General features: G+C 38.1%; 3 protein-coding genes and 2 long non-coding RNA genes across 12 annotated transcripts; 1 reads left to right on the top strand and 4 right to left on the bottom strand.

Moving 5' to 3' along the window:
- Nucleotides 1-6041: 6041 nt before the first annotated feature.
- On the bottom strand, nt 6042-10301 carry LOC140886256 (uncharacterized). The gene is made up of 6 exons (XM_073292782.1): nt 9966-10301; nt 7331-8512; nt 7185-7235; nt 6988-7086; nt 6589-6753; nt 6042-6290 (listed from the first exon to the last, which is right to left on the bottom strand). The coding sequence occupies exons 2-6, from the start codon at nt 8483-8485 to the stop codon at nt 6141-6143; spliced, it is 1620 nt and encodes a 539-aa protein (XP_073148883.1). The 5' UTR covers nt 8486-8512; nt 9966-10301; the 3' UTR covers nt 6042-6140.
- Nucleotides 10302-14089: 3788 nt separating this feature from the next.
- On the bottom strand, nt 14090-24099 carry LOC140883009 (pentatricopeptide repeat-containing protein At5g10690-like). 7 transcript variants are annotated; one of them, XM_073289308.1, is made up of 15 exons: nt 23818-24099; nt 23321-23503; nt 22625-22757; nt 22310-22407; nt 22048-22209; nt 21885-21953; nt 21378-21513; nt 20974-21206; nt 20240-20317; nt 19037-19105; nt 18779-18955; nt 16743-17858; nt 15027-15383; nt 14844-14942; nt 14090-14601 (listed from the first exon to the last, which is right to left on the bottom strand). In XM_073289308.1, the coding sequence occupies exons 1-12, from the start codon at nt 24010-24012 to the stop codon at nt 17586-17588; spliced, it is 1806 nt and encodes a 601-aa protein (XP_073145409.1). In that variant the 5' UTR covers nt 24013-24099; the 3' UTR covers nt 14090-14601; nt 14844-14942; nt 15027-15383; nt 16743-17585. The 7 variants fall into 7 exon arrangements, with proteins under 7 accessions (XP_073145409.1, XP_073145417.1, XP_073145422.1 ...); XM_073289316.1 differs by having other exon boundaries at nt 14090-14598; XM_073289321.1 differs by having other exon boundaries at nt 14090-14356.
- LOC140883049 (uncharacterized) lies at nt 15032-16736 on the top strand. Its single transcript, XM_073289352.1, has one exon. It carries the CDS (start codon nt 15350-15352, stop codon nt 16061-16063), a length of 714 nt encoding a protein of 237 aa, XP_073145453.1. The 5' UTR covers nt 15032-15349; the 3' UTR covers nt 16064-16736.
- A 1787-nt stretch (nt 24100-25886) lies between the features above and the next one.
- On the bottom strand, nt 25887-26949 carry LOC140875516 (uncharacterized). 2 transcript variants are annotated; one of them, XR_012148488.1, is made up of 3 exons: nt 26706-26856; nt 26379-26536; nt 25887-26214 (listed from the first exon to the last, which is right to left on the bottom strand). It is a non-coding gene; the product is annotated as an uncharacterized lncRNA (long non-coding RNA). The 2 variants fall into 2 exon arrangements; XR_012148487.1 differs by having other exon boundaries at nt 26379-26949.
- A 2113-nt stretch (nt 26950-29062) lies between these two features.
- On the bottom strand, nt 29063-30640 carry LOC140875343 (uncharacterized). Its single transcript, XR_012148407.1, has 2 exons — nt 30413-30640; nt 29063-30233 (listed from the first exon to the last, which is right to left on the bottom strand). It is a non-coding gene; the product is annotated as an uncharacterized lncRNA (long non-coding RNA).
- Between the last annotated feature and the right edge of the window lie 30308 nt (nt 30641-60948).

Raw genomic sequence — 60948 nt, 5'->3', positions numbered from 1 at the left:
ATGATTTACTAGATCGCATTGAAGAGGTAGAAAGGAGTAACCATACTCTACCTTCTGAAGCCTTAGGAAGACTAAAGGTGAATAGTCTTAATCGGATTACTGAGTTACAACACAGTCTGTTAAAAATGGCAGGGCCATTTAGTAATCCCTTTAAAAAATGACAACAAGTCCTTTCTCCATATACATTCCGATAGGGATGTTGTATGAACAATAAGGCTGAATACTTTGCAGCTTATATTGATTCGGGAGCAGGAATTTGTACAGCAAAAAGAGGAGTCTTTCCTGAAAAATGTGAAGAAGATTTGCCAAAAATTGTTGGACGAGATTTCTCTCGAAGAATTTTAATTCTTTGCAAATGAATAAAACAAGCAGAGATCCTTATAGGAGGAGCAGGTCAGACACCTTGGTACAAGGTAAAGACACCACCAATCTATTTTCATGATACAGGAGCTGATATCCTGTTAGAAAATAACTTCTTACAAATGTTTAAGAAGTACACACAAGACAATGAGTCAAGAAGACTTATGTTCACTACAATTTGTGATCATAAAATTATCGTTCAAAGACTCAAAGTTGCTTTTTATCGACAATTGCCGATAATATTTCGTAGCCAGCGTGGTGATAAGGGACAACTTTTTCACCCAAAAATGAAAGATCCAAGAAGGTTTGGAGAAACCATGTTGAAAATAACAACAGAACAAGAACTCCAAACAGAGGATATGGAGCTTCTCAAGGTAACTCTAAATCATAGAGATATAGAGTTAGAAAATAAGGTATTCCTTGAAGATGTCAAAAAGAGGCTCAAAGAAAGTTATAATGAGCATCCTTTGGCATGGTGGGATAGAAATCAACTCAAAGCCAGTCTTACTCTAAAGGAAGGCAAAGAGTATAAATTCGTCAGATATAAGCCTATCCCGATGAACATAACAGATCAAAGGGATATGAGAATGATTATCAAGGAATATTTGGACATTGGTCTAATCAAAGAAGGAGTTTCACCATATAGTTGCCCAGGTTTTCTGGTCAGAAATCATGGTGAAATAAAAATAGGAAAACTCAGGTTAGTTATTAACTACCAAGGTATTAATAAAATCCTGGAGTTTGACGGGTACTTCATACCTAGTAAAGAACATCTAATTAGTTGTGTACGAAATGCTAGAGTGTTCTCAAAATTTGATTGTAAGTCTGGATTCTACCAGATAAGAATGGAAGAAGGCAGCAAGAAATTCACAGCCTTCTCTACTCCACAAGGACACTATATTTGGGAAGTTATGCCTATGGTATTGGCTAATGCACCCCAGTTATTTCAAAGAAAGATGAATAACCTTTTTAAAGATTATTTCAACTTTATGTTTGTTTATATTGATGATATTCTTATAGCATCAAAAAATATAGACGAACACGTTAAACACTTAGAGATTTTCTCTAAAATTTGTAAACAAGAAGGACTGGTGTTATCTGAAAAGAAAGCAGTCATAGCAACAAGGAAAATTGAATTCCTCGGTATTGAGATTGATGAAACTGGAATAATTCTACAACCCCATATTGTGGAAAAGGTAAAGAATTTTCCAGATAAACTCAAAGATGTAAAACAACTCCAGAGTTTTCTTGGAGTAGTTAATTTTGCAGGGATGTTCATTAACAATCTAGCAATGTACAAAAAGGTGTTCAGTCCTTTGTTAAAAAAGGATGCTAGGTTTATATGGACCGATGACCATACTAAAGGGGTAAACCAATTAAAAGAGATATGTAAGAATATCCCAAAAATGGCTATACCCGTAGATGAAGATGATCTGGTATTATTTACGGATGCCAGCGACGATTGGTGGGCGGCAGTCCTTACCAAAATCACTCCAGATGGGGAAATACCATGTAGATACTCTAGCGTTCTTTTTTCAGAATCTGAGGCCATTAGATGGCATATCAACGAGCGGTTAAAAGGGCTTTTGAAAAATGACCATTATTTTTACTTGCTAAAAAATTCACTCTGAAGGTTGATAACACCCAGGTAAAAGCTTTCCTAAAGAATAAGATTGAATCTAAACCTGAGAAATCTAGGTTATTAAGATGGCAAGAATTATGTCAAAATTATATTTTTGATATTGTTATTATTAAATCTCATGAAAATATTCTTGCAGATTTTTTAACAAGAGATGGAAGGCAGTGACGTGGATTCCATCCTGAAAATGCAGAGGCATCTCAGGAAACACCTTGGGTTGCTTCAAAACGAGTTCAACCAGTTAGCCATTAATGCTGAAATGGCCGGCAGGTTACAACAAGCTGATCGGATCAAAGTATCTAATCGAATTACAGGATGTATGCAAGCTCAAACACAACTATGGGCTGCTATTCAAGGGCCAATTGTGAAAGCTATAGAGAAACCATTGGTTTCTCATAAACAAGATATACTAAAACCATTGGTTTTACAAGAACAAGAAATACAACCGCCGGTTGTGAAACAAGATGTTGAGGAATCTAAAACTCAAGAAACAAGAGCTAATCTATCATCAGCCTTTGATGATCTGGATGAAGCAACAATTGATGAGGATAACTCATCAAGTCAACCCTCCGCCTCTGGGATAAAAGAGGAAGAGATCAATCTTAGGCCCAACACTGACAAGGACAAATCTAAGATTGATACTAATCCATCTATTATTTCTCCATTCCAGTTTTATCAACAGAAGTGGGAGAAATTGAATACAAGGAATGAAATCAACCCGAACACTTGCAGGGTTGATGTTGTAGGAATATATCCAAGGGTTTGGCTAAAAAACAATGTCAATCCTAAAGATGTAAAACTCTGGTATAAATTTGGGGCTTTGGCCTCAGTTTATACAACGTCACCAAGCTTTCTGGAGATATCACAGTTACCAAAATGGATTCAGGAAGCAGTCCAAGAAACATGGGCAAACAATGATCATTTGTCCAGAGGAGATGTGCTTGAGTTATATTTTTTCAGTGCAGCTCCAGAACCAACAGTGAAAGGATCACACAAACCCTATCATTTTATCAAGCTGAGGAGACTTGATATAAACATTCATAAATTTATCAAGGATCCTAAAACTGAAGAAATACCCTTGGTGTCCACTTTCGGGAAAAATGAGATCTCAACCAGAAGGACATGGGGTATTTGGGTCTGTCTTACTGAGATGGACAAAGTCAAGTTTCCATTCAAATTTTATCATAATTATGTGAACGGATCGTTTCTGTTGAACACAATGACAGGAAAAACTACAGCATTTGCGGAAGAACTCTTCGAAAAGAAGAAAAATCTTTTGTGGAACAACAAGCTGCCGGGGAGTAAAGAAACTCGTCGAAAATTTTGTAACATGATGGTCAGAGAATATCTGCCCAAAATGCCCAAATCAGAAGGAGCCAGAATTTGGAAAAACCTTTAGACCCCGAACGGATCGAAAGAATTTTTTCGAGACAAGCAAAGGTGGACAAGGACCACCAAAGATGCGTTTTTACAGGGGTCTACTTCAAAAGCAAAAGATGCCCCGACAACAATAAAGCAGACATGTGAGAAGAATAAAGCCAAAAAAAAGTGGCAGGCATGTGATTCCTCCACTAGTAAAAGATGTCATCAATAATGGCATAAAAAATTCAAGACAGCTGTCTTCTCCACTAGTAAAAGATGCCATCAATAATGGCATAAAGAAATACAAGACAACTGTAAGATTCCCTGAAGTTTCTCGGTGAAACGAGTGGAACTACAGCTATAAATACAGGCATTTGAGGAAGCTGAAGACATCGATCATTCCCTTCAGTTTTCTTACGAATAAAATTGTTGTAATATTTCTCTTTCTATTGTAATAAGTTTTCGTTTATGTATTTCAAGAACGAGGCTACTATGAGTAGCTAAACAAGTTTTCTTCTCCTCTTCAAAGGAGTTGATTTATGTAATAATATTATGTCTGAATAATTTTTCTAAAGTCTCTTATTCTTTCATGTTCATATTTTATAATTAAATTTATATACCATACGCCTTAAGGTAGAAAATGAATTAAAGCTGTGCTGGGTGTCGTTGAAGGAGCTTGTGCAGAAACCATCTGTTGCGACTACGTGGTTGGAGTGTGAGGAGCACTTCGTAAAACTCGGCAGGTATGACCCGACGACATTATGGTCAAAGAAGTATTTAAATTTGATTTACTTTACGGAAGCATGTTGGACCCTAATCTAAAGTATATAGGCTGGAAACCTTGCGCAACCAATAGTTCTTCACGACATGAACTGGTTCGATAGGTAAAACAATGCCAAAGTACAAAAGATTAGTTAAATACTTGTTTAATCAAAATTGGGGACTACTAGGGAGTGCAAACTAAAAAATTTGAATGTAGGAAGTTAGGAGAAATTTATGTTTAGGTTTAGGGATTTTAAAATAATTACCCAATGATTTATTTTCTTTATATAATTATATATATCATCATAACAATAAAACATTTAAAAACACAAAATGAAAAATAGAACAAAACCTCATCGAGGAGGGGTGAACCAATGTCCAATAGGTAAGATATATAAATGATAAAATATCAACAAAGTTAACCATTAGAGGATAACACAGAGATACTAAAAAAAATTAAATTTATCTAAAAAGTCCATTTTCATTAACAAAAATATCACATAATAAAAAGCGGTTAACTATGTTTAAAAAAATAACTATAATAGAAAAGGTATAAAAAAAATACCTAAAAAATATTCAATCCCGACAAATTTTATAAATTATTTATTTATTTTTATTATGATATATAAATATATATATTACATAAAGAAAATAAATTTGTTCAGATTAATTTTTTTTTTTTTAGTATCTTTGTGTTAATCCTTAATTTTTATTTTTTTTTAAAATAAATTTTGTTCGTGAGGAATTATTTCAAATTTTATATAAAAAGATAATTTTGTTGATATATGAGAGGTTAGGAAAGATATGTAATAGATTTTGTTTGATAAAAATTAGCAAGTCTCTAATACATATGTGACATGTCACTCCACCTATTTCACTCCACCAATTGGTGGATCATAGAGTGGATCACTGTTGATGTGACAAATCATGGGACATTTGATTTATGGTTAGGGTAAAATCCTTAAGGTAGCTTGAACTTTACTGAGAAATTGTGGTCGTTGAGTGACTGACTTTATACATGAAAAATAAAAAATACTACAAAATCTTACTATCTTAATATCTTACTATCTTCCTTCTTACTATATTGTGCGTGACTTATAAAAACTATTTTTGATATCATGTTAATTTTTTAAAATTTTTCCATTATACCCCACACCCCACACTAACTCACAAAATACTTTTTTCATGCCCCATTTACTCCCACTTTCTCATTGGTTTTTCCAATAACCTCCTTCCCCCTCTTTCATTTTTTTTCTCTATCAAACTCAAATTTTTTCTGCTGAAAACTTTATCAAGTTAAGGTTTTTACCAAATTATATATTTACGGGACATGTATCGCGTGTGTCATGGTGGCTTGTACAAATGAAACTTAGCTTGTCACTAAATTACAAAAAAAGATTTGCTAGATAATAACACTTACGATACCCAATTTTGTTTGCCTCATAGCAAAAGCTTGAAATTTGACGACCAAAATATATTTAACTTCCAGAAGAACAACTTCAAATTCTATGATAGGTTCTGTATCTGTTATGAATCCAGATCCAGGGGCTAAAAACATTAAGTCATTGGGCCCAGGAGTTTCAAGTCCAGAAAGCCCAAGTGAAGATGGATAAAAGAAGCCCAAAGTTGTTAATGTGTGTGAGGAGATCAAGGAGAAATACACATGAAGAGGGTGGTGGGATATAAGTTAGATGAATTGTATAAGAGGGAGGCAGCTACAGATTACACGTGAAGAGTGACTAGCGCTTAGCTACAGAGAAAATCTTTGTACGGAGTGATTTGCTCTGGGTTGTTTTCATTCAGCAATAGAATTACATCTATGTCCTTTGTGTTCTTCGTGCTATTTGCTGTGTGAATTTCTTATTATTTGGAGAACACAACAGTATCATCCACCCATAAAAGGCAGTCGGTGAGCCGGTGACCATATAATACAGTTTTCTTCCACCAATGCCTAGATATCTAAAATCCAAGAAAATATAAGAAACACATTTTGTACACAGAAGGGCTCTTCTTTCCACTAAGAAGATGATGATTCCTGTGGGGCCGCAGCAACCTTGCAAACGGGGCACCAATTCTTGAGCCGCAACCACTGGTTAATGCATGCAACGTGATACCCGTGCTCGCACTCCACCAATGCACCAATCTCATCCCCAGGAGCAAAATCCTCCTGCAAATAATGGTTGTTTTGTGTTAGGGAGTGCCATCTTCACTCTATTTATGCAACTTTAAAATTCTAACAGTGTGCATGCTCTCCTGGAGATCTTATAATCAAATGAATAATAGAATAGCGATCATAGAGTAACACATATGAGCGGTTTAATATCTCAAGATTTAGATTTGAAACAAGACATTTTTAAAATTGTTCAAGTTGGATTGTCTATTCTGTTACTTTATAGTGTTTCGACCGAGCTGATGGTAAGGAAAGTACAACAATCACAGTGAAATAAATAACTAAAACTGTTTACCTGACAAATACTGCATTTGATATCATCTCCATCTTCATCCAATTCGGAAGCTCGTACTTCTGATGAGGTTACCTGATATATGCTTCTCCTGAGGCACTTTGTTAGTGCCTCTTCAGGAACTGCTGTGCTCACTGAGCCTATCCTATCTTCTAGAGCTAACAGTTCCTGTCAGATGTAATGCATATTGAATTCCATTAAAACTGAAAACAGATGTCATAAAAAAACTGGGATAGTGATCTCCATGGAACAAAACTAACGACCCTAATGTTTGAGATATCTCATTCACCGGAATTTAATATTTAGGTTGAAGTCTATCCTAACTGATGAAAAAATACATTGCATGATATTAGATCATGACTCGACAAAGTCACGGCAGAAGAACAGTAAGGCAAAACCAACCTCATATGACATGTTATCAATATCCAGTCTCATATCTCTGTGTTGGTCGTGGAAGTTCAAACTACCAAGGAAAAAACTGGAATCCAGGGCAAGGATTTGCTATACGAGAAGAAATGTCATTATTAAATATTTCAATTAGAAGTTATAGATTTCCTCAAAAAAAAAATAGATCTTAAAAGAGCAAGGAAGATAAGAACCTCATGTGTCAGCTCCTCGTCTCGTTCAATCCTCTCAAGAGCTAATAATAACTGCATCATGAGTTCATAATGTTTAAAATCATTATTAGTTCAGGAAAATGAATGCTTAGCTAATTTTGATACACAATAAGGATTAAGGACAATACCTCTGCGACTCCATCAATGTTGTATCGTTGTAATGCATCATGACTCATGAAACGGGTAAAGCCAAATTCACCCGAAGTGAGAGGCATTAAGGTGGATTGATAATCATCATTGCTGCTGGAAATACTATAAGAGCTTGAACCACTCAAAAAGCCATTTGCTGAAAAGTGTTGTGAGGAACTTGAGCCACCAATATTGATAGGTGTTCCAGATTGAGGAAACTGAGGGCTACTTGAAGCAGGTTTCCTAGAAGAGGAACTGTTCCTTATATTTGGCCTGGAAGGAAGCCTTGTTCTGTTGTTTATATTCACTATCCTCTGAGTCCTGGAGGAAGAGGCACCGTTGTTAACTTCTCCAGAAGCATGATTATTTATTCTTGAATCACAGACGGAGCTACTACAAGTTGAAGGGGATACATTCCCATCATTGGATGATGCAGCAGTTGTTTTTCTACGGGACAAGAAGACTTCCCTTTCCGGAATTTTCTTATTCATCAGATTCCTTTTGACTGGCTTTGAAAATGATGACGAACTTGATGACACAACATCGGGTATTGAATTGCATTTCAGACTCCTGAAACCATACCTGCTCCCACAACCGTCCTTAGAAGGGGCTTGATCTGGGCTTTTAGAGACTGATGAAATAGAGGGAGTTGGTAGAGCGTTTGGCTTGTGCAAACCTGATCTGATCTGAGATACTTTTTGAGGTCGAATGCTTGATGATGCACTAGAACTTCCTGTTTCGGTCACTGTAAATTTTCCAGTTAGACTCGTGCTGGGTAAAGGCACTAGCTCTAGAGCTTCTGAATCACCAGAAATATCGACTTCTGATGGAAAAGATTCCAACTGGGAAGAGACCTTTCCCATTGAATCAGAATTCAACTCTTTGGCCCTGGTTATCACAGAATTCCCCCTAGAGGGATTTCCATATGTTTTATTCCTATTCGGAGAACGTAAAGAAGGCTTAGAACATTTGGATGTATCTAAGGTTCCAGGTTTTGTATTTTGATTATACTTGATTCTCCCACTGCATCCTATTCGGTAACAAAATTGAACATTTTGATCCCTTTCAGTAGCTGCATCTTTTAAACCAACATTATATCCTTTTTTGGATTTCATAAGCCCACCAGCACTTCTTTTACTAGAGCATGCATCCATGGCTATTTGTAGTACCGGGATTCTATCCTGTTCCAGCAAAAGATTTGCAACTTTCAAATAAATATTAGAGTGCCTACTTTAAGCCACACAAAGGGGCTCTCACATTTTGTCTGAATAGGTAAAAAGACAGCATAACTGAGAGAAAAATTGCTCAAAAATAACAAACATTTTGCAATTATAGGGCTTGCTAGTGGTGAACATCACCCAAGCTTAGCTTAGAAAAGTTAAAAAAATATATAAGGAAGCTGAAGTGTGAGAAGACAAAAAGTAAATATGCGGATTAAAGTATAAAGCATGAGCAGATTATGTAAATTTTTATAAAGACACATAATTAAACAAGAACATAAGAATCATCCATGACCACAATTCGAATCTTCCAGCTTGATTAATTGCACTCAACCAATATGTCAGCGGGTTGAGACTGTCGCGCTAAACTTTAAATATTTACAAATTGGCATGTGCCAGCATCAATAGAAGTTGGCTACAAAAGGAAATAACAACAAATGCTTTCTGCTTTCACATGTAGAAGTTTAGCCAAAAATTTATCAACACCGAATCAAAATAAAAAAAAAGAAAAATCTACAACCAAGCTTAAACATTGAGACTGTATCCCAACATGATTAATATTTACAAACATACTCTACACAGATTGACACAAAATGGAAAGAAAATACGGCAAAACGAGACAGAAGCGGTCAGGTCATATTGTCAAAGTTGTATTGCCTATGGAGTTTTCATAATTTAGAATTCTATCACATGCGGATTTCTTTCTTCTTTCCTTTAAATAAGTGTGAAATTTTAGATTATCAGATTTGATTGCTTCATACTTTCAATTCATGAAGAAACACACGTTCAAAATGCGACATCACAAGTTTCAAGCAAAGATTACTCTGCACTCTCTTCGATAACAGGCAAGCGGCAGAAGCTGGAAAAGAGAACAAAAAGGTGTTTTCTTTCTACACGAAAATCATCAAACTAAAACAGGAAAATGATGTAAACACAGAGTCCCAGTTGATCAAACAAAAGCAAAACAAATTTCAGAAACGTTAAAAATTAAATCACTCGGCAAGACAATATTGACTGCTGAGGGAAGCAGTCAAATTCCGAATTGAAAAAGTGGCCGCCAATCAATTTTGCAAGGCTCTATCAAGTATCAACCTTGACTCTATAACAACCCAAAAAAGCACAAAAACACTGATTTTTAAACAAAACCCATGTCAGAAAAAGCAAGCATGGACTCAAAATTTATACAACCCGAATAAATTCAATCAGAAAAATATGGGTTCATCAATCAAAATTCAAAGCTCTCGAAGACACTGAAAATAAAATCTGACAAGAATCAATCAAAAAACTAATCAGGAACTGATCGCAGCACAACCAAATAGACAATAATCCAATAAAACCAATCAAGAATCGGAACGATGACAATCAAGAAACCAAGAAAATTCAAACATCTCGATCAAAAAGCTCCCTCCTTTACCTTTCTTCCTCCTTTTCCACAGTTATTCCCTTTTTTCACACCACCAGAAAAAAGAGTCTCAACTCCCAACTACTACACGATGCGGAGAGGGTTTTGGCCTATATTCACATACACATACAGAATTGGAAGAGGTCTATGGTCAGATATATATAAAAACATGTACGTAAATCAATGTATTTGTATCCATATACAAATTTATCTCGTGTATACGTTTGTATACGCATATATTATACGTATAATGCAAACGATCCGAGGCTAATGGGAGAGCGAGTTTTATGCAAATTGGGAAGCCATTAAACATAAACAAATCCTCAACAAATCACCGCTGAATTGCCGTCCTGCCTTTTATGCCTCGGGAACAGATTTCAGCCGTCGGATATGGATACGAAGGTCAACGATTAAGGGCTATTGGGCTGCCTAAGAGTCGGGCCCAGGGCCCACTGGGCCTACTCTCCCATTATTGTCTTCCCACTCGTGCAATGTATTTTTAGGAGTCTTGTGGCGTCAAGCAATTACACAAAAATTCAAACTTTATTTTTACAAGATAAATAGCTCACACCAAAAATCATTTATCAATAGACGATAATAATAATATTATTTCGATCCTCTGCTGTGGGTGTAACTACAACACGTAGTGTTATGCATTTCCCATACAAGGTGACCAACTGATTATCTCGTCTTATCTTGACAATTTTTCAAATTCATCTATATCATATGAGTTTTATAAAATGTTTAGCTTATCATCTTGTATAAAAAATAACATAACGTGACCTTATGTTTAACCCTATGGGAATTCTTGTCCATAATATCAATGTTTTGTCCACGATTACTCTAAAAATTTATCATATAGTATAGAAGTATAGCTTTGTCACAAAAATGATAAATTTTTTTATTCATTTAGATTTTCAGAAAAAAAAAAGGACATGAAAATAAACAAATGTGTGTGTGTGTAATTGTAATTTATTTGAATTTAAATGGTAAAAAAAATTGTGACGGATGAAATTCCTATAAAGAGACAAACATGTCACAATATGCACCTAAACCATTTGTAGAAAACAAGACGTGAAATTTAGTGGAAATAAAATAAGGTTTTTGTCCCCCACAAATTTACATAAACACATGAAAACCAACCATAAATAGATAGACACCAAATATATAATATCGAATGTGGTTTTCCACAATTTGCTTATATATTTGTGGACTCGACCAATTGTTTACCAAACCCACTGCTCACCTCAGAGTGCAACACTTGGCCTCCTCCGAACCAATAAAAGATACACACCCCTTGTTCTTTAAATCAATTCAAATATTTTGACCTTATATTTAGGAAAAAAGAAAAATCAATATTATAATAAGAATAGACTAATGTAGCCTCATACGTTGAAGAAATAGGTGAGTATTAGAGTAAATGATCACGAGTTTAACTTCTCTCACGACATTTTCCCGGCCAAATCTATCATACTAGATTGGCCAGTTCGAGATGTGATTTAAATGTTATTACATGTAGCTCCGAAGGTTGTGCACAAACAGCAGGTAACGATCCTGAATTTCTCGTTAAAAAAATTTTTCATTTGTTAAAAAAATATAAATTTTAATTGTATTTATTTTACGTATAATATGTCATGCAACCTATAAATATACATTGACTAATGGAGCCTTTATGATATATGTAGAGTCACCATCTTATGGTTTTGGTCATATGTATAATTAATGTAGAGCTATTTTTCTTTGAACTGAACTTGGTAGGGAATGGATTAATAAATTCAAAAATAGAAACGATTGGGTCTCACGAACTTGCTGTGAACAACATTATGATTGAACCTTTTTTTTTTTTTAAACCAAATTGCGCATCAACATTCCATTGTCGCGGGCCCACAATTAGCATATACTTTTTTTAGTTGGCTCCCTTAATTCGCTGTATTTAATTTTATCGTGTCAACTGTATTTACTAAATAATAAATAATTTTCCTTCATAGACCCAGCCACCCAATAATTCGACCAGACATAGTAACGAGTGTTTGAATATCATTATGGTTCCATTGTTCTTATCAATAATTCACTTGTTTAAACTGGTACAGTAAATGAGTGTTTGTTAATGATCATGGTTCGATTAATCCTATCAACAGTTTTCGAACATGTTTGTAGCTAAGATATTTTTAGTGTTAGCTCGAAATTTTATCTAATAATATCGAAAGACGAAGATTGCGAGTTATCATTGCTTAAAAAAAAATTTCATCTGACAGAAAAAAAATATGTTCATTATTGCATATCAATTCTTATTGTTTTTCTTTCAGAAAGGGATGAGAAAATAAAGCATCTAATATAAAAATGATGGGATGATAACGAACAATGATAAGATTATTAAGATAGTGTTTGTAATCTCTAAATATAATTGATTATGATTTTTTTTCTTCAAGTATTTGCATGCAATCTCTAAATATAAGTGATCATGATTTTTTTTCCACGAATTTATTAAAAAAATATATGATCACTTATTTTTAAAAGTTATAAATATTACATTATTATTTATTTATCTATTTGTTTTGTTGACAAATTATATATTTCTTGTATACAACCATCTTTTTACTCGTACAAACATCACATCTTTGTCTTATTTTTTTTTATTGTTCGTCTTGATTCCACAACTTGATAACATAATAATATAAAAAGTAATCAAAAATATTATATATGGTGAAAATAAAAATATGTTGATTAGTCGTGGGAAACTTCTAACAATGACCCATGTTTGCCTAAGTCCTAAACGTAGGATCGAATTTTCTATGTTGCATAAGATTCAATACACTTTGTACCCAATAATTAACATGACAACTTCTAACTCACGTGGGATGAAGTTTTTTTCAGGATCAATCTTTTTTGAATAATTAGCCGGACAAAGAAACACTATATCCCTTGATTTTCGATAAAACGGAACCAATTTTCCATGTAATCAGATGATCGAGCAACATTCCATTTTTTTCTGGCTCAAAAAAAAAAACATTCCATTTTTGCCCCTATTTATTCCACACAAAAACTAAATTAAATCATATACATGTGACTTGAATACATAGTACCAATATATATCCGTAATTTGATTGGATTATAATTAATATTATTAGTAAATTACTAATTTTGCTTTATTATTAGTCCACACACATATAAAATTTACTAGATTAATGAAATTACTAATTTTGCCTCTATTTATTTATTTCACCACTGACTAAAATACTAATTTTTAATTATGCTCTTATTTATTACATACACTAATTAAATTACTGAATTTGCTCATATTTATTCCACACACTAAATTACTGATTTCTAATTTACTAAATTACTAATTTTGCCCTTATTTATTTCACACATTAACTAAATTACTAAATTTATCTCTATTTATTCCACACAATAAGTCAATAACTAACACCTATAAGTAATAGATTTATTGGCTCTGTAAAACTAAAAAAAAAAAAAGTAATAGATTTATTGGCTCTTTATACATAAGCAAAAGTAATAGATCATTTAGTATTTATTCTACACGCAGGCTAAATTAAATTAGATAACTATATGTCTTGAATATATAGTCCTAATATATCCCGTATTTTGATTATTATTGATATTTTTATTAAACTAATTACTAATTTTTCCTTATTTATTGCACACGTATACCAACTAAATTGCTAAATTTACCCATATTTACTCCGCACAGTAACTATAACTAACATCCAAATGGCTTAATGAGCAATAAAAAAATTAATTGGCTCTTTTAACCTTTATAATATAATATAATTATTATAATAAAAATAATAATAATTTATATTTATATATATATATATATATGGAGGTTTCAAAAGTCTAAAATCTGAAACACCTTCTTTTAAGTATGGATGTCTCTTGGACTATATAACTCACAAAATTCATTAAAAAAAAAAATTGATATTCCGGAACTGGCATTTGCAATTATGAATATATGCTATTATATTAAACCAGGGGCATTAAAAAATTATGCGGAAACTTTCAAATAAGTAAGCTAAAATAGCATAATGATTTTAAATTTGCAATCAACCCCAGAACTATAACATATACTTACGTATATACCAATGCTTGTCAATCAAAATAAGTGGAGGCCTTGATTCAGTATTAAAATACGACATTAAGTACTTGAAATAGTCATATATTATTTTATGTGATTACATTAATGATAATTAGTCAAAAAAGAAAAGAAAGAAATAAAAAGTCTACGTGCTCTCCTTGCCTATTGGGATCTTAGGCTGTGCATGATTTACGCACTCATTCTACCAACAAACCCAACATCCAAAAGCCTCTCTTCGCCAACCATTCATCTCCTCTAATTTCTTCATATATCAATCTTCATCATCACAACTATTCATTTCGTTGCCCTTCAACATTCAATGGGGAAGACATTCATCAGTTTGCATCATACAAGGTACCACGTCGATTTGTTGCGCTTTCTTGTTTGCAGATTGAGGTTGTTTAAATGCGATGCGTCGTTCATTGATAGGAATTTGTTTGGTGTGATGAATAACTCGACATTATACGTGCATCGATTTTTTGGCAGATGTGAATAGCCTAGATTATAATTTTGTTCAAGCTCAACTTCTCCAGAATTGGCCATTGTAGTCTACTGGGGACACAGGACATATAACATGTTAGTTGGATGTATGTGCTAAAAGTATGTCCTCTGTTTGATATGATTATTGATTTTTCAATCTTGGGGAAAAAATGTCAGGATATATGTATATATATACTCCACTGGCTGGGCGAGCAGTGTAATTTATATTCACAAGAATATATATGTTACTCAATGCAGGTGGAATATAGAGTGTTAGACGTTAGAGATGGCAACAAGAACAAAAGACAGTGCACCTGCGAGGGAGAAGAGGGGAACATCCCCTTCGAATTCTCCTCAAACTGGAACTGCACCGCAACGTAGGAGCCGACCCAGCCCTTCCAAAACAAGCTCTCCTGCAAAAAACCAAGATTCAACTACATCAGAAAAGCAGGTTCCAAATTACCTCAAACCCACCTTAAGCTCTGCCAACGACGTACCGAAGCAACAAGGCAAGAAACCGGTTGCCAGTGAAATTGCACACAAGCCCAATCTTTCAAGAAGAAGATCATTTGACAGGCCCCCATCGGCTTCTAGCACACAAAAAACACGGATTTCACCAAATCCTACTCTTCGATCTTCCTCGTTTTCGAGCAAAACTAGTACGGCACAAAAGGCAAAGGATGCTGGAAAACAGAGTTCCCTGCATGCCAGGCCTGTAAGTTCTGTAAAGAAGACTGGAACTTATGTTAAAAAGCAGGATGCTGGAAGTGGTAGTGGTACTGCCATAGTGAAGGAGCAAGTCACTAGCCCTTCTGAGAAAATGGAGGTTTCCGATGCGTATGTCGTCCCACAACCTGAAACAAAGCAAGAAGATGAAGAATCTACCGTCACCAAAGCTGAAGAAGAGGCAACTCAAGTCGAGAGCAACAATGAGACAGGTACTGAAATTTTGGAGCTGGAAGACCCGGAGCAGATAAAAGAGGAGAAAGGCGACGATGTCAAGGTTGAGACTGATGTCAAGGTTGAGACTGAAGAGGTGTATACCGTTTCTGAACAAGATGACACCTCTATTGGCGTCAAGTCAGAAGAGCCAGAAGGCGAGTCACATATTGAAGAAACTGGCAGCAAACATCAGGAATTAGAAGAACACACTTTAAACGAAAGTGATAACAATCAAACTGAAGAAAGTGTTTCAGATATTCCCGTTGCTGAAGTTGAAGATGAAGAACATGAACAGAAGGATGAAGAACAGGGAGAGCAGGGAGAACACTTGGATAACAAGGAAGCAGCAGCCAATGGAAACGAAGCCACTGACTCTAAAGAAACAGAAGTGCAAGAAATCGCAGGGGAAGAAAAGCAGGAGACAGAAAGTGTGGCAGTCAAAAAACAAGTACTGCAAGGAAAGAAGGATTCTGCAGTTTCAAATGATGTGATCGAGGAAACTGCAAGTAAGCTTCGGGAGCAGAGGAAAAATAAGGTGAAAGCGCTTGCAGGGGCATTTGAAACTGTCATATCCTTGCAGGAGCCTAAGTAAAACAACACATGGATAAAGTTCAGAAGAATGGTTGGCAGAATGATTTTACTTGATTTTGTTTTCACTGTTGAACTTCTTGTCTTAAATATTGCAGAGAATGATATGACAATCAATTCGTACTTTTCTCAATTTCGCTTCTTTATTTTTTATATTCCGGTTCTCTTTTCAAATTCGCCCGTATACTATGTGCACTAGCAAGACACTCATTGACTGTAGTTGCTGAAAAATTTACATTTCCAATTGATGTTTCCTTAAGCTGTGACCAGAATCTCAGTTAACTTTTCATATCTATCAAGCACGTTTCAAGGGATTGCAAGTTGCCACTGTGTTTAATGCATGGAATTGCTTCACATTATCCAACATTGAGGACCACTGTACAAGTTTTCCGTCAACTTCTATTAACATTTCATACAAAAATAATAATGGTCTCTTCTATTTTCTAACAGATATTCATGCTTATATATGGTTAATCAACGCTTCAAATTGAGGAATTTTAGCTATATTAACAAATTCAAGGTCATTTTCAACTCAAAACTATCACAGCTATACTTAGACCATTATAAAAATGAGACAAAAAAACAAGATTAGTCATATTTGAGCTTTGCAACAAGGAAAAACATGAAGTGAGTTCTTTTTCTCTTCAAATTTCAAAAGAGTAGACTTCAGAAATCATACTTACAAATAATTAATGCTGCTACCAAGTTGCATCATCAGAAATTCGCAGTGAAGTATGCCAAAATACGTGGTATACCCAATGAGTTATCGAACTTGTACTTGCCAGTTATCCCATGAAACAATCACCACTCCAAAAACATTTCAGCCACAGAAAGCTAAAGATGATCATTGGTTTTTGTGTTACATCTTCCACTGAATCTCCATCTTTAGCAAGTAGTACTGTGGCATTCATGTGATGGATCTGCAATCTTAAACACGTTTTCATGTACAGAAATAGAACCATTTTTCAATGTTGTAGCTATGAGGTAACAAGCCTGATAATTGATATAATTCCCATAATTCTAAGCATAATGCTAAGATTTCACTACGATGAAAAAGAGTAATCCTTCTTTGGTATGACATGATGTAATAAGATGATTTGCTATTGCACATTCAAAAATCTTCAGATGTTTGTGGGTTACAGAGACTTGCAGAAAATTTGGTTGTATATTACGTAACATACAAGATTATGAGAGCATCTCTCATATGGTTGTAGTCTAAAAATAAATCCAATTTAGACTTGTAGTGATCTTGTTCACATGGTATATATACGCGTATTATGGGGAAAAAATGTCCTCCCTGACTCATTCAACTAGTTACAAGCTAATACAATTTTAATGAGTGCATATTGAAGCAACATTCCAATTTGGTAGTAGAAAAAGCATTCCCAGTCTGGATCCACATATCCTACAATCACCATTTTCCCTTTTTCTTCCTAGGAAACTAATATTATGATAGTAGTTTTAATTAATTGAACAATCCAAAAGAGATGAGTAATTAAAGAAAATACTAGAAAGTAGAACCTATCTCAAGAATTTGTATTGCTTTCTGACAGGTAAAAATGTTCATCAGATAACTTTGATGTTGAAGTTTTGCTAAGCTTACTCAAATGTGCATGTGTAAAAACTCCTATGGCACGTGAACTTGAGCCATAAGATAAACCATGAAAGTCACCATATTTGACAATTATTATCATTTTGTGTCTCTTCTGTAGCATAAAATCAATGACATATCCAATAGACGTTGAACTTGTGACACATGGAGGTGGACTCCTCATAAGTGCCGAGAGAGGCGCATCTAGCTGCATAGAAGACCATCAATAGTGAATTATTATACCATCCATGATGCCAAAAAGGGAAGAAAACTAATAGCGAGAGTATCACATATAACTCATCAAGGTAACATTCTCATGAGTCATGACTCATCCATTTCAAAATATTGTCAAATGCTGTTGCACTAACATGCAGTAAATTTGCAACGACGCTAACCATGAATTGAGGTTTAAGACATCTAATAAATAATTGACGTTTGTGGCTTTTTGGTATAAATATGATTTCATTTCCGAAAGCAATACAAATTTTTAGGCAATGAGAGTTCTCCACTCCATGCAATTGCGGCCAAAATTAATCAACTTTTGGAACCAACAACTTTTTTTCTCTAATTATGAACTTATACTCCATCTAGCAGACGGTAGCCACAAATACGAATTTGTAACTGTGGAAAAGCATCCTACTGCATAAAATGTTCAGTTTCATCCATCTGGCCCATCAAATTTCACAATAGGTACCTCCTATTAAACTGGATTTGACCTATTTGTTTCCAGTTCTTATTTCTAACATTTTAAACAGGAATCTTCATGCATTCTACTGACCTAGAAACAATATCCATTCTCACAATAAATCTACCAATCAGATCTAAAAATCCTGTTTCTGTATAGAAAATACTTCAGAAAATTTCAGTTCAGAGCAATAGGACAGCACTCCAATAACATTGATTCTCACCCCATCTTTTCTTAATATCAAAACTATACTAAAGCTGTCATTACGAAGTCATATATGAACTGTTTGTAAGAAGAAAAGAGAAGAAAGAGAAAAGATATAGGTATAAAGCTCTTGCTACTTGTAATCCAATTCTCCAATACCATTTTGAGTAAATGAAAATTCATTTTTCCTCATTTTAAAAGGTGTAGAGGAGCAGTTACAGAAAATAAAATTAACATACCATATCGCAGTCTTCACGATGCAATATTCCCACGCAGCCTCCCCAATCATCTATAATGGGTACAACAGAATCTTTGAAGAACCGCATAATCACTTTCTCTAATAGCAATGTGGCTGGAAGCGGCTGAGCTTCACTAAATGGCATCATGATACTCTCAATCGTGCCACTGAGTGATACCTGGATTAGATAATACATAGAAAATGAAACTCGCTTGACCTCAAACTATGATCGAAATCCATTAGTGTCAATCTTAAATACCTGAGGAAGCACGAGAGGACACAACATTGATGTGTTTAAACCCATCAAAGCCTCAAGTCGTAGAGCAACCTGCAGTTTCATGCAGGTAATTATATGTATATGCAAAGCAGATAGCAATAATAGAAAACATCAACTTTCAACTGAGTAAGACAATTCTATGTATTGAGTTGGTGAAAGATAAATATCAAAACAGAGAAAATTTTAAAGATTAACGTATTCCCTTCGAACTAATGAAATTAGATTAACATATCCCCTTCAAGCTTTTAAAAGGAGGCTATACTCAGGGTAGATAAGAAAATTAATGAGAACACAATCTTTTTACAATATTTTGTAAATGGTGGGACAGCTTTTACATTGCAAATCACTAAAGCAATGTATACCAAGTGGAAATTAGATATTGGAGAACTTCTCCAAGATTGCAGCCAGAGTAGCAACAAAAATAGACATCTGGGTTGATCTACGTTATCCTATTGCAAAATCCCCCATGTGAAGGATTACCATGTACTCAATAGAAGTGGCAAATTGTTTGCATAACTAGGCAAAAGAAGAAAAAGCCCAACATAGCAAGATTACAAGAGAGTTGCTGCAGACAGAATAGCATTTACTATGCTATATGAACCAAGTAAACTTAGGAATAACCCATCTACTGTGGAAACGAGAGTAATGGTGTGCATATGCAATCCAAGACCATAAGCCTAATGGTTTCAGGTCAATGGCGGTCTGAGTCTCCTCTTGAAAGCGCTCAACAGCTTACTTTCCAGCCATTAAGTTGAGCAAGAGCCAAGGATTTTCAATGTTTGGTAGTTACCATAAATCTCCAAAGATATGCACTCTAATTTTGTTTCCTTCACTAGTTGGAATTTATTGATGCTTCCAATGAATAGGGGAAGATCTTTAGTATCCCAAGCAACCACCTGATCTGCAGAAGAAGATTAAGAGAAAAAGGTGCTACCGTACGAGGGTAGCATCAATGCTTAATGGATGTTACAGGCCTAGATTGGCCCATTAGCATGTATTTCAAGGCTAGTTCCTCAACAGATAACTCTCAAGCCTCAACCAAGAAAACTTAAGATGGGTAGGTCACACGGACTTCTTAGAGGTTGAGCAGTGGTTCGTCCATCAGCAACAAACTAAAAAACATGTCACTAAACAAGATTAATATCAATATTTTATTAGTCATAGGAAAGAGAGAAAATAACTTACCATGCCTTCTCTACTGCTCCATGATATATCTCTCCATTTCCGAATAACTTTTCTCAATTTCTGCAAAGCCAATTCAACCTGCAGAAAAATCCAGGGCTGAGTACAGTATTTGATTGGTGAAAAGATATATCAGCATGTGATTGGTAACGTGAAGGTTAAAAATCCAAAAATGGAAGTCCAGCACAACTAATGGGACAAGATCTGTAAGAAAGGAAAAATAGTCAATTATAAACTTTAAATTTTGTGATATCTAGATGCATGAAACACCTGAAGTAAAACTAGAATAGAATTTCCAGATTACAATTAAAATCATATTTTGGGTATCAGATATGATTATTGTTCGGCAGCATCGAGAAAGGATCATTTTAATATATCAAACACGAGAAGTAGTATTTATCAAAGTATAGATATTGCAATTCTATAAGTCAACACTGTTAACGAAGAAAGATCCATCCTCAACATTCCAGGGCAATTGTTGCACTTGTAAATGATGATATATAAGATCTGGAAGCACTGGCTAAGAAGATGGAAAAATTTGAGAATATTAATTACTACATGATGTCCTCTACATATTGACTTCAATATGTCACATTTCTAGATTTCCAAATAATTTCCCTTCTACAAAATGACTTGGAATATATATGTTTAGAAACATCTACCGAGAATATTTTATACACTAGAGACACCACAAGTGAGCAATTAACCCCTTAACGTTTTATCCATAAGAAATTTACCTGGCCTTCATTTAAGGCTGCCTCCATTAAAAGGTGATCAGATTCTACTTGCAATGCAGATGAAATTGTTCCCACTGAGTCAAACCACATGCGGTCATAGAGCCTTCTGACCATTCCATAATCTCCCTCAGCAGCAAATGCACGCATCATCGACATAAACAGATGAGGCTTCGGCCTTAAGATAGGATTTTCCTTGGCTTGTTTTATCATCTCCCCGAAAACACAGAGAGCACCTGCTCATTGTACATAGATTGACTGCATAAGCTCTTATTTGTGGTCTCTTGATCCTGCTTGGCTTATAAAATTCCGGATAATATATAATTTTTCTGATCTTCTCTGGGTACTACAGATTCATCTGATGACTAGTAACAGAAGAAACACTTATATTTCCAGAACGAGCATACCTTTAATTGACCCACAATTTAACAATGCATCCACAATAGTAGTGTAAGCAACACGGTCAATGCGTAATTTGTTGCGTGATTTCATTTCTATCAAGATCCTTTCAATAGAATGCAGATCCTTTGCCTGACCAAAACCCTACAAACATGACACTTTTGAATTATAATCACTGAGAGTGATTAATGAAACTAAAGGTTAATTTCAAACAGCAAATGAGTAGAAGCCCTAACAATGGAGAGTGTGGACACTGTAGGTGGCAATCAAATAACCAAAAACGAAATATTGCTTTATTATTACAATATATCATGTGTTAGGGTCATACATGATTGCAAATGATGATATATTACACGACTTTAACAAATGATTTGCTCTTGCAGTGAACAAGAAATATCAATTCCGTATCAACATGAGCAACAAGGTAAAGATTGTCAGCTAAAAATACTCAAAAAGAGGAAACTTGGTGGTGCTATAACTATGTTAACTCATAGCGGGTGGCATGCACGACTGACCTGTAGTAATGTAGTGTAAGTGACAAGATCTGGAAAATCATTGTGATGATAATCTTTCGGAGCTTTGTCCTGCAATAAATAGCTGACATAATTGAAAAACTGATATTTTATATCTCCGCAGTCATTATCGAAGCTTTAACTGCCTTCATAGAAGTTCAGAGACCTTCATCTGTTCATAAAACTGTGTTGCTGCATCCAAGTTTCCAGCCTTGATGCATGCATAAATTAGATGATTATATGTGACTCTGTCAGGATTCAGACCTCTCCTCAAAATTTCATCATGTATGCCAATTGCTGCCTGGGGACAACCAACTCTAATATATCCCTGAAAAGGAAAAAATATTTGTCAACTAAAATGTATGTGCATAACCCTTGGAATTGTCGAACGTCAATGGCTTAACCAACAGTAGAGGATTCAGAACTACCTTTATCAATAAGTTGAAACTCAGAACGGATGGTTTTCCACCTTCTTGAAGCACATGGCAGAACCTTGCAAGAACACCATTTGCACGGCGGAGATCTCCTGCACTAGATCGTTTATGACAGAGAGGCAGTGTCAACAAGCAGGGAAATGAAACTGGAGACAACTGATAGTGAGAGATCATATGTAAAATGAACCTGGCGAGATAGATATATTAGTTGTTCAAATTCAATACAACGTCTAAATTTGAAAAAGAATTTCACAGATCTAACTTTTGAATGATATAAAGAGAACTCAAATTTTGAGTTGAAATTATAACCTGATTCAATTAAAGCATTCAAGAGACCACAAATAAGAGCTTCAGACAACTGTGGGTTACCAACAGCAGTGCCCAGCTCCACAGACTCAAGCAGTTGAAATGCTTCATCGATTCTCCCAGCATCACCCAATCCCTTCATAAAACGAAAACCACAGTTATTCAGAATACAAAAAAACTACTCCACCTCTTACAAACATGTGGAATATGTAAAACAAGATGGTTTCGACTATTATCACGAGTCCACAGTTCAACAAAGTACCTGGTTATAAAAAAATAAGTGTGTTTTATTAATCATAGGTTTTTAAAGTGTTGTTTTCTAAAAGAAATCGTTCTGAGTTTGGATATTATAGTGAAAAAAATAGTTCTTTAAAATTTTTAAAAGAGAACCAAGAAAAAAACATAGAAACTACATTTTCTGAAATGTCCACCCAAACATAATACCTTTTAGCAAAAGCACTTTAAAAGAAAAAATAGAAGCTTGTAATCCACAAAGTTTTGTCCCTAAATGCATTCTATGTTGGATGGTATAAGATTGGAAGAATTACAGATTTGTTAAATTGTAATTGAGAATGTAATATATGTCTGATATTATTTGGGGGTATGTAAATATTTTGGGAAAACGCTCCCCTAACATTACCTTAGTTCGAGAAAAATTCAACCTCTGCATGATATATCATTACATGTGAGTGAGAGTACCTTCAAAAGTGTGCCATATGTGATAGAATCAACCCCACAGCCCTCTGGCTTCGACATTTCAGCAAAGACTCCGAGAGCTGACTCGATGTCATGACAATGAACACATGCCTGCATCACGGCATTCATCACAATTGTGTTCAGCTGCCCATGTAGCTTTTTAGCAATCTCTATTTCCTCAAATATCTGAAACAAAAGGAAAGGAGTGATAAAACTAAGAGTTCGAACTAACTTGATTAATGCTGCATATAGTGTGTTATTGCATTGACAGTTTGATGACGCCGAGTACGCGAGAATCATTCTTGCCAATTGAACCTAAACTTAAACGTGCTTTTAAACTTGCAATGCACCAACTTAGTCTCCGAGCCATTAGAATTTCAGCAGACACGCATATCATCGCAAATTTTCGCAAACATCGAACGATTAATCATCCAAAAGACAATGCCAATCCACCACAACGGAAAACGAAGGATCAAAAGGAAACAAATGAATGACGTCACCTGATCCAATTGGCGGCGGCGGGTGAGTTGCACGACGCGGGAGGTGAGCATCTTGAGATTGAGCTGGTCCGAGGGGGAGCAGCGACGTAATTTGCTTGGATAGTGTTTGCGTAAATGCCTAGTTATCGTTCTGGTCGATGATGGAAGTGAGATTGCGGAGGTTCCATGGACAGCGGAGCTCTGCAGTGAAAGCATGTTCGCCGCCAATGGAGACTCTCGGAGGAGCAGCTTAAGCCACCGTTGCCGTTGGAGATTTCCTTTTGCAGATAATGTAGCACAGTACTTTATTAATTATATCTCGATTTTAATTTTATTGAATTTTTTTTAACAGAATTATATCTTATATTATTATTGCTTCAAAAAAAAAAAAGAATTATATTTTATACCGTATTATTTAGTATGTGTAATATAATATAATATAACAAAATCGTATTATAATTTTTTATAAGATGAAATATTTTTAATAAAAATTTCCTCTTTTCGAAATCCTTTATAGAATGTGAGTGTAACGCATCATGAAAATATTTCAGATAAATTACAAAGAAAGAACTTATTTTTATTTCTATAATGTCCTTATCTATAATAGAGAAAATATTTTCTATCAATAGCACTAGATATATTATAAATTTAAGATTGTATGTTCATGGCTAAGAGCACGTACAACTACCGATGAAGTTGAGCGAAAGTCATTTTTATGATTTTTTAAAAAATCAAAAAATTGTTTAAATTTTTTTAAAAAATTACCCAACATGTCATTTTTATTATGTGTATTTTTTAATCACATGTTTTTTTAATTATGTGTGTTTTTTATTTAATTATATTATGTTTTTTTTAAATGATGGGTATGTTTTAAAATTTAATAACGTGTAATTGTATTTTTTATCAATTCTGAATAATTTTACTATTATTTTAATTAAAATACAAAATTATTAAATTAAATAAAATATTAATATTTCAACATCATCTATACAATTTCACCACACTACTGTAGGAACATACAACGAAATTAGCAACGCTGACATCATTGTACGAACAAGTTATCAACTTCATCACTATCAACTTTTTCGCATTGTTGACATGCTCTAACGTATCATCTATCATTGGCCAAAAATCCATGAATAGTATTACTATAATAATAATAATAATAATAATAATAATAATAATAATAATTCTCCTACCAACATTTTTTTAGATTAGCATGTTGTACAAAACTTGACTAGCGCATTAATGCGATTGCGGATTTTCACTCACTTCTTGTATTATCTTATATGACTGTCGAAAACATTACTCCAGCTGGTATCTTGTTACGGTTTCCTCCCTAATGAGCTGTGTGACTGCTTCTAGCCTCTCCGTCCTTTGGAATGGGGAGCGCACTCCTGCGCTCTGAACTACCACAAGAGTGCCAGCCCTCCTGACTTAGCCCTCACTTCCCCCGCAATTCCAAACAACGAGAATGAGCATCCGAAATACAAGCACGGGAGGATGGGCTAGGGCTACTAAATCGAAGAATTCATCGAGAAGAAGAATAATAGTTCCGGCCATCGGGGATCACAGAAGCTTTCATCCACTATCTAATCGGAATCAGGAAAGCAGTGTGCGGCCTCTTTGCAGAAGGTCATAAAAAATAATAAATAATAATAATAATAATAATAATAATAATAATTTTGGTGTAGTTAAAAGGTTGATAAATTATTTTTCTAAGAATAGGTTTTTTATGAGATGATCGTCTCACGAACATAAATCTTTGAGACGAATCAATTTAATTCATATTTATAGCAAAAAATAATATTTTTTAAAGATCAGATTGAAGATTCGTCTCAATTAAAAACATGAGACGGTTTTACATTATTTAAAAGGAATAAAATCAATAGTTATTTTTAAACTTATTTCAAACGATCCAGCATTTATAATTATATATTACATAGTGTTTTAGTAATAAAAAAAATTCAGTTTATTGAAATGTAATTTATTTCACCAAGGAATTCATGAGAGGAACAAGTGAAACCTTAATTTTTATAACTAAGATCTAATAAAATGATTCGTATGGCGAAAAATAAAAAAGTTTCTGATTCGAGGAAGGATAAAAATGATTGAATCATAACTTTTCTAAAATAATGTACACTTCCAGAGTCCAAAAAATAATAGTAATGTACACTCAACTTAAATTCTATAAATATTCTGAAACCGATCAAAGAATTCATGAATGTATACTCTTCTCCCACAAACATTTTGTCTTCTCTCTGATATTCAAGATTCACGGATTTGCAGCACTCTCATTCCGTTACGTGAATCCGAATATAAGAAGGAACTTTCTGATTTATCAATTTTCGGTTCCTGTTGCGTAGTGTTCTTTCCCTTGGTCCGGAATCCGCCAAAGAAATGTCCTTCCTGTTGCCTCTAATGGAACAAAATAAAAATCATCTCAATCTCAGAAACATGAACAAATCATTTTTTTGTGTGTGCGAAGCATTTGATGATGTTAAATTGAGATTATTCAACACAAAGGGAGTTCTTCGAACAATGTATCTTAGAACTTCGCATGTACAAAAATAGAAACTCACAATCTGACAACCCCAATCCGCAAGATCGGATGTCAAGCCTTGCGCAGGCACAGGCTCTGGAATGACTCATGCGTGACAGAATTGATCTCTTCTTGCCGAGTGAATGCTCTGGTATACCCAATTCTTTCCGGCATGGTGTCAACTTCAACAAACCCCTCCTGCAAAAGAAAGGTTTCAGCAGTTAATAGAATTGGAAATGATCGCCTTGTTAAAAAAAACGAAGTCCTAAAGACATGAAATAAGTGATCAAGAAATTTGCAATCCATTGCAAATGAAGTTCACAAATTCACAAAAGAAACAATCTAAACAACTATTTGAATTCCACACCTATAGACACCCCCATATATCATAACAATCAGCAAAAAAGAAAATTGCAGATGCATAGAATTTAAATTTATGCAAGCGATGAAGCCTATGCCCCTTGAACGAAATGGCTACAACAAGAGCGGTATATATTTGCATCCAACACATAACAGTTGTCGAATCCACTACATGCACTACATATAATTGCGACACGTAACTTAGCTACGCGTAACTTGTAGATAGTGCATGATACTAAATTACAACAAATGGCTAAACCAGATTTTGTGTAGCTGCCAGCATAGGTAGGTAGCTTTAACAGTAAACCCACGCGTATTTGATACGCAAAGCAGAGACGTGTATTGTGGATGAATATTAGGCATCCATCAAGTAAAACATAGAGTTTCGCAAAATGCTCATATTAACCATGTATATGTATTAATAAACAGCTCTGGCACGTCTACATTTTTCTCCTATACTGATTACAATAACTTATTTTCTTATTTGCATTTTTGCGACTACGTTTCAACCAATGTTGACAATAACCAATGAAAATATGTTGTTTCTGAGTTTAGATCATAGATTGAATGTGACTTCTTACTTGTGGCTTTCTATAAATCTTTGCACCCCCGAAATACCAACATGAATATTTTATAGTCCAGTCCACAAAGATTAATTAGTATTACCCCAGACTATCCATACTGCTAACATAGAAATGCACTGAATAATTAAAAGATTCAGAAAAGCGAAATGTTCTTTTGTTACCAAAACCAATTACAGCATGTGCTGAGGTCAAATAGTAGTTTACTGGATATTTATTAAGTGCTCCATGGTTCCCAATTTATCAGACAACATTTCAGGCAAGCATGACGAATGTAATTTTTGCGGATATATAGCATTCTACTGGATCAAGAAAGGGCAAATCTGAGGCAAAATTCTAAAAATGCAAGTTCTGGACTTCCAAACTATACCAAGTCACTCATTCATCAAAACCTTTGAGCTGACTGTAGCTCTGAATCATAAAAGATGAGATCTTGGTCATTAGATATGGCATCGAAACTCATTAATCACTAACAAATTCCATTAAATAATGATTTGCTAATCTCATTCTAACCAAGTGATCCCATCGAGACTACAGGTTCAAATGTCCAATTCTTGATAATGTTCCAGTTGAATCACTTTCAATTAAACAGGCAGCTGCGTAGCGATATGGGATTTTACAGATGAAAGGTTTTGTCTCACTATCCTTCAGTGGTTTTGCTCAAACATCAAAGAATTTAACCAAAAAATAAAGAACCCAACAAAAGTCCCCCTAACATCAAACGCAAACCAAGAAATTTGAAAAAACAAGAATATTTTTATTTTTATTTTAAAAAAAAGCATAATGGATCTCACGTGGATTCTTTGTGGTTTCTCAGTTGAGGCTTTCCACAGCCGCAGTTTTTGAAATCCGGCCGATGCTAGTGGAGTCCCCGGCGGTTGGAAATTTCTACCGTGCTAATATAGATTATTTTAATTAGATCTAAATTTCTTTTTTTTTGTCAATTTTATTTTTCAATTGTTATTATATTTATGTATTTATTTATATAGGTCTCCTGAAAATTATATAGGATAACCCACCGATTTAATTTCTACAATATATGTATTTCATTTGTATTTTCAAAATCTTGAATTATTATTTTATATTGATACTGAAAATAAAATTTATCACCAACAGCAAATACAGTGTAATGAAATAAATCTCTTTTAATATGAAAAAAATATGTTAGATTCCACATTAAACTAAAAAAATTTACCCGATAAGAGTAAATAAAAAAAAATTCGTCAATGAAATAAGAACGTTTTGTCATACTAATGTGTGCTCCAAACAAGAATCTCAATTCATTTATTTGTGGTTATTTTTCACAAAATCTCTGTGTTTCGTTGTCTCAATCTTAATTTTTCTACGATGTGTATTGGTTTTCTTCGCTAGTTTGTGTTGTTTTGCTTTAGGAGTTCGAGTTTTATTGTTCTTATTAGTTTGATGTTATTTTAGTATGCGGTTTGATGATGTTTAATTTACTTCGGAATGCATGGTGTATAAGCATTTGTATATGAACATTTTAATCAATGGATACAAATTGTTCTTCCATGTATTTGATTCGATCCCTTTGAAAGAAAAAATCTCTCAAGTTGAGAGTCACAAAATTTTAATAAAAACTACACAAGACTAAAAAATAATTTATATTGTTTGTTATAGGTACATGCAACTGAAATGAAATAAAATGTGCCAAATAAACTATATAATTTCGTGTATAATTAATAATTACACTAGCAACATAACCAACAGTGTAAAAAAAAATTAAAAAAATAGTTTTAATAGTTTTAAAAATATATCATCTAAATTATCAAATATACAATCTAAAAATATACAAGGCCTAAATTTTGATGTTCATACACGAAAGAGAAAACCAAGAGAGGAAAATAAAACGGCCACAGGGGCATAGACGAGTTGGTAAGGTCTGACGTGACGTGAGAAAAAAATTTCCAGCGTTGCGGGTTCGATTCTCGTGTGAAGCATATTTCCTCTGAAATATTGTGAGGGTATGCTCTGGGGTTGGCCATGTTGCTCCCTCCGGACCTTCTCTCAGGTTCTGCCGCTCGTGCACATCCCTCGATTTAACTCTCCATGGTCCAATGAACCTCTAACTCATGTGGGAAATGGGTTCTTTCGGGGTCAACCCTCCAAAAAAAAAAAAAAAGAACGTGAGGAAAATAAAATAAGAGTGAGACAAAGGTCGTGTTTGGTGGTGCACGAAGCACTTATCAGCTTTTCATTCATAAAAATTTAAAATTTTGTGAAATTTTATGAAAAAAAACTCAGAATTATTTCTTAAAAACTCTTCCAAACACCACCAAAGTGTGATTCTTTGACATCTCAAACGATGTACACTTTCGCCTAAACCCCTCCCCGACTCTATTTTAACTGGAATATTCAACGTATATATTCTAAAAACCGATGAAGTACTCATCATGTGCATGCTCTTCTCCCACGTACATTTTGTCCCCTCTGTTCTTCAAGAATTTGAAGCACTCTCATTCCGTTATGTGAATCGAAATACGAGAAGGAACTTTTTGATTTAGCAATCTTCGGTCCCTGCTGAGTAGCGTTCCTTCCCTCGATCCAGAATCTGTCAAAGAATGTCACTCCTGTTGTCAGTACTAGAATACAAGAAAACTCGCATTGATATCGGAAACATGTACAGAACCATCTTGTTGTGTGCGCGCGTGAGGATGTTAAATTGAGACGATTCAACAAATAGAGTTCGTCAAACGATGTATCTTAGAAATGCTTCGAATGCAGAAAACTAGAAACTTGAGGACCCCGATCCACAAGATCAGATGTAAATCTTGGAGCAGGCACAGGTTCTGGAACATGCTCCAAGCGTGACAGAATTGATCTCTCCTTGTGGAGTGAATGCTCTGGTATATCCAATTCTTTGAGGAATTGCAACCCCTTTTCCACCAAGTTCAAATATTTGAATTTTGCATCGTGTCAACTTTAACAAACCCCTCCTGCAAAAGAAAATTTCAGTAGTTAATAGAATTGGCAACGATCACCTCGTTAAAAAAAAAAAAAAAGGCCTAAATACTAGAAAAGAGTAATCAAGAAATCTGTAAACCACTGCAAAATGAACTTCACAAATTCACGAAAGAAACAATCCAGAAACCATCCAACAATTTGATTTCCACACCTATAGACACCCCCATAGACCACAACAATCAGCGACCAAGAAAACTGCAGATGCATAGAATTAAAATTTATGCAAGTGAAACCTATGCCCTTTGAATGAAATGGCACCAACAAGAGCGGTATTTATTTGCATCCAACACATAACAGATGTCGAATCCGCTACATGCACTACATATAGTTGCGACACGTAAATTAGCTACGCGTAACGTTTAGACAGTGCATGATACCAAATTACAACAAATGGCTAACCAGATTTAGGTGTAGCTACCAGTAAAGGTAGCTTTAACATTAAACCCACGCGTATTTGATACGCAATCGTGGATGCATATTCGCAGAAAATGCTCGTATTAATCATGTATATGCATTGATATACAGCTCCAGCATGTCCACAATTTTCTACTATACTGATTACATTAACGTATTTTTGTATCGGAGGAGGAGTAGCTGTTGATATACCTAATTGTTGGATAGATACAAGTTTGCATTTCTGTAACTAAGCTTCAACCAGGGTTGACAAACAACCAATACCATTTTTACTGTTTCTTTCTTAGTTTAGATCATAAATTGAATGTGACTTCTAACTCGTGGCTTTCTATGAATATATTTGCACCCAACACACCAGCATGGATATTTTCATAATCAATTGTCTTAAAAAATCACTAGTCCACAAAGAAAAATAAGTATTATACTAGACTATTCATATTGCTAACATGACATGACAATGCACTAACTAAGTAATAGATTCATATTAATGAATATGCTCTTGTTACCATAATCAATTACAGCACAAATATATGGTCAACTAGTTTTTTAACTGGACTTATATTAAGTGTTTCATGGTTCCCAATGTTAGGTGGCGGTAGGTGGAAGCTGGGAATATATATTAAATGCTTTGCATTTAATTCGACGCGGTTTCTTCCTACTATAAATTGGCTTCCATTCCTTCGGTTTTTATTATCCTATTCTTCTCTTCTTTTGTATTAACAAAGAGAGAAGAAAATAAAGAGAGAAAAAAAAAGTGTTTTTTTTTGGAGATCTCTTGTGAGTTAGAGAATTATTTCTCGGTAATACTCGGGGTTTGGGTGTGGTAAGATATAGTGTTTTGTATACACTTGTAATATTTCTTCGGTTATAAATATTACAGCAGCTCCGTGGACGTAGCCTATATTGGGTGAACCACGTAAATCTTGGTTTCCTTGTTGATTGTTTTTATTTCGCAATTATTATCGTCATGATCGTTCCGGCTTAATCCATAACAACTGGTATCAGAGCTGTTACGGTGTTCGGGAGCCTTGGTGAAAAATTTCTTAAAATTCTGAGTATGCTCTGTGGTTGCAGCCTTGTCTGATCTTCCACATCAGAAAAGATTTTTTGAAATTTTTATTAAGGCGGTAGAAGCGATGGCCGGAAATGACGGATCGGGACTTGGAATCAATAAGTTTGACGGTACAGATTTTACGTTCTGGCGGTTACAGATTAAAGATTATATGTATAGCAAAAAGCTACATCAACCTCTATCCGGGGTGAAGCCGGAAAAGATGGAGGATGATGAATGGGAGCTTCTTGACCGACAAGTGTTAGGGGTAATACGATTGACCCTAACAAAGAACGTGGCCCACAACGTGGCGGAGGCAAAAACCAAGGAAGAGATGATGTCCATTTTGTCGGACATGTACGAAAAGCCATCAGCAAATAATAAAGTTTTCCTCATGAAAAAGTTATTCAACTTGAAGATGGAGGAAAGTGCTTCGGTGGCTGCACACATCAATGAATTCAACACGATTGTTTCCCAGCTAACATCGGTTGAAATTAAATTTGATGATGAAATTCGTGCACTTATTCTTTTGGCGTCTTTACCAAATGCTTGGGAGCCGATGCGGGCAGCGGTTAGCAATTCTGCTGGAAAGGAAAAGTTACAATTCAATGATGTCAGAGATCGAATCCTTGGTGAAGAAGTTCGCAGGAGGGATTCGGGAGAAGCAACATCATCGAGATTTGCCTTAAATCTCGAAAACAGAAGTAAGGGCAGGAGCAGTGAAAAAGGTTCTAACCGATGGCGTGACAGATCCAAATCAAGAACTGGAAAAGACAAAAGTACCTTTGAAAAGAAATTGAAGTGCTGGAGCTGTGGTGAAACTGGTCACATGAAAAAGGACTGCAGATCACCCAAGAATAATGCAAATGTTATTACTGAGGATGTACATGATGCCTTAGTACTATCCATAGAAAGCCCGGTTGATTCATGGATTATGGATTCGGGAGCTTCATTTCATACAACCGGTGATCGTGAGGTATTCAGTAATTACACTGCTGGTAATTACGGAAAAGTTTTCCTGGCTGATGGAAAACCGTTGGAAATAGCTGGTATGGGTGATATCAGTTTGAAAATGTCAAACGGATCCATCTGGAAGCTCAATAAAGTCAGACATGTACCAAGACTGACGCGGAATCTGATCTCAGTGGGACAGCTCGATGACGAAGGCCATAAATTGACCTTTGGTGATGGCTCTTGGAAAGTGAGCAAAGGAGCCATGATTGTTGCTCGAGGAATGAAAACTGGAACCCTCTACATGACTTCCAGTTGTAGAGGCATGTTAGCAGCTGTGGACGTTGGAGCTAACTCAAGTCTATGGCACTGTAGACTTGGACATATGAGTGAGAAAGGAATGAAGATGCTGATGTCAAAAGAGAAGCTACCGGAGTTAAAAACTGTCGAACACAAACTGTGTGAAATTTGTGTTCTTGGAAAGCAGAAAAGGGTGAGCTTTTCGAAAGGCGGTAGAGAACCGAAAGCAGCAAAGTTGGAGCTGGTTCATACTGATGTGTGGGGGCCATCTCCTGTGACATCCCTTGGAGGCTCACGATATTATGTCACATTTATCGATGATTCGAGCAGGAAGGTTTGGGTTTATTTTCTGAAAAATAAATTTGATGTTTACGAAACCTTTAAGAGGTGGAAAGTCATGGTGGAGAATGAGACCAACTTGAAGGTGAAGTGTTTACGGTCTGATAACGGAGGAGAATATGAAGATTTTGAGTTCAAGAAATATTGTGCACAGAACGGGATCAAGATGGAGAAAACCATTCCTGGTACATCTCAACAGAATGGTGTAGCTGAGAGGATGAACAGGACCCTGAATGAACGTGCCAGGAGCATGAGATTGCACGCTGGACTGCCGAAATCATTCTGGGCTGATGCAGTTAACACTGCAGCATATCTGATCAACAGAGGACCTTCGGTACCACTTGATTGCAGAATACCAGAGGAGGTCTGGAGCGACAAAGGAGTAAACCTTTCGTTCTTGAAAGTGTTTGGTTGTCTCTCATATGTTCACATCGATTCAGCCAACAGAACGAAACTTGATCCGAAATCTAAGAAGTGTTTCTTTATTGGTTATGGAGATAATGAGTTTGGTTATCGGTTATGGGATGACCAAAATCGGAAGATCATTCGGAGCAGAGACGTCATTTTCAATGAGCAAGTTTTGTATAAGGACAACTCAGACATTCCAACTAGAGATAAATGTCTTGAAGTCCAGAAGTCAAATGAAGTGCCATTGATTGATATTCCTGTGAATGAGTCGGAGGATAGTAACCAGGAAGAAGAAACTGCACAAGATGATGACTCACAAACTCCGGAAATTGAACTCAGGAGATCTTCTAGAACAATCAGACCACCTCAGAAATACTCCCCTGCACTTCACTATATTTTGCTGACTGATAAAGGTGAACCGGAGACCTTTGAAGAAGCGATTCAAAATGATGATTCAATCAAGTGGGAGTTAGCCATGGAAGATGAGATGGATTCACTGTCATCCAATCAGACGTGGAAGTTGACGAAACTTCCGGAAGGCAAGAAGGCATTACACAACAAGTGGGTGTACCGGATCAAAGAAGAAGTTGATGGCAGCAAACGGTACAAGGCAAGACTTGTTGTAAAAGGCTTTCAACAAAAAGAAGGCGTTGATTACACTGAAATTTTCTCTCCAGTGGTTAAGTTAACCACTATCAGAACAGTACTTGGACTAGTGGCTAAGGAAGATTTACATCTGGAGCAGTTGGATGTAAAGACGGCGTTTCTTCATGGTGACTTGGATGAAGAAATTTATATGAAGCAGCCACAGGGATTTGAAGTACGAGGGAAGGAGAAAATGATATGCAAACTTCAGAAGAGCTTGTACGGTCTCAAACAAGCTCCAAGATAGTGGTACAAGAAGTTTGACGGATTCATGAATAACAACGGTTTCCTGAGGTGCCAGGCGGATCACTGTTGTTATGTGAAGAAGATTGATGGTTCATATATCATTCTACTGCTATATGTTGATGACATGTTAATAGCAGGAGCGTGTCTGGAAGATATTGATAAGCTCAAGATAGAGTTATCAAAAGAATTTGATATGAAGGATTTGGGAGCTACAAAACAAATTCTTGGTATGAGGATCTTGAGAGATAGGGTGAACGGAGTTTTGAAGTTATCTCAGGCAGAGTACGTGAAAAAGGTTCTTAGCAGATTCAACATGGATGAAGCTAAACCGGTTAGTACTCCTTTGGCTAGTCATTTCAAACTAACCAAAGCTCAATCACCATCGACGGAGCAGGAGCATGCTTATATGAATAAGGTTCCTTATGCATCTGCTGTCGGAAGCCTCATGTATGCAATGGTGTGCACCAGACCAGACATAGCACATGCAGTGGGAGTTTTGAGCAGATTTATGAGCAATCCGGAAAACAACACTGGGAAGCAGTAAAGTGGATTTTCAGATACTTGAAAGGTACTGCTGGTTTATCTCTGTGCTTCAGGAAGACTAATCAGGACTTACAAGGATATGTAGATGCCGACATGGGTGGTGACCTAGACGGCAGAAAGAGTACTACTGGATATGTGTTCACATTGGGTGTTACGACTGTAAGTTGGGTGTCCAAGTTGCAAAAGATTGTTGCACTTTCGACTACTGAAGCTGAGTATATTGCAGTGACAGAAGCTAGCAAGGAGATGATATGGTTGAGATCATTCTTTGAGGAGTTGGGTCAGAAGCTTGAGGATAACACATTATACTGTGACAGTCAGAGTGCTATTCATTTGGCAAAGAATCCTGTCTATCATGCTAGGACGAAGCATATACAAGTTCGGTACCATTTCATCAGATCTGTTCTGGAAGATGGAATCTTGATGCTTGAGAAGATTCTTGGAAGTAAAAATCCTGCTGATATGTTCACAAAGGCGGTGACTACTGACAAACTGAAGTTATGCTCGACTTCAGTTGGACTGCAAGCATAAGAGAGAAAGCCTGAGCTGCTACATTGACTGTGTGAAGCCATGATTGGAATCAAGTTTTCAAGTGGGAGAATTGTTAGGTGGCGGTAGGTGGAAGCTGGGAATATATATTAAATGCTTTGCATTTAATTCGACGCGGTTTCTTCCTCCTATAAATTGGCTTCCATTCCTTCGGTTTTTATTATCCTATTCTTCTCTTCTTTTGTATTAACAAAGAGAGAAGAAAATAAAGAGAGAAAAAAAAAGAGTGTTTTTTTTTGGAGATCTCTTGTGAGTTAGAGAATTAATTCTCGGTAATACTCGGGGTTTGGGTGTGGTAAGATATAGTGTTTTGTATACACTTGTAATATTTCTCCGGTTATAAATATTACAGCAGCTCCGTGGACGTAGCCTATATTGGGTGAACCACGTAAATCTTGGTTTCCTTGTTGATTGTTTTTATTCCGCAATTATTATCGTCATGATCGTTCCGGCTTAATCCATAACACCCAATTCCTCAAAGAAAATCACACGGAAGCGGCACAAACGTAATAAAATTTAAGGAGATAACACAGTCCAAACGAAACGTAATAAAATTCAGGATATCGTGCTAAACAAAAAATTGTGAGAATTTGAGATACAATTCCTAAAAAGTAAGTTCTGCACCTTCCAAAATATACCAAGTGACTCGTTCATCAAAATTTTCAAGCTGATTGTAGCTCTTAATCATAAAAGATGAGATCTTGGTCATTAGGTAAGGGCGTTGAAACTTATTAATCACTAATCAATTGTGTTAAATAACGATTTGCTAATCTCATTCAAAATCAAACGATCCCATCAAGACTGCCGGTTCAAATGTCCAATCCTTGTCAACTGTTTCTTGTTGAATCATTTTCAATAAAAAAGGCAGCTGCCTAATACCAAGCGATGATAGGGTTTTTCGCTATATTTCATGGGGTTTTCTCAAACATTTAACATCAAACATCAAAGGGTTTAACAAAGAAGAAAGAACCCAACAAACGAAAAGGAAGAAATTTGAAAAAAAAAAAAGAGCATCATGGGTCTCACGTAGATTCTATGGCTTCCAGCGGCCGCGAGTCGAGGACTTCCACCGCCACAGTTTCCGAAATTCGGCGGATGCTGGTGGAGTGACTCTCCACTGACATTCGCGGCGGTCGGAAATTTCTTTCGAACTGCCGCGCAATTTTTTATTTTTAATATAATAAATAACCAAATCCATTTATTCTGTTTGATTTTGGTTATTTTCATTTTTTTAAAAAAATAAATTTTGATTATTTTTATTCATAAATTTCAATATTCTCTGAAATTTGGTTAATTCGAGTACAAACCGAAATAACCTATTTTAATTGGTTTGTTTTATTTGGTTTTTGACTTCACCTTGGGAAAAAAAGATAAATCAGTTAATTTTTAGAAAGTTTTAGAGGTTAAAATTTATATTCTTTAAAAATCTAAAAAAATATTGAATTTGTTTAAGCAAGTTTTGATATTGTGAGCACCTATCGTGTGCACTTATGTGTGCACCTGCTGATGTGGCGTTCACCTATTGGATGTAGAGGATGTCACGTCAGCGGTGCACACAAAAGTGTACATCATGAGTGCTCATAATATCAAATTTATTGTTTAAGCAATTTGGTTTGTTTCGTTCCGATATAAGAACTAGTGGATAATGATACACAACATGTCTGTGGTCTATAAAAAAAAATAAAGAATGAAGTGTTTCTAATTTTAAAATAAAAAATATTAATTTTTGAAATCGAAATCAGATAAGAGAAAATAAAAAATATATATATGAAAAAATACTATATAATATAGTAAAATTTTGTAGTTATTTTTTTTAATGATGGAAGAACATACAGACGCTATTTTTCGATGTGCACTATAAGTAAACTTGTAGCGACCCGACCCGGATCCACTACCTAATCAGAGTTAAGAGCATAATTAAACATGCATTAAATAAATCGCTGCGGAAGACTTAAATACAAGCAGACCGGCAGAATACAACCGGCTAACAAATCGATTTATACAACCCAATCGAATTAATTTTAAATAAAACCTACAGCTAATCCTGCTGTCTTCACGGTCACTGGCTTACTCCAGGCTCCTGGTGCTCAATCCTGCACCTAATACCTGCCCCATCGAATAGGGTATCCAGATACACAGAAAATACTGGACGTGAGCTCTAAGCTCAATACGAAAGCACGGATAAACATACAAATATTATGCATGCAAATGACAGGGTATCCATATCTGGGATAACTGTATACAAACTGCTCAAACTGGCGCCTGGGATATAAGCTCGTCACATCGGGGTAGCTAACCACTGTGTGCGACCACTCATTCCCGAATCCCGGACGCGGACCACGGAGTCCTCGAGGTATCAGTACCTAAGGGTACTCGATATCAAACGTCCTAACAGGGCTGAGCAACCCTAACTGGCTCATCTCGAAAGATATACAGATGTACAAGCACAAGATGATATGCACATGCCGCATAACAATAATAACATGCAAACACATAAATGCAACATATAAGCATGCATATCCGCTGGCAATCTCAGTCAGTACTTACGTACCTTTCTAAGGCAGTCCTAGTAGTCCCACTCTAGGTTCCAAGCCTATCATCAAGTCTACAATGCAAATACCCATGCATCATTCAATAAGCGCTAAAAGCCTTAACTAAACTATTGCATACTCCTAAATAATTTAAGGAGACCATAGCTATACCTGCGTCCGTCGTCAGCCCACTGATGGCGACTATCCCGCAACTAGGGGCATACCCCTGCTGCTGCTCCACAGCCTCGAGCACTACCCGCTACACAAGCGATGCTCCGCTACTCGAGCACTGCTCTGCTACTATGTCAGACACTGTCTGACTATACTTAAAAATATATTCCCTACTCCAACTCTAAAATAAGAGTACCCAAAACCCTAAAATAAAGCTACTAGGCGAAGGAGAAGAACTCGGAATTGGCAAGAAATGAGGAGCTCGGACCTCATATTTATAGGCATCGATCGGAAGCTCCGTTCCTCGATCGGAAGCTCCGAACGTGTAGATCGGAAGCTCCGTTCCCCCGATCGGAAGCTCCGTTCGCTACGTGTCAATACGGTCCACATGCAACCACACACCTGTCACCAACAGCCATCGGAAGCTCCGATCCTGATCGGACGTTTCGATCTCCCTGCTTCCGATGTGGTTCCGAACTCACCAAGATCGGAAGTTTCGATCCTGGATCGGTGGTTCCGATCCCACTCGAATCTTGGGACCCTCCAAACCATTTTCGAGTGTTCTGGATCCATTTCTAGACTCTGTTAACCCTTTTGGAATTTTCTTAATCATATTTTACTTAATCCAAACATAAATACACGATTAAATACTATTAATCGTTAATTCTGGATACGGGCTACTACATTCTCCCCCACTTAAGATATTTCGTCCTCTAAATCAGATCTTAAGTACCGAATGAAAACAAATCAGGATGTTCTGAACACACCCTGCTCTCAAGTTCTCAAATAGCTTCCTCAGTCATTCAATGTCGTCTTTGAACTAACAATCAGAGGAATAACTTTATTACGCAAGACCTTATCCTTATGATCAAGGATACGAGTAGGTCTTTCCACGTAAATCAAATCAGTATCCTCTTGAATCTCAGACCGCTGCAGAATATGAGACTGATCCACCCCATATCATTGCAACAGAGATACGTGAAATACGTCGTGAATACTGGGAAAATAAGGTAGCAAAGCTAGCCGATAATCCAAATTGCCAATGCTCTCGAACGAACCATAAACCTAGAGGATAACTTGCCCTTAAGGCCAAATCTGAGAATCCTGCAGAAAGGTGACATTCTCAGAGTTACTTTCTCCCCCAGCATCAAGCTGCAAAGGCTCATGCTTAGTATCTGGCATAGCTGTCCCGAAGATCCTGTGCACTCTTAATCCGTTTCTTGGTCTGATCAACTATGTCTGCTAACTGCTGGACTAACTCCAGTCCTTCAGTCTGTCTCTCCCCCACTTCTCCCCTAGAAGGGTGGAGTATGACAATGTCGTCCGTACAATGCCTCAAATGGTGTCATCCCAAAGCTACTATGATAACTGTTGTTGTATGCGAACTCAATCAATGGCAATTGATCCTGCCAGACTGAACCAAAATCTATAACACATGCTTGCAGCATATCCTTCAAAGTAAGGATTGTGCGCTCTGACTGACCATTTGTCTCCGGATGATATGTATTACTCAAGCTGAGAGTAATGCCCATTACACGTCGAACCCTCCCCCAAAATCTGGAAGTAAACCTGGGACCTCGATTACTGATAATGCTCATAGGCACTCCATGAAGTCGATCGATCTCCTGAATACATAACTGAGTCAAAATGATCCACATTGTACTCTCGGCTACAGAAAATGGAATGCGCTGACTTGGTGAGTCGGTCCACCACAACCCAGATAGCATCACAATTCCTCGAGGATACCGGAAAATGGGTCACAAAAAGTCCATCGTGATAGCTCTCATTTCCCACTCAGGAATAGGCAGACTGTGAAGCAAACCTCCAGGTCGTCGGTGCTCTGCCTTGACCTGCTGACACACCAAATATTTCAAGACAAGTTGATAAACATAGCGTTCTATTCCCTTTCATCCGAACCGAGTACGTAGATCTTTGCACAACCTGTTGCTTCCCCGGATGAATACTTAACTTAGCGTGATGTGCCTCCAAAGAACAAATCTCAAGAAATCCACTGGAAGCACCCAAACTAATCATTCCGATTAACAGTTTTTAAAATTTGTCCTGACAATCCTTGGACAATCACTGAATCCTATTTCCTATGCCGAATCAATCATTGCTAAAACCAGCAATGCTCAAATCAAAATCCACCCATGGTAATCTCAGCAACGGTGTCAACGAACTATGATCACAAGAGCCACCCTATGACCACTTTCGTGATCCATAGAATCCAAAAGTCCAGATCTCCGCATTCCGGAAGATCCTTAGCGATGAAGAATCCCCTAAATACACTTGAATCGTTATATCAAGCATACAATACTCAAAGTAATATTTCCAGCACTTGTTGATTCACTACATCCCAATCAACACCGATTGGAATAATATGATCGATCAAGTCAATCTTCTGTAGCTCTCGATTTTCCTGACGATATCGACCTTAGTCAGACGATCACAGATCAATGAACTCTCATGGATGATCAATATCGATGATCTCCCTGCCACACGTCCGCAGATCCCAAATACTTGGAATCAAAAGAATCACAGCTGATTCAACCACTCATCTTTGTCAGAGTCAGACAATAACCACGAGTAATCACCAGTACCGAGCCGGCATCCGTCTAGACATACTAACCACTGTCTATACTCGTTCAAGATTACCCTAAGGATTTGTTCAACTCAAATCACAATACAAGTCCGAAAGATTCCAGATAACGCTGAACATGTGAAACACCCTAGACTTATAAATTTCTAAAATGCGGAAAATTTAAAAATTTTCTTTTTCTTTTAATTTTAAAATAAATACTAAGTAAAATATTTATATATATATATATATATATATATATATACATATATGCCCATACATATATGTACAACCATAAAAAAAAGATTTAAAATTTAATAAATAATTATGCAACATAAAAATAATTACTAAAACGTCTGAATCATGCAATACTTAAAATAATTCAAAACAATTTAATCAACAGTGCATACACTAAAAAGTTGCGTGAAAATAATACTTAAATCTCAACTCTGGAATAAAATCTTCAAATAAAACAGTGTTTAAAATATTCATTCATAGAACACTAGCACGATGCAGACTATGGTCACGGGGCCACTGCAGCTCCGCTCATACGTCCTCACCACCGGTAGGGGTAACCTGCTCCTCTACGTACTCACCTGCACCATATCAGTGTAGTGAGCCTAGAGGCCCAACATGCATACTAACAAGGGTTTAAAATTATTTAATACACTTTCATCATAATACTTAACCTATAAATGCATGAGCATGCTTCAAAAATAATAACATAAATGTTGCTTAAAGAAATCTCTGAATAATACATAACATACATAATATCATACATACTTGAGTTGTTGAGCACTTGTTTTCTTAACATCGAATGGTCCTATCCGTAAGTGTGACCCATACTTATATTGCGACTGATCAGTCTAAGAAACCATCGTACGAGGCTGGTGGCGAACCACCCATACATAAATGGCAGAAACTGCCCATACATAAATGGCCACACTACTTTAATTTCCACCTAAAATATTTTATTTGCTCAACCATAGAACTTCAATCATAGCATAAAAATTGATTTCATGAATGCATGTACTTTAAATAAATTGTGTGTCCTTCATTTATATTTAATTTATTTTCTAATATCATATAAATATTCAAATAACTTTTCATGCATAAAATAATTAAATATAAACTCAGGACACATGAATTTTCTCATGGTTTGATTCAACTGCTGGCCCTAGACATACAAGCCCATTAACTTAAGACTTGGCCCATTAGTGTACTTAAGCCCATTAACAACTTTTCTAGGCCCAATAAATCAACCAAAGCCCATTAAGACTAATTTAGGCCCAATAACACTGTCCCTGGCCCAATGGGCCCAAAAGCCCAATAACAGGCCCAATAACTTTCATGGGCTCCCAAGCCCATAAAAATTTCTGGTCAACTTAAAAATTTAAATAAAAATTAATAAAAGCCCAAAAATAATTAAATTAACCCAAAATAATTTAATGGAGCCCAAATAAATTAAATGGTACTAATTAAATTTTTGGAAATTTAATTAGCCCATTTAACTCCTAATTAACTTAAAAACTTAAAAATAAAAATACCCGAGCCCAATTAAAATAACCCGGACCCGGACCCAACTAACTTAACCCATATTATTTTAGACCCGACCCGGACCACATGACCCGACCCGGATCCACCAACAACCCAAAACCGAAACCCTAATACTCTCTTTTCCCCCTTGCCACGGCCGCACGAGCAGCAGACCTTCACGGCCTGCTGCAGCCCAGCTCCGACCACCGTGGCCGGAGCCCCGCCGGCAGGACCTCCCCAGGGTCCTGCCGGTTTGAACCATGCCCTGGCCCGAACCCCATGCTTCCTATCCACTGATCACGAGGCAACCTTCCATGAACCCTAATCTGTGCAGAAAAACGGGCAGCCATGGTTCAGTTCGAACCAGACCAATCCTAGCCCATTCCAGCCCATGTCTGACCCTACCACTCGACCCTAGGGACCCCAAGGGACCCCTCTAACCATGGACCAGCAGCCCACCTAGCCATGGACATGAAAAACGTGAGTCATGATGCAAACCTTCAAGAACAAGATGCATAGATAGGAAACTGTGATGTTTTTTTTTTTTTTAACTTTCTTGATATGAAACAAAGCACTCACACACACATGATATTACACTAATATGGATCGAAAAAGTGAGAAAGAATCATGCCTTTCACCGTAGATATGGATTTAACACGTGTAGGACGGACTTCGGGACGACGGGACGACTTTGGCTTGCTTGGGACCTTGAAAACCGATCTACTATGGAGTTTTAGGGCTGAAGATCAACTGGAGAAGATGATGAATAGTTGGGGTGGCGGCTGGGAGCTTGGAGGCGTGGGATTTGGGTAGTTTAGGGTTGTAATTTAGGATTTATAATGTGTAATATAATTAAAACGATTAATGAATGTTATATATATAAAATATACAACTTAAAAACCCCTAATTAAATATACATAAGATAATTTAGCTCAAAATCCCGAAAATATAATTTAGGGAATTTTTAAAGATACATAAAAGTCATTATTTTGGCTTAATTTGGATAAAAAACGGGTCCTATAATTAAATAAAATTAAATACTAAATATTTTGGGAAAATATAACTCAAAATAATATTTTTGGGCTCATAAAAGACTCATAAAATAATTTAGGTAGAAAGTTGTCATCTCGTCCGTCCACGGTCCCGTCTACGCGCTAAAATAATCAAACTTTCATAAATCACTTAAAATTACTATTTATGGGTTAAACACTTAAAATTTAATTTAAAACATGCACCAATAATTCACATAATTTATTTAACCCGTAACTCTATAAATAAATAATTAAATATCCTAATTATGCATGCGGATTTACGTAATTAAAAATACCGGGTGTTACAATTCTCCCCCCCTTAAATTGAATTTCGTCCTCGAAATTAAAGTACTTACCCGACCAACTCCGGGTAGCGGGTCCTCATGTCTGCCTCGGTCTCCCAAGTAGCTTCCTCCTTCGAGTGATTCAGCCACTGGACTCTGACCATCGGTATGACCCGCGTCCTAAGCCTCCGCTCCTCCCTAGCCAAGATCCGCACTGGCCTCTCCTCATACACTAGATCTGGTGGCAACTGTAAGGGCTCGAAATCCAACACATGCGACGGGTTGGAGACATATCTCCGAAGCATGGATACATGGAAAACGTTGTGCACTGCCGCTAGCCCCGGTGGTAGAGCTAAACGGTAGGCCAACGTGCCAACTCTCTCCAAGATCTCGAATGGCCCTATATATCTCGGATTAAGCTTGCCTCTCCGTCCAAAACGCACTACTCCCTTCATCGGTGACACCTTCAGGAATACGTGATCACCTACAGCGAACTCCAAATCTCGTCGTCTGGCATCTGCATAACTCTTCTGCCGATTCTGAGCAGTCCTCATCCGATCTCGAATCTGAGTCACTATGTCAGCTGTCTGCTGCACAATCTCAGGACCCAGCAAAATCCGCTCACCAACCTCATCCCAATGCACAGGAGATCTACATCTCCTCCCATACAATTCTGCATAAGGAGCCATACCTGTAGACGACTGAAAACTGTTGTTATAGGTAAACTCCACTAATGGCAGTCTAGTCTCCCAAGAGCCCCGAAAATCAATGACACAAGCTCTCAGAAGATCCTCGAGAACCTGGATCACTCTCTCAGACTGACCATCTGTCTGGGGATGAAATGCTTTACTGAACAGAAGCCTAGTCCCCATAGCCGTGTGCAGACTCTTCCAAAACGCAGATGTGAATCTCGGATCTCTGTCTGACACAATAGACACTGGTATGCCATGCAGTCTAACAATCTCTCTAATGTAAAGCTCTGCATACTGTGTCAAAGTATAAGTAGTCCTCACCGGCAAGAAATGAGCTGACTTGGTGAGTCTATCCACAATCACCCAAATCGCTGTGCAACCTCTGGCACTCCTCGGTAAGCCAACCACAAAGTCCATCGTAATATTCTCCCATTTCCATTCCGAAATGGGAAGAGGTCTAAGGAGTCCTGCTGGACGCTGATGCTCTGCCTTGACTTGCTGACAAGTCAAGCACTCTGACACCACTCTCCCGATGTCACTCTTCATCCCGGGCCACCAATACAATAGCTGCAAGTCTTTGTACATCTTCGTACTTCCGGGGTGAATGGAATACGGAGATATATGAGCCTCTGCTAAAATCTCAGCCCTCAACTGATCGACGTTCGGTACCCACATCCTACCACGGTACTGAACGATACCATCCTCCACTGTATACAAGAGATTACCTCTAGCCTCATCTCTCTGTCTCCATCGCTGTAACTCCTCATCAGTAGACTGTCCCTCCCTAATCCGATCTCGCAGAATCGGCTGCACTGTCAATACTGACAACCTCGGAGCCTGACCACTCGAATACACCTCCAAATCAAATCTCTGAATCTCACTCTGCAGTGGTAACTGTACTGTCAAACTGGGTAATACGGAGGACTTCCGAATCAAAGCGTCGGCCACTACATTAGCCTTACCCGGATGGTAGCTAATGTCACAATCATAATCCTTAACAAGCTCAAGCCATCTGCGCTGCCTCATGTTCAACTCCTTCTGGGTGAAGAAGTACTTGAGGCTCTTGTGATCGGTGAATATCTTGCACTTCTCGCCGTAAAGATAGTGCCTCCAGATTTTCAACGCAAATACCACTGCTGCAAGCTCCAAATCATGCGTCGGATAGTTCTGCTCATGAATCTTCAACTGTCGCGACGCATATGCGATAACTCTGCCACTCTGCATAAGTACTGCGCCCAAACCAAGCTTGGACGCGTCGGTGTACACCACTAACTCCTCATGTGGCACTGTCATAGCTAACACAGGTGCTGAAGTAAGTGCATACTTCAGTTGATCAAAGCTCCTCTGACAATCTGGGCTCCAAATATACTTCGCGTTCTTCTTGGTTAAGGAAGTCAAGGGTACTGCAATAGAGGAAAAACCCTTGATGAACTTCCTATAGTATCCTGCTAAACCCAAGAAGCTGCGAATCTCCGAAGCATTCTTTGGAATTCCCCAATCCCTCACTGCCTGCACCTTGGACTGATCCACTGCAATCCCATCCCTAGAAATAATGTGGCCTAGAAACGCCACCTGCTCCAACCAAAACTCACACTTACTGAACTTTGCAAACAGTCGATGCTCCCTCAAAGTCTGCAAGGCTGTATGCAAATGTTGTGTATGCTCCTCAATGCTCCTCGAGTAGATCAATATGTCATCAATGAATACAATGACAAACTGATCTAGATACGGCTGGAAGACACAATGCATGAGATCCATAAAAACTGCTGGAGCATTGGTCAACCCAAAGGGCATCACCAAGAACTCATAGTGCCCGTATCGTCTCCTAAAGGCAGTCTTAGACACGTCTGAATCTCTGACTCTCAGCTGATGGTAACCAGATCGCAGATCGATCTTGGAGAATACCGAAGCTCCCTGCAACTGATCGAATAAATCCTCTATCCTCGGTAGTGGATACTTATTCTTCACTGTGACTCTGTTGAGCTCTCGGTAGTCGATGCACAATCTCATGCTGTCGTCCTTCTTCTTCACAAACAACACTGGAGCTCCCCATGAAGAAAAGCTAGGACGAACAAAGCCCTTCTCCAACAGCTCCTGAATCTGCTCCTTCAACTCTCTCATCTCTGTAGGAGCAAGTCGATATGGTGCCTTAGAGATAGGCACAGTATCCGGCAACAACTCAATACTGAACTCCACCTCTCTCACTGGTGGAACTCCTGCAACATCGTCAGGAAAAACATCTGGATAGTCACGTACCACCTCTATATCTGATAAAGATCTGCTAGAAACGTCTGAGGTAGTGACCACACTAGCAAGAAAGCCCTGACATCCATGGCGCAATAATTTCCTCGCACGAACAAGTGATATCATCTGAGGAATACTGCTAGACTGAGATGCAAAGAAAGTAAACATCTCACCTCCTGCTGGCTTCACTGACACTGTCCTACGTCGGAAATCAATCGAAGCTCCATTAACTGATAGCCAGTCCATACCCAAAATCAAGTCAAACCCGGTCAATGGAAGAACCACTAGATCTGCTCGAATGGAGTGTCCCTGCAACTCCAATTCCAGATCCCTGATGACACTAGTGGTAGTGATAGTCTGTCCGGATGGCATGGTAACATCGTAACCACAGTCGACAACCTCCGGTGTAATGCCTATCCGTCTGATAAAATCTCGGGAGATAAACGAATGCGTGGCTCCTGAATCTAGCAACGCAAACGTGGAGTTGCCTCCAACTAGAATTCTCCCTGCACGCAGAAGATTCCCAACAATTCATACCACTACGCTCCCAAGGTTAAAACACTACAATCCTTAATTCTAATCACAAAGAAACAAAATTCTTATTCCAGCATGCTGATAGTTAAACTCAAGTAACAGACATTCAGATATAATCGCAATAAACAAAAGCAAAGAATTGAAAAAGTTCTAGGGGTTAGGTATACCGGTGATCAAGGAGGTATCTGGGTCAGCCTCCTCTGCCTGCATCACATATACTCGCCCACTGACGTTCTGCCTCTGCGGGCAGTTGGCAATCTGATGCCCCGGCTCTTTGCAACGATAGCAGACTCCTGCTCCCATAAGACACTGCCCGGAATGCATCTTCTGACACTTCGGACATACTGGATATCTCCCTGGAGTAGGGGCCCCGCCCCTAGTCTGCTGTTGTGGCTTCCCCTGAGGCCTCTGCTGATTCGGGCCCTTAGATGGACCTGTAAATTGTTTCTTCGCAGGAGGCTGCGAAGATGGTCGCTGATACCCCGTCTGCTGAAACTGCCTCTTACCCTGCTGCTCTCTCTGGATCTCTCTCCGACCCTCCTTGGAACGTAAGGCCCTACTGACTGCAGACTCATAAGTAAGTACGTCTGCCATGCGAACATCATGCTTGATATCCGCCTTCAAACCTTCCACAAACTGCCTCAACTTCTCTGGTGGGCTGTCAGAAATCATAGGCACAAAGCGACAGCCCCTCTCGAACTGTCTCACATACTCGACCACTGTCTTGTCCCCCTGACGGAGACTCATAAACTCTCGGATCATGCGACTGCGCACATCCTCAGTGAAGTACTTGGCGTAGAAGATACGCCTGAACTCTGTCCACGTCAGTGTAGGTAGATGGACTCCTCTAACTGCACCCTCCCACCAAAGGGCTGCATCTCCTCTCATCATGTACGTCGCACAGCTCACCCTGTCGGTGTCTGTGATCCCCATATAATCAAAGATGGACTCAAGAGAGCGAATCCATCCCTCAGCCACCAAAGGATCGGTGGTACCAACAAACTCCTTGGGCCCCTTCTTCTGGAACCTCTCAGCAACGTCCTCCTCATGGGACAGTCTGGGACGTGCAGCCTGCTGCTCCAACAGAGCAGTAATACCCGCCATCATATTAGCATTGGCCTGCTCCAATGCTGATAAAGGATTCTGCGGAGGTGGCGGTGGAGGCGGAGGTCCCCCACGTCGGTTCACTGGCCTGGGAGGCATTCTGCACCACCACATATTACTTTACGTAAATCGCCATGCATAACTAAGTGGTTTAAAAGTAATGCTAACTTAAATTCAAAGAATTAAATCATGCTATAAACACTTAAAACTTACAGACCGGTAGCGTGGATTTCTGAGCTAGCATAGCAGTAATGACCCCTCCAAGAACCGTGCTCTGATACCAACTGAAACACCCTAGACTTATAAATTTCTAAAATGCGGAAAATTTAAAAATTTTTCTTTTTCTTTTAATTTTAAAATAAATACTAAGTAAAATATTTATATATATATATATATATATACATATATGCCCATACATATATGTACAACCATAAAAAAAATATTTAAAATTTAATAAATAATTATGCAACATAAAAATAATTACTAAAACGTCTGAATCATGCAATACTTAAAATAATTCAAAACAATTTAATCAACAGTGCATACACTAAAAAGTTGCGTGAAAATAATACTTAAATCTCAACTCTGGAATAAAATCTTCAAATAAAACAGTGTTTAAAATATTCATGCATAGAACACTAGCACGATGCAGACTACGGTCACGGGGCCACTGCAGCTCCGCTCATACGTCCTCACCATCGGTAGGGGTAACCTGCTCCTCTACGTACTCACTTGCACCATATCAGTGTAGTGAGCCTAGAGGCCCAACATGCATACTAACAAGGGTTTAAAATAATTTAATACACTTTCATACATAATACTTAACCTATAAATGCATGAGCATGCTTCAAAAATAATAACATAAATGTTGCTTAAAGAAATCTCTGAATAATATATAACATACATAATATCATACATACTTGAGTTGTTGAGCACTTGTTTTCTTAACATCGAATGGTCCTATCCGTAAGTGTGACCCATACTTATATTGCGACTGATCAGTCTAAGAAACCATCGTACGAGGCTGGTGGCGAACCACCCATACATAAATGGCAGAAACTGCCCATACATAAATGGCCACACTACTTCAATTTCCACCTAAAATATTTTATTTGCTCAACCATAGAACTTCAATCATAGCATAAAAATTGATTTCATGAATGCATGTACTTTAAATAAATTGTGTGTCCTTCATTTATATTTAATTTATTTTCTAATATCATATAAATATTCAAATAACTTTTCATGCATAAAATAATTAAATATAAACTCAGGACACGTGAATTTTCTCATGGTTTGATTCAACTGCTGGCCCTAGACATACAAGCCCACTAACTTAAGACTTGGCCCATTAGTGTACTTAAGCCCATTAACAACTTTTCTAGGCCCAATAAATCAACCAAAGCCCATTAAGACTAACTTAGGCCCAATAACACTGTCCCTGGCCCAATGGGCCCAAAAGCCCAATAACAGGCCCAATAACTTTCATGGGCTCCCAAGCCCATAAAAATTTCTGGTCAACTTAAAAATTTAAATAAAAATTAATAAAAGCCCAAAAATAATTAAATTAACCCAAAATAATTTAATGGAGCCCAAATAGATTAAATGGTACTAATTAAATTTTTCGAAATTTAATTAGCCCATTTAACTCCTAATTAACTTAAAAACTTAAAAATAAAAATACCCGAGCCCAATTAAAATAACCCGGACCCGGACCCAACTAACTTAACCCATATTATTTTAGACCCGACCCGGACCACATGACCCGACCCGGATCCACCAACAACCCAAAACCGAAACCCTAATACTCTCTTTTCCCCCTTGCCGCGGCCGCACGAGCAGCAGACCTTCACGGCCTGCTGCAGCCCAGCTCCGACCACCGTGGCCGGAGCCCCGCCGGCAGGACCTCCCCAGGGTCCTGCCGGTTCGAACCATGCCCTGGCCCGAACCCCATGCTTCCTATCCACTGATCACGAGGCAACCTTCCATGAACCCTAATCTATGCAGAAAAACGGGCAGCCATGGTTCAGTTCGAACCAGACCAATCCTAGCCAATTCAGCCCATGTCTGACCCTACCACTCAACCCTAGGGACCCCAAGGGACCCCTCTAACCATGGACCAGCAGCCCACCTAGCCATGGACATGAAAAACGTGAGTCATGATGCAAACCTTCAAGAACAAGATGCATAGATAGGAAACTGTGATGTTTTTTTTTTTTTTTTAACTTTCTTGATATGAAACAAAGCACTCACACACACACATGATATTACACTAATATGGATCGAAAAAGTGAGAAAGAATCATGCCTTTCACCGTAGATATGGATTTAACACGTGTAGGACGGACTTCGGGACGACGGGACGACTTTGGCTTGCTTGGGACCTTGAAAACCGATCTACTATGGAGTTTTAGGGCTGAAGATCAACTGGAGAAGATGATGAATAGTTGGGGTGGCGGCTGGGAGCTTGGAGGCGTGGGATTTGGGTAGTTTAGGGTTGTAATTTAGGATTTATAATGTGTAATATAATTAAAACGATTAATGAATGTTATATATATAAAATATACAACTTAAAAACCCCTAATTAAATATACATAAGATAATTTAGCTCAAAATCCCGAAAATACAATTTAGGGAATTTTTAAAGATACATAAAAGTCATTATTTTGGCTTAATTTGGATAAAAAACGGGTCCTATAATTAAATAAAATTAAATACTAAATATTTTGGGAAAATATAACTCAAAATAATATTTTTGGGCTCATAAAAGACTCATAAAATAATTTAGGTAGAAAGTTGTCATCTCGTCCGTCCACGGTCCCGTCTACGCGCTAAAATAATCAAACTTTCATAAATCACTTAAAATTACTATTTATGGGTTAAACACTTAAAATTTAATTTAAAATATGCACCAATAATTCACATAATTTATTTAACCCGTAACTCTATAAATAAATAATTAAATATCCTAATTATGCATGCGGATTTACGTAATTAAAAATATCGGGTGTTACAACATGCTCCTGATAATTATATCTCTCGCTAAGATTGCAACAAATCGAGACTAAGGTAACCTGTCAAAATATACTACCTGGAATTACCACCAAGTGTACACTGGTATAAGTCACGCTTTCCTCACGCCTCAAATAGCCATGTAAAATCCTTAGCATCAGATAAAATCTATCACTGAAGAAAACTATCCTTGCCGAAAAATACTCATCCCCGAGTCAAATGCTCTAGGAAATTCACTAACACAACTCCTGAATAGCCCTTATCACCAGAGCATCCAAACACCGACTAGATCCACTAGTCCAGCAATATTCGATAGACTAAAACTATCTGCTCAGAGTACGCACTTGTCAAGGAAATCCCTCCAAGACTGGTTCTTATGACAAACTGCAAACCAATATCTCTGACGACAGTCAGACGATATCTAAACCGCTGACACCTAACCAGGCATCCAATCCAATGTCATACCCCGTCGTGACTGTTACCAAAACTCAAGACTAAGTAGCCTTCCCACCGCCAAATCCTAAAGCACGAAGGCTTCCAGGCATTCTCCGAAGTACGAAAGACTCCTAGAGTAACACTGCCATAGGGTCGCGCTCCATCATGTCTAGTCATGGTCATAGTCCACAACTCTCGGCATATACCTGACTTGGTATCCCGATGAAATCCCATCATCACGAAGTCTCAACCTATGCAGGTCAATCAGACTACCGTCCTAAGGAAAAAACTTAGAACAAAAACTCAAAATTCCAAACAAGATCGATATTTCCATGCTCCCAGATGAATTTCCTCATCAATGGCACTAACTCAGTCAAACGACTAATTAGGTCAGCCCTAGAAAAACACCTAGACTAACCCCATGTCAATCCGTTACCGTTGGCTTACTCAAAATCCATGAGCTATCCTAGTTGATTACCAATCAACCCATTCCAAGCCAAACTTAGTAAAATTACTTGTAATCAAACACGAATCTTTGAATAAGTAAAACATGTATCATTACTTCAAGTTATGTACAATTTCCTTTATTACAATCCCATGTAATACATACTGTAACGCCCCGTTTTTATCTTAAATGTGTTTATTTGAGTTAATCAGAGATTACAGAGTTCTCGAGCCGGTTTGATTTTGATCAGGGTCCTTTTTGCAAATTTTGGAAATTTCAGGGACTAAAACGCAAATAGTTGATTTTATATATTATCTACTCTTGATATTTATTTCACAAGTCACCTCCTTCCTCCTCCCAACCGTGAGCCTCCATTGAAGACGCCTCTTGGAGCTTTTGAGCTTTCAAAGTCCAGTCCGAGCTCGATCCGTCCGTTAGAAATTAATTCTGAAGGCAGATTATCGATCACTGCAGTGAGAGCTCTGTTATATTGTAAGTTCTTCTACGATCGGATACATTCTAGTTTTTGGATGTTGTTAGAATCGTTCTAGATTCGAGTATGTTGTTCTCTACAGAGTTCTGATCGTTTATTATCTGTCGGTTTTGAATTAGAGCGACGTTCGGAATTGTTATGATTTTTGGAAGTATTATTCGAAAATGTGGGTTTTGAGATTTGTTGGGTTTGTCTTGTTGTTGTGGTTTTAGCATTGAATTGAGTTGATATCAGTATTGAACTGCTGTCTGCGTTGCCGGTTTGTTCAGTTTATAGCCGTTATGCCGTCGGTTTGAGTTTTGAGGGTTTCGAACCGTTTTTGAGTTGTTGAACTTGGCTTGTAAGTTGGTCTTTGTTGTTGATCAATCTCTTGTATCTGAACAGATTCGTTTGGAGTTGTCAAGCCCTGAGTTAGCAGCTGATTGATCGTTTCAGAGTTGGACGAAGATCGGTAATGAGATTTACCTTGATCCGTAGTTGTTGTTTAGATTGTATAGTTGTTGATACAATCTTTTGTTGTAGCTTTCCTGGAGTTGGAACTACTGCATTGAAAGGTAAAAGCAGTCATCGTAGCGGGATAGCATACTCGGGACTGTTGGTTCTCGAGTTTCCCTTTTTAAATCACATATTGCATTGATACTTGTTCTAGCACGTGGAACTTGTAATTGTTGATTGATTGAGTTTTGTTATGTGGCTTATGTTTATGTTTCTGTTATGCATTCATCTTGAGCCTACTTTGATTTCAGCGGGCAGAACCGCCCTTTTTGTTAGACGTTTGGGAACTATGATTGAGTGGCCTAGGTTGTAGTATTTCGCCTAGTGCTAGCATACTCATTATGGTTGCTCAAAGTCTAGAGGAGTGGGATACGTGGCACCACCTCGATTGGGAGAGTCGGTGAGTCGTTACGTGATCTCATCCTCGGGATCCCAAAAGCAGAGCAATACTCCCGTGTTTATCAGAATCGATATCCTGGTTTTAAAGACATGCATATCATTAACTTCGACTTGAATATGTGGTTTGATAGCATGTTGTATATTCATTACTTGATATGTTGCTTTTACTGGGATTATCATTCTCACCGGTTATCCGGCTGTTGCTTTGTTTTGTATGTGTACTTGGCAACAGGTGGGGCAGGAGCAAGTCAGAAGAGGCATGGTTAGCTTCGAGGGCAAGTAGTAGAAGTGAGACTCGGTTTAGAAGTTGAATTAGCATGTTTATCTAGTTTAAGATTGAAGCATGTTAGAACTCGAACTTGATATGTTTTGTTATTCGAATTAGTTTGTATTCGGATTGTAATCTGAAATCGAAGTATGTTGTTGTTGTATCGATTTAGACTTCGGGTTGTTTTTAGGCCGTCTGAAAGCATGACTTGTTATGGCATGTTTTCCTACACCCTGTTATTGTAATTGTATTTGAAGGCATGTCGGACCAAGCGCGGAAATCCCTTTCCTTTTCTGCAGCCTGAGCATTTCTGCCCAGGCCTTCCGCGCGCGGGCGAGGCGTTCCTCGCGCGCGCGCGAGGCCTCCGTTGGGCCTCTGAATGGTTTGCCTGCGCGCGCGCGAGCTTGGTACCTCGCGTGGGCGCGAGCCTTTGGTTGGTCTCGGGATCGTTTGCCCGCGCGCGCGCGAGCTTGGTTCCTCGCGCGGGCGCGGGCGTTTTAAAAAAAAAAAAAAACTTTTGATTGGTTTTACTCTTGGATTCTTGTTCGCTTACTTGTTGTTTAATCCGAGATTAGTGGTTTAGAATCGAGGTCTCACATTAAGTGGTATCAGAGCATTAAGATTCTTGGTCGAACTAGAGTGAGCGGGGTAGATCGAGTCTGTGTGTAATGACTCCTCGCATGTGTTTGAATTATTTAATTGTGTACTTAATTCCATGCGAGCATGCTTTATTGTTTGAGCATTATTTGAATTACATGGTTGTGTGATTTAAATTAATAAAGCATGATCTACTTGAGATATAACTGTTTCTGTTCTCGACTGGTATTCGGTATTCCAAGCGGTTGTAAGGGCACTGATGGTAGCGATTGAGATATCTCGTGTGCTAACCTTTGATTATCAGATGGGTCCTCATCGAGTGATAAACAGAAACACACCACCAGTTATCCCTGCGACTGAACAAGCTAGCACTGAGGTTGATCAGTTGGATGCTTCAGCAACTCCTATGGAAACCTTGCTGAAGAGATTTCAGTCGTTCAATCTGCCATTGTTGATGGGTTCAGAAAATCCAGTTGACTGTGAGAGTTGGTTGGATGATATGGATCAGTTGTTTGATTCCATTGACTACACAGATGACCGCCGAATCAGGTTAGTAATTCATCAGCTGCGTGGTGGTGCTAAGAGCTGGTGGATCATGACAAAAAAAGCATTTGAGAGTAGAGGTACAGAGGTTACTTGGACTCTTTTTAAATCTGAGTTTTATAAGCGGTTTTTCCCTATCTCGTATCGTAAGGATAAGGGAGCAGAGTTTGCAAATCTGAGGCAAGGGAATCTGAACATTGAAGAGTACGTGGCTAAGTTCGATAGTCTGTTGCGTTTTGCACCGCTAATTGCCGGAGATGAAGAAGCTAAGGCAGATCAGTTCATCAACGGGTTGAACCCCGATGTCTTCACGTTGGTTAACACCAACAGGCCTAGCAACTTTGCGGATGCCATGAATTACGCAAGGGGAGCAGAAGCAGGCTTGTGGAGGCAAAGAGGTAATCAGGGGGCACCTCAGCAGCAGAGGCAGTGTCAGAACCAACCATCTCAGTACCAGAATCAGCCACCTCAACATCAGAACCAGCAGCAGAGGTATGAAGGTGGAAACAGTGGGGGAAACAGAAAGGATCAGTACAAGGCAAGAGGTAAACAGTTCAAGAGACAGGGGAACAGTTCGTCCAGTTCCAGTGGCTCGAAGCAATTCGGTTCAGGACCGAGTTCTGGGTCATCATCCTTGTACTGCAGCAAGTGTGGAGGAAGACACTCACCGGATCAGTGTGTGGGAGTCTTCGGCAATTGCAACACATGTCAGCAACCGGGACACTTCTCTAAAGTGTGCCCTCAACGTAATAGAGATAGAGCTCTGAGTGGGAGTTTGTCTAGACCTGCAGCTCAGCCGGAGAGGCAGTCGTCTGCAGTGCACTCTTTCCAACCCCAGCAACAGCAGAACAGACAGGGAGGTAGCTCTAGTGCAAATCAGCCTCCGAGACAGCAAGCACGAGTCTTTGCATTGACAGAGGATCAGGCTCAGGCAGCACCTGACGATGTCATAGCAGGTAACTGTTCGATTTTCGGTCATTCTGCTCATGTCTTGATAGATACCGGTGCTTCCCATTCCTTTATCTCTGAGAAATATGTGTTATTGCATGCTTTGCCAACTGAATTGTTGCCTACAGTAGTAGCTGTTACTTCACCTTTGGGTGGAGGAATTGTTTCTGTCCGACTAGTCCGGAACTGTGAATTTTGTTTCGAGGGGAATTTGTTGGAATTCGACTGTATTGTGCTTGGGTTGTCAGATTTTGATTGTATTGTCGGGATAGATGCTTTAACCAAATACAAGGCGACAGTTGATTGTTTTCTGAAGGTTGTCAGGTTCAGACCTGAAATGGCAGACGAGTGGAAATTCTTTGGTAAGGGTTCTCGATCTAGAATTCCTTTGATTTCAGTGTTATCTATGACTCGTTTGTTACAGAGAGGTGCAGAAGGATTTTTGGTTTATGCGGTTGATGTACTGAAATCTAGCCCAGCTTTGGTTGACTTACCAGTGGTTAGAGATTTTGCTGATGTGTTTCCGGAAGATGTTCCTGGATTGCCACCCATTCGAGAGGTTGAATTCAGCATTGACTTAGTGCCAGGTACTCAACCTATTTCAAAAGCTCCTTATCGTATGACACTTGTTGAATTGAGAGAGTTGAAGGAGCAGCTTGAGGATTTGATTTCCAAGGGATACATCAGACCTAGTGTATCGCCTTGGGGTGCTCCTGTTCTATTCGTTCGGAAGAAGGATGGTTCTATGCGGCTCTGTATCGACTACCGTCAATTGAATCAGGCTACAGTTAAGAACAAGTATCCTTTACCCCGAATAGATGACTTGTTCGATCAACTGCAGGGTTCTTCTGTCTACTCTAAGATTGATCTGAGGTCAGGCTACCATCAGCTGAGAGTGCGAGAGGAAGATGTTCCTAAGACCGCATTCAGAACGAGGTATGGTCACTTTGAGTTTATAGTCATGCCATTCGGTTTGACTAACGCTCCAGCTGTTTTTATGGGTTTGATGAACCGTATCTTTCAGCGTTATTTAGATGAGTTCGTCATTATTTTCATCGACGATATTCTTATCTACTCGAAGAACCGTACTGACCATGCAGAGCACTTGAGAATCGTCTTGCAGATTTTACGAGTTGAGCAGTTGTTTGCCAAGCTATCGAAATGCGAATTCTGGTTAGATCGAGTTGTCTTTCTCGGTCATATTATTTCTGAAGCTGGGATTTCAGTCGATCCCAGCAAAATCGAAGCGGTTATGAATTGGCCTAGACCGACATCAGTACCTGAGATCCGAAGCTTCATGGGTTTAGCTGGTTATTACCGTCGTTTCATCGAGGGTTTCTCGTCTATTGCCAAGCCTATTACCCAGCTAACTCAGAAGAATGCGCCTTTTGTCTGGACTTCAGATTGTGAGGCTAGCTTTGTTGATCTGAAGAGGAGACTGACCAGTGCTCCAATTCTTTCTATTCCGAAGGGTACTGGAGGTTTCGCAGTGTATTGTGATGCTTCTAACCGAGGTTTGGGTTGTGTTCTTATGCAGCATAAGCATGTGATAGCGTACGCATCGAGGCAGCTGAAACCGCACGAGACTCGTTATCCTGTTCATGATCTTGAACTTGCAGCGATTGTATTTGCTTTGAAGATCTGGCGTCACTATCTTTATGGTGAGTCTTTCGAGATCTTTTCTGATCATAAGAGTCTTAAGTACTTGTTTTCACAGGCAGAGCTGAATATGAGACAGAGAAGATGGTTAGATCTGTTGAAGGATTTTGACTGTGAGATCAAGTATTATCCAGGGAAGTCGAACGCAGTTGCAGATGCCTTGAGCCGAAAGCTTTGTTCTTTATCTCTTTCAACTATTGGTGTTTCTCAGTTGGTCGATGATTGTTGCACTGCTGGTTTAGAGTTTGAGACAGATAGGGAGACTATCAGAGTGTTTGCTATTCAAGCCGAGCCGGAATTGTTTGTTGCAGTCAGAGAAGCACAGAAGTCTGAGCCGAGCATTCAGGTTTCGGTAGAGAAAGTCAGAACTGGGCATCAGTCAGAATTCCAGGTTAGAGATGACGTTTTGTTTGTGAATAACCGTATTGTTGTGCCTGATATTTCGGAGTTGAGACAGCGTATTCTCCGAGAGGCTCATTGCAGTCGGTTTAGCGTTCATCCTGGAGGTCGTAAGATGTACAACGATCTGAAGAGTCAGTTCTGGTGGAAGAGAATGAAGGACGATGTTGCGAGATTTGTATCTCGGTGTTTGAACTGTCAGCAAGTGAAAGCAGAGCGGAAGCGACCAGGTGGTCTGTTGCACAACCTATCTGTTCCTGAATGGAAATGGGATCACGTTTCTATGAATTTTGTCACGAAGCTACCACGATCCGTTCGAGGATGCGATGCTATTTGGGTAGTGATCGACCGATTGACGAAGTCCGCGTGTTTTATTCCGTACAAGATGACGTATCGCCATGATCAGATGGCTGAGTTGTATGTTAGCAATGTTGTGAGATTGCATGGTGTGCCGAAGTCGATCGTTTCAGACAGAGATCCTAGATTCACTTCTCACTTCTGGCACAGTCTTCAGGGGGCACTTGGTACTCGATTGCATCTGAGTACAGCTTATCATCCTCAGACAGATGGACAGTCAGAGCGGACTATCCAGACGTTGGAGGATATGCTGCGAGCGGTAGTGCTAGACTTTGGCACTAGTTGGCAGGATTCTTTGCCTCTTGTCGAGTTTTCTTACAACAACAGCTTCCAAGCGAGTATCGGTATGGCGCCTTTTGAGGCTTTGTATGGTAGAAAGTGCCGATCTCCGTTGTTTTGGGATGAATTGTCCGAGTCACCAGATTTGGGACCGGAGATGCTTAGAGATATGGCAGAGCAGGTTAAGATCATTCAGACCAGAATGAAGTCAGTTCAAGATAGACAGGCGAAGTATGCGAATGTCAGACGTCGACCTCTGAGTTTTGAGCAGGGAGACCGTGTATTCCTTAAGATTTCTCCGTTCAGAGGCACCGTCAGATTCGGTAAGAGAGGAAAGTTATCTCCGAGATTCATCGGTCCGTACGAGATTCTCGAGAAGATAGGCGATTTTGCCTACAGACTTGCACTTCCTCCGTCTTTATCTGGTATTCACGACGTTTTTCACGTCTCTATGCTGCGAAAGTATCATCCAGATCCTTCTCATATCCTTCAGCCTGACGAAGCCGAGTTAGACGAGACTCTGAGCTATTTTGAGCGACCGATTCAGATCCTTGATCGGAAAGAAAAGCAACTCAGGACCAAGTTGATTTCGTTAGTGAAAGTGCAGTGGAGCCATCACGGAGTCGAGGAAGCGACTTGGGAGACAGAATCTGACATGAGACAACGTTTTCCAGAGTTGTTCGGATGACGTGAGTTCTTCTTACTGTCTTTTGATTCTTTATTCTATCTTTGAGTTGTGGTTCTCGTTGATTTCGAGGACGAAATCTCTTCTTAGTGGGGGAGAATTGTAACGCCCCATTTTTATCTTAAATGAGTTTATTTGAGTTAATCAGAGATTACAGAGTTCTCGAGCCGGTTTGATTTTGATCAGGGTCCTTTTTGCAAATTTTGGAAATTTCAGGGACTAAAACGCAAATAGTTGATTTTATATATTATCTACTCTTGATATTTATTTCACAAGTCACCTCCTTCCTCCTCCCAACCGTGAGCCTCCATTGAAGACGCCTCTTGGAGCTTTTGAGCTTTCAAAGTCCAGTCCGAGCTCGATCCGTCCGTTAGAAATTAATTCTGAAGGCAGATTATCGATCACTGCAGTGAGAGCTCTGTTATATTGTAAGTTCTTCTACGATCGGATACATTCTAGTTTTTGGATGTTGTTAGAATCGTTCTAGATTCGAGTATGTTGTTCTCTACAGAGTTCTGATCGTTTATTATCTGTCGGTTTTGAATTAGAGCGACGTTCGGAATTGTTATGATTTTTGGAAGTATTATTCGAAAATGTGGGTTTTGAGATTTGTTGGGTTTGTCTTGTTGTTGTGGTTTTAGCATTGAATTGAGTTGATATCAGTATTGAACTGCTGTCTGCGTTGCCGGTTTGTTCAGTTTATAGCCGTTATGCCGTCGGTTTGAGTTTTGAGGGTTTCGAACCGTTTTTGAGTTGTTGAACTTGGCTTGTAAGTTGGTATTTGTTGTTGATCAATCTCTTGTATCTGAACAGATTCGTTTGGAGTTGTCAAGCCCTGAGTTAGCAGCTGATTGATCGTTTCAGAGTTGGACGAAGATCGGTAATGAGATTTACCTTGATCCGTAGTTGTTGTTTAGATTGTATAGTTGTTGATACAATCTTTTGTTGTAGCTTTCCTGGAGTTGGAACTACTGCATTGAAAGGTAAAAGCAGTCATCGTAGCGGGATAGCATACTCGGGACTGTTGGTTCTCGAGTTTCCCTTTTTAAATCACATATTGCATTGATACTTGTTCTAGCACGTGGAACTTGTAATTGTTGATTGATTGAGTTTTGTTATGTGGCTTATGTTTATGTTTCTGTTATGCATTCATCTTAAGCCTACTTTGATTTCAGCGGGCAGAACCGCCCTTTTTGTTAGACGTTTGGGAACTATGATTGAGTGGCCTAGGTTGTAGTATTTTGCCTAGTGCTAGCATACTCATTATGGTTGCTCAAAGTCTAGAGGAGTGGGATACGTGGCACCACCTCGATTGGGAGAGTCGGTGAGTCGTTACGTGATCTCATCCTCGGGATCCCAAAAGCAGAGCAATACTCCCGTGTTTATCAGAATCGATATCCTGGTTTTAAAGACATGCATATCATTAACTTCGACTTGAATATGTGGTTTGATAGCATGTTGTATATTCATTACTTGATATGTTGCTTTTACTGGGATTATCATTCTCACCGGTTATCCGGCTG

The sequence above is a fragment of the Henckelia pumila genome, chromosome 1 (assembly GCF_033568475.1).
Source record: "Henckelia pumila isolate YLH828 chromosome 1, ASM3356847v2, whole genome shotgun sequence".
Taxonomy (NCBI): domain Eukaryota; kingdom Viridiplantae; phylum Streptophyta; class Magnoliopsida; order Lamiales; family Gesneriaceae; genus Henckelia; species Henckelia pumila.
This window is presented reverse-complemented; position numbering and strand designations above follow the sequence as displayed.

Coding starts and splice junctions, on each gene's coding strand:
- LOC140883009 (XM_073289299.1), bottom strand. CDS start 24,012: ATGCTTTCACTGCAGAGCTCCGCTGTCCATGGAACCTCCGCAATCTCA. Junction 22,758..23,320: donor CATATGGCACACTTTTGAAG/GTACTCTCACTC, acceptor CGTTTTATGAAG/GGATTGGGTGATGCTGGGAG. Junction 19,106..20,239: donor GGAGCAGTAGAGAAGGCATG/GTAAGTTATTTT, acceptor ATGAAACTGCAG/GTTGCTCTACGACTTGAGGC.
- LOC140883049 (XM_073289352.1), top strand. CDS start 15,350: ATGGAGGTTTCCGATGCGTATGTCGTCCCACAACCTGAAACAAAGCAA.
- LOC140886256 (XM_073292782.1), bottom strand. CDS start 8,485: ATGGATGCATGCTCTAGTAAAAGAAGTGCTGGTGGGCTTATGAAATCC. Junction 7,087..7,184: donor ACGAGGAGCTGACACATGAG/GTTCTTATCTTC, acceptor CTTCTCGTATAG/CAAATCCTTGCCCTGGATTC. Junction 6,291..6,588: donor TCAAATGCAGTATTTGTCAG/GTAAACAGTTTT, acceptor CATTATTTGCAG/GAGGATTTTGCTCCTGGGGA.